This window comes from Capsicum annuum, chromosome 6, assembly GCF_002878395.1.
Source record: "Capsicum annuum cultivar UCD-10X-F1 chromosome 6, UCD10Xv1.1, whole genome shotgun sequence".
NCBI lineage: Eukaryota > Viridiplantae > Streptophyta > Magnoliopsida > Solanales > Solanaceae > Capsicum > Capsicum annuum.
In genome coordinates, this window is record NC_061116.1 from 101,218,760 (window position 1) to 101,290,848 (window position 72,089).

At 35.8% G+C, this 72,089-nt stretch overlaps 1 protein-coding gene across 4 annotated transcripts; it reads right to left on the reverse strand.

Annotated features, from left to right (window-relative positions):
* Positions 1-19,194: 19,194 nt before the first annotated feature.
* Positions 19,195-51,120, reverse strand: LOC107873237 (protein INVOLVED IN DE NOVO 2). 4 transcript variants are annotated; one of them, XM_047414829.1, is made up of 8 exons: positions 50,788-51,017; positions 48,486-49,447; positions 48,228-48,409; positions 35,587-35,676; positions 35,192-35,479; positions 34,575-34,784; positions 24,506-24,557; positions 19,195-19,553 (listed from the first exon to the last, which is right to left on the reverse strand). In XM_047414829.1, exons 2-8 carry the CDS (start codon positions 49,402-49,404, stop codon positions 19,537-19,539), a joined length of 1,758 nt encoding a protein of 585 aa, XP_047270785.1. In that variant the 5' UTR covers positions 49,405-49,447; positions 50,788-51,017; the 3' UTR covers positions 19,195-19,536. The 4 variants fall into 4 exon arrangements, with proteins under 4 accessions (XP_047270785.1, XP_047270784.1, XP_016575480.1 ...); XM_047414828.1 differs by having other exon boundaries at positions 50,724-50,939; XM_016719994.2 differs by lacking the exon at positions 24,506-24,557 and having other exon boundaries at positions 50,724-51,120.
* Between the last annotated feature and the right edge of the window lie 20,969 nt (positions 51,121-72,089).

A 72,089-nucleotide genomic window follows, 5' to 3' on the forward strand; every position in this document is an offset into this window, starting at 1 on the left:
GTATTCAAGAGTAGATATCGTTGTCTTTTTTGGTATCTAATTCATATTACTCCTCCCTCATTTTTAGTTCAAACTAAAAGCATGTTTTAATGAATGGTTTTCATGGTTTAATTATGGGTTTGTTCGATTTCGAACTATATGTTGGGGGTTTTGATTGTTAATGGATGAATATTGTTTTTCCATATTTTTCTTATGGTTTTCATGTTAAAATTATGGAATTGAACATATGGATTCATGGGAATGGTCAATTGTTCTTGGTTTTGGTTTTGGAAACTATATTCCCTCAACATGTTTGTTAAAATACCTATAAGAATGGTTTTATCATATAGTTTGACTTTTATTGAAACTATTGCATTGCATAATATGGTAATATAACTTAAATTGATTTGGTTGGTTTTAAATGATTTGGAAAGGCCTTGGTGTCCATGGTTTTGGTTTAATTGGTAATCATGTGGGGTATATAGGAATCCCCTAAGGGTCAGCTAATGACATTGCTTGCAATCTATAGTCGGTATGATGATACCACTTCATAATGACTTGGTAATTAACTCTGGAATTAGTGGTTTTGTTATGTGCTAAAGGTTTTAATTGGGCAATATTAGCGGGTTGTGATAGCTAACCGTAAAGGTGTGAGTTCAATTAACGAATACTGGAAACTCATGTTTGCCGACATGAGGGTTAGTCATGGTGACCATATACTTGTAGGGTACACGGGAATCCCCTAGGTTATACTTGTATTTATGTATCATGGAGGGAGAAGGGTACATAAAAATCCCTGCCCCTATGATATCTCTGATTCATGCGGCTACACGCACTAAGCCCATTCAAGGGGTAACACTAGACCCATATAACCCGTGGGTGGTTTTAGGACGGTCAAGCTACATAAGCCAGGTTAAAGTTTTAAATGCATGCTAAACTTGATTCCCTTTCTTGGCATAGTATATATGTATATATGTATGTGATTGAATATGGTTATTTACTTTGGTTTTGAATGATGGCATTATTTTATCCTTATTCCTGAGTACATGCTAGCGTTCACCTGCTAACCTATATTCGGGTGTTGTATCCCTACGCGATGTAGAAACCGGCCATACTACTACTCCTGCTCAGTGATCTTGGATTCGAGAACAGCTTGTGTTGGACTAAAATAGTGAGCTTACATATTCCAAAAGACTCCATTTTATATTATTGATATCATTTCATACTTTCGTTTAGTTCTTAGACTTTGGTTTTGTCTATGGTCAGTGGCATGTCCCAATCAGATATTATTTATTTTTGGTTAGAGGTTTTGTGTGACTATTTTGGGCATAGGAGGTGTCAGTATTAGTGTCAGCCTTGACATTGGTATTGGTATTGGTATTGGGGCTGACATCGGTTGGATAATTAATTATTTTATTGGTTGGTTATGGTTATGGATTATTTTATTATCTTTGAATATTAATTATCTTATCCTGTTATATGTTTAGAATCTATCCAACATAGGGTACAGGGCGGTTATGGTTGGGTATTGGGGGTGGTATCTGGTCCTAGTTGGACTTGAGGAACTCGACATGACTAGACCCTGGTTTGGATCATGTCACATTTAAAGTTTATCCCTCTTTTGAACCCTACCCTCCTTGAACTTAAAAAATAAAACTTGAGGCTAAATGCCTAAGTTGGGGGTGGTAACTTTTGGAATAAGTGACCTTGGGCCATGATATTATAAATGGATGCCTAAAAAGCTAAGAAAAGAGAGAAAGAGAAAAAGTGAAAAAGAAAGGATTCATCAAAATAAGGAATAAGATGGATTAAAAAAGAAATAGTTGAAAAAAATATGCTTTCAAGTAGATGGGTAAATCAAAGTAGCAAAGTAGGCATGTGTGAATTTTGAAAACAAATGAAGTGGTCCATGTTCAAAAGTTTGGTTAATTAGTGTGATGTAGATGTTAAAGGAAGGTGTAGTCACTTTGTACCCAAATGATATCATACCCTTTCCCAAACCTACTTTACAAGCATGAAAAAACCCTTCGACATCTCCAACCAAATGTATTCATTTTAGTGGCGAATAAAAAAAAGGCTAGCATACGGTGTGGTAATTGTTAACGTTGAGAGAGTCTTTGTGAGAGTGAATGTTTTCACTTAAATCCCTTTTTACATAATAGATAATTTAGTGTGTGGGATTTTCTTCTCGTGAGAAGGCATGTAGACTAATTAAGGTGGGTGAAATTATTATCTTTAAAAAAATAAGGAAAAGGAGTATAGTTGAGTTGCTATCGATAGGGATCCACTTCTAGAGAGTTTGTGATTCTTGCATTGATTGTTCTTTAAAGTATTTTTCATCCTTGAAAAATTGAGTTTTAGGTTGAGAGGAGTCATGAGAATAGCTTTGCCCATTCTTCAGAGCTAGTCCGAAGTCATTGTGATCATTTGATCATTTAAATGGTCTTACAATTGCATAGTCTCATTGAGTAAGGAGTTGTGTTGCTTGAGGACAAGCAAAGGTCTAAGTTGGGGTGTTGATGAGTGGTAAATTTACCACTTATTGATGCCCAAATTCATGCACACTACTATGATTTAAAGGTATTAATAAGACGAATTTATCATTTAAATGTACTAGTTATCATGTTTTACAGGTATATAGGTGATGGGAAACAAAGAATGAGCTAAAAAGAGAACAAAAAGGGAAGAGTTAGGGAAAAAAATGGAAAAATCAGGAGCAGGAAGTGACCCTCAGTTACCGAGATTGCGGTCTGAGGATCACGACTGTGACAAGTCAAGATTAGTCAAGATGGAGATCGTGATGGGCTCACCACAATCGCAAGATTCGCGATCGCGATCAAGCTCCGGTAATCGCGATTGAGCAAAAAATAGCCCAAGGGCAGATTTGTCATTTCCCACAGTTGGTTCCAATTCTTTACTGGAAGAAAACTCTTTCATTTTTTGGACATCTCCAACTACATTTTGAAGTTTTTGCTTTGTAAAACCCTACTAATTTGGACCGAAATATTGTGTTTAATTTTTCAATTGAGTTTAGTTGTAATTGGAGTTAAATTGAAGAATACTCTTGCTTGTATTTTCAATGGAAGCTTTAAATGATCATTTTGATATATTTATTTCCTAAACTTCATGAGTAGCTAAACATCTATCTTGAGATTATGTCAAAATGGGGTGCAATTATGTGTGAGTTTTGATTATTAGTGTAGAATCTTGGTTAATGATGTTGGATTTTACTAATACTTATTTGTTGAGTGGAATTTGTGGGTGAAAATCCTAGATTCTTAAAATGTCACATCATCCTTGAAAGAGGAATGTGGGTATGCTTATGGATCCTATATCATCCTTGAAAGAGGGATATGGGTGACAAGGTATTAGTAAACAATAATTAGACATTTAACTTATTTCTTTACATTATCTTAGAAATAGGGATGGATTGTGAATTTACTATGTCTTTGGCATCTTTCTAGAAATGGGGACGCCCAATTAAGGTTTTGGGTGGATTTGTTTGCCACACCCATGAGGTATCCGAAAGGGTTTATGGGTGATATTTTTGGTGGTTGGCTAAAGAACTAGCATCAAAACCTCTAACCTAGCCTACCCACATAGTCATTAACTAGAATTTGCATTTCATTATCATGAACCCATGCATTATTTTCCCCTAGGAAAACTTAATCCCAAGACTTTTCTCATATTGAAATCTCATCCACTTTTGTTGCTCTTATTTGGTAGTTTGAATAGATTTTATCAAAACAACCTTCCAAACCATACCATCTTCCCCTCCCCTCCCCCCCTCCCTCAATTTTAATTCTTATTTTAGTCTATGTCTACATTATGGGTATATCCTTCGTAGCTTTCGACGCTCATAAGGTTTGAATACAAATTTCACTCCTCAAGGATTTGACCCCAACTCGAGTTGGATTATTATATTTGATTGACAATGATCGCATTGCCCATAAATTATGGAGTAAGTTGAGCTTGATCAGGAACTCAGATGGAGATCTAATTGAGACTTATTGACCAACCCGATGAGATTGGCTAGTGGCGCAACCAGCCATTTTGGTAGTCGAAGTAATTTGTTTTAGGGTTACAAGGCGGCAGCGCATATGCTAGGATTGAAGATGCGTTGAATTGAGGAAGTTTTGACAATTTACCATCACTTGATTCAACTGCCTATAACCAATACACATACACATAAAGCCATTCTTCTTCACAAACAAGACGATAATTGGGTTTGAAATATTAGAGAAGTTGAAGAATTCAATAGTGGTGGCTTGGTGATTAAATTTTATTTTGTTGTTGAATACAAGAAAGGAAGAGTCTATTGGTCCTCACTGCGAACATATCTATGTGATCATCTTCTTTAGCTATTCAATCTAATAAGGTATGTGACGATATTATATGCATATTATATAAATTTATCTGTAACATGCCCCTCAGTATATGTAAAAGAAGATTCGGGTGAATGATAATCCCGCTAAGCAAAATAAATTTAATTAAACGAATGATATAATAATTATGGTTATTTCTCTAACGATGTTATAGTCAATGTGAGAGATTGGGTATTAGACTTTGATACTGGTGTGCACATTTATGCTAACTAAAATTATTTTGTGTTCTATACTCAAGTTAAGGAGAAGAATTTAATTTATTTTAGTGATTCAAGAACTACTCTAAGTTCATTGAAAGGGAAAATTCTTCTCTCTCACATGTGAAAATATTGGAATTTAATTGAGGTGGTATAGATGTACTAATATTTGAACCAACTTGATGTTTATGAAAACATTTGAAAAAATTGGTGAAAATTTGATTTGACTTTAATAAGACGTTATCCAAAGTCACTGATTTGTGGACAATGAATCATTAAGATTCCCAACACTACCTAACTCTAGTTGCAAAAAAGTGTCTGTATGAACAGGGCATGCTATTTTTCCATATCTGTATCAAATTCTATCCGAAAAAGTGATTTAGAAAAATAGAGGAGACATTTCCAATGGCTAAAATGATTCAAGTCCTTCATGGACTAAAGTTAAGTGTTGCCAATAAAAAGTTAGTTTTTTGAATGTTACTTTTATGCTTATCTATATTAGAGGTTCCACAACTTATTTTTTTGAATGTTACTTTTATGCTTATCTATATTAGAGGTTCCATAACTTTTATTAAAATATTATATGTTCATAATTCTTCTTAGGCTAAAAATTTAGTGTTTTGAATGTTACTTCTATGCTTATCTATATTAGAGATTCCACAACTTTTATTAACATATTATATGTTCATAATTCTTCTAGGCTAAAAAATTCATTATTCTTTAATTCCCAAGTGATTTTGGACACGTTGTTCTTAAGCCACCAAGGCTTGATTTTCACAATTCAATATATCAGTCGATTACTTTATTGCTAGAATATTTATTTGTTTTTCCTTTGTTGCGATCTATTTTAATATTATTATCTCATTTCAAGATCAATCTAATAATCTTTTTCAAATCACTTCGATAAATTTAACTATATGATTTTATGGGTAAACATAAACGTTGGTAAACACCACTAGCAATATCATGAAAGATGTCACTGAAAATAAATATTATGGACAGAAAAGATCCAAAATATGCCATTGAAGTATTCAAAATTTAGTAAATATGACTTTGTTTAATATATGAGCTTATGCTTTTCCCATTTAATAATTGATCCAAATATTCTCTTAATTTAATAGAAGCCTCAAATTAACCTTATTAGGCTAATTAATAAGCAAAAAAGAGTCAAATTTTCCCTAAAATATGCACTATATAGATATGTCCTTCGTTAATAAGTAATATTCATTAATGATACTTCATAAAATATAATTATCTCTCATTTAATCAGGTTGAAAAAAAATAGTCTTTTGACTTCCGAACCATTGCAAATCAACTCTTGAGAATTGTTATTATTCCAAAAATTTATTGATTTAGACACTGCAATTAAACTTTTTAAATGCAAGTTTCATGGATTTAATTTTTGTGAGGGTTAGATTCACCTTCTATATTTTAAAATTGAAAACCTGCACCACATGTATTATGAAAATCTTACAAGTACATCCCCTATGAGGTTTAGCTGTAGCTTAGAATGTTAATAATAACTACTAAACGACAAAGTAAAACTATTAATAAAATAATTTTACAAAATTATTTTTTATGAAATTAAAAAAAAATAGTCTATTACCCCCTCAACCTTTAGTCAAAATCCCAACTACACACTCAATCTTTAAAGGTGACCTATTACCTCCCTGAACTATTTTAAAGTGGAATTATTACCCCCCCTGAACGCTGACATGGCAAGAGAGTGTGTTTCACTCTCTTTAAAGAGAGTGAGGACGGTTTTTTTATTAAAAAATTATTTTTAAAATTTTTTACTTTCTTTATTCATTTTTAATTATTCTTTTTCTTTATTCATTTTCTTTCTTTCTTTCTTCTTCATCTTCTTCTTACAAACAATGACATCCAACAACTCATTAATGGCATCAAAAATTAATTTATCATTTTTCTTATCTCCAAGCACAAAATCGATTGGTTTCAATTTTAAATTCGTCGAAATTTTTAAAATGGGTATTGTTCATTGTTTCCAACTTCAAGATTGTCGAGAATTTTAAAATCGCTATTGTCCATTATTTACGATTTCAAAGTCATCGTAAATTTTAAAATGGGTATTGTCCATTTTTTCCGACTTGAAGGTCGTTGAAAATTTCAAAATTCTCTATTGTTTCCAACTTTAAGATTATTGAAAATTTTAAATTTGGTATTATTCATTATTTTCGGCTTCAAGGTCGTCGAAAATTTTAAAATTGGTATTCTTCATTATTTTCGGATTTTAGATCATCGAAAATTTAAAAATTGATGTTGTTCATTGTTTTCCACTTCAAGGTTATTAAAAATTTTAAATTCGATCTTGTTTATTATTTCCGACTTCAAGATCATCGAAAATTTCAAAATCGATATTGTCCATTATTTCCGACTTCAAGGTCATCAAAAATTTTAAAATTCTGTATTGTTTCCAACTTTATGGTCATCAAAAAATTTTAATTCAATATTGTTCATTATTTTTGGCTTCAAGGTCATTGAAAATTTTGAAATTGGTATTGTTCGTTATTTCAGATTTAAGATCGTCAAAAATTTAATAATTGATATGGTCATTGTTTCCCACTTTGAGATTGTCGGAAATTTTCAAATTCGATATTGTTTATTATTTTCGACTTCATCACACAGTTCATAACCAAAGAATCGACAACAAATCAACATGAGCAATTATTCACCGACAACAAAGATCAAACAACACACAAATATTCAATCTCAACATCACACGTCACTCTTTATTTTTCCGAATAATTTTTCGTAAAGGGATATCTTCAAATCGTCGATGTTGATGATTTGTTTACCATAGCACCGCTAAAATTAATTAAAATAACTTTTTCGATATGTGAGAACAAACCCACCAACCATCAAGTTAATGAACTTTACTGTCATTAATGGAGAAAAAATCATAACAAAGTGCAAACATCCATCAAATTTTTTGATGTCAACATTATTAAATCAAAATTAACATTTGTTTCCCCCCGCACCTTCATCCTAGATAGCTTCTTCAATTTTTTTTAAAAACTGAAATGAAACTTAGATCTATTTCTTTGTTGTCTTCTTCACTTTTGTGTTCGTTGTTGGGAAAAGTTAAAGAGGTCAAAGCGATTCAAGAATAAGTTATGAAAAGCAAGGATTAAAGAGAATTTGGTAAAAGAAAGAGAATGAAATGGAAAAGAAAAGAAAAATAAAGAGAAAGCATAATAAATAAAAAATGGTCTATTACAGTTGTTGGACCAAAATGGCTTTTAAAATTGAAGAAAGAGAAAAAGATGAAGAGAAAGGAGAAAGATGAATAGAAAGAGAAATGAAGAAGGAAATGTAGAAGGAAAGATGAATAAAATAATGAAATAATAATTATAGAAGGGAATGAACAAAAAATTGATTAAAAAAATTAAATATATTTTACACGTGTTAAAAACGTGTGTATTTCACCTCTTAACATAAAAATGATTGTGGATTTTTAGGGGTGTTATAATTTCTATTTTAAATAGTTCAGGGGGTCATAAATTCGGTAAAAAAAGGTTCAGGGGGTAATAGGTCACATTTAAAGGTTGAGTGTATAGTTAAAATTTCGACTAAAGGTTGGGGGTAATAGACTATTTTCTCAAAAAAAAAAAAAGACAACTTTTAAAACCAACCCCCCTCCAAACAAAAAAAACACTCATGCCTTTGACCAAAAAAAAAGTCAATAAATCTTTTTGAAATATTTACCTTTTGAAAACTCACAAATAGAAAATGAACCCAGATTATTTTAATCTAATATATAGAAGAGTGAAGGAAGTCGTCATGCCTGCTTCCTTTGTGATTTTATTCTACCGTTCTTAATTAATTAGTATAAGTTATTTATATATTAAAAATTAATTATATTTAATAAAATAATAAAATAGACATTTATGACATGTCTGTTTCAGTTGCTTCAACCATAATTTTACTATTTTACGCTTAATTAATTACTTAAGTCATTTAAGTATTAAAAGAATTAATAATATTTAATAAAAAAAAGATAAAATAGATTAAAATGATAAATTAACTATTGATATTTTAAATTAACTTGACATTTTATATGAGGTCCACTTAAATTTTTAGTGAAGGAAGCATGTGAAGGTCGTCATACTTGCTTCCTCCGTGATTTTACTATATCATTCCTAATTAATTATTATATGTCATTTATGTATTAAAAATTAAAGATATTTAATAAAATAATAAAATAGACATGTATGACATATCTGCTCCAGCTGCTTCAACCATAATTTTAGTATTTCACCCCTAATTAATTACTTAAGTCATTTAAGTATTAAAAATTAATAATATTTAATAAAAAATATAAAATAAATTTTAAAAAATGATAAATTAACTATTGATGTTTTAACTTGGCATCTTATATGAGACCCACTTAAATTTTTTTCACAACTAATTTTTATAGTAATTTTGCTATATCACTTTTAATAATTCATTATGAGTTATTTAAGACATGTTTGTTTCGCTACTTCAATCGTGATATTTGATTGACTGTCAAAATTATATGTGTCACTTAAATTGGAATAAAATAAAAAGTATTATAAATCACAATAATTAAAACTTAAATTATTTTAAAATATAATTGACTATGAATGCAACAAAAGCTTGGACAAGGAGAATATTATAAGTTACAATAGCTAACAGCTTAAAATCGTAAATGCCAAAAAATATTATAAATTACAATAGCTTACATCTTAAAAAATCTAAATTCATACTAAAAATATAATTGATTATCTAAATTTTATTTGTGTAACATAAATTGACACCAAAAAATAACATATATTGTTAGTACTATATAGAAGTGCGATAAAGCAGGCACCTCTCCATCCTCGTGTTTGTTTGCTCCGTGATTTTATTATATCACACCTAATTAATTATTAAATGTCATTTACGTATTAGAAAATTAATATTAATTATTTAAGTTATTTAAGTATTAAAAATATTAATAATATTTAATAAAAAAAAGATAAAATAGGTTAAAAAATGATAAATTAAATATTGATGTTTTAAATTAACTTGACATCTTATATGAGACCCACTTAAACTTTTTTCACAACTATTTTTTATAGTAATTTTTCTATATCACTTCTAACAAGTTATTACGATTAATTTAAGACATGTTTATTTCGCTACTTCAATTGTGATATTTGATTGACTATCAAAATTATATGTGTCACTTAAATTGAAATAGAAGAAAAAGTATTCTAAATCACAATAATTAAAAACTTAAATTATTTTTAAAATATAATTGACTATGAATGCCACAAAAGTTTAGCCAATGAGGGTATTATAAATTATAATAGCTAACAGCTTAAAATAGTAAATTACAATGTCAAAAAAGTATTATAAATTACGATAGCTAAGATCTTAAAATATCTAAAAATATATTTAGTTATCTAAATTTTATTTGCATCACATAAATTGAGATAGAAAATAACATATAGTACGTGCCCTTTGATATCTAGTATAATAAAATATACCTACTATTAGCAATAACTTTTTTGCATACTAGTAACTTATTTTTACTTTTGTTTAAGCTATAATATTTTATTATGTAGAAATTTCTCTTTTCTCTTTTAGTTTACAAAAGTAGAGGGTTTATTTGCAATTGAGTCATAGTAAAGGGTATTTAGTGTAATTAACCTTTTTTATAGTAGCATGATAACATGTTAGGAAAAATTACATATTTAACTACTTTTATAAATTATTTACTATTTTTAAATATTTTTTAATTTAGTACCTAGATATCCTATATTTAAAAAATATTTATCATCTATAACAATTGTACTATGTATTAAAATTGAATTATATATGCAATATAAATGTATTAAAAGTGTATTAAAATAAATTATACTTGTTTTGATTAAAAAATACATTATATGTTAAAAATAAATTATGCACGCAATATAGATGTCTTACAGTATGTACTAAAAATAAATTATGCATGAAATATAGATTTATTATAAATGTTTAAATATATTATGCTTGTTTTGATAAAAAAAAATCTACACTATACATTCAAAATGACCTATGCATATTTTAAAATTCTATAGCTATAAATGATAATTTTTTCCTAAATATCATATATCTAGGTAAGTTTCTCTAAATATTATCTCATCCTTAGTATAGGACGCAATTATGGTGCAAAGAATATGTGAATAAATTGTAGAAGAAAAATCAGGAATCTGAAAAATAATATCACATTTATAAGGAAAAATTTCATAAGTAGCATACTTATACTCATAATTAGAAGTTTCATAGCAACTGTTTCATAATTACAAAAAATAGCAAGTTGTATTTTGAATTTTAGATAATGTTTGCTATTTAAATACATATACAAATGGAATAACAGTTTCTTTTTTTTTAACTCAAATCACTAGAGTTAAATAAGGAATAAACAGTCCCATAATTTATGTCATGTATTTAATTGTGAAGATTTTTTTTTCTTAAATGGCTCTTTTTAATTACAATCACTTAATTCAAAATTCAAAAGGCGATTTTCCTGATCAAAAATTTAAATCAATTTCAAAAACAGATTGAATAATCTGGAGTTGATGAGCGTCTACATTTAAAAAAAAAATCTGCGACTGCAGGTACTAAAAAAAATGAGTTTGCATTTGAATTTCAACAATTTTTTTGCGAATTAGTTGATGAACTTGTAATTTTTAAGAAAAAAAACCAATACTGTGCTTACAGGTATTGAATCAAAAATTTGCATTCGTATATGAAATTTAAACAAATTTAGAATAGTCGATTGTTTTGCGCGAAATAATTTTTTTCAACATAGAAGTTTTTCTTCTTGATGTTTATTTTAAAAAAATGATCTAAATCTATTATCCATTCAATTTGAACACTATTCGATCTTAATTCATATTTGATCAAAATTGTGGTTTTGATCGGTATGTGTTTACTAGTAATGTAATTTTCTTAGATTGTATTTATATATTCAAAACTGTGTAATTATTTTTGTCATGAACATAGTATTAACTTATGAGTTTATTTGAACAAGAATATATAAATACAATCCAAAAAATGAATATAAATGAGTTTATCTGAATTGTAGTTGCATTTGTATTTTATTTTGACATTTTTATTTTATGAGTATAATTGTATGTTGTATGTTGTAGTTGCATTTGTAATTGTATGTTGTGTTGTAGTTGCATTTGTATATTTAATAAATGTAATTGTATTTTGTTTTGGCATTTGTATTTTATGAGTTTAATTGTATGTTGCAGTTTCATTTGTATATTTAATAAATGTAATTATACTTTATTTTGGCATTTGTATATTATGACTTATTTTACTCCTTTAACAGAATGAATATTAAGTATTTGTTAATTTATTTATTAATTTACTCTTTTGACAGAATGTATATATGTATTTGATTTCAGTGAAAAATGTGTTTTCATTTGTGTTATGAAAGATATATGTATAGTTCTACATAAAATGCATATACAAATCTAAAAGAGCTAAAAAATACATGTAAAGACCTGTAAATACATATGCAGACCTGTATATATATATATGTGGATCTGACAAATACATGTGCAGAATTGAAAAATACAAATGTCCAACTGAATCTGAGTTTTTTTAACTAATTTTCTGTAAAAAATTGCAGATTGTACCAGTTACTGAATGTCTATACAGTATATTGTACTGCACAAGCATATATAATGTATGGTATCTCGTTCAATTGAAATGCATGAAAAGAATATTTTTTTAATTTATCCTTTACCATACAAAGATGACTGGGTAATTCCACATAGTATATTGGATGAGGTAGTTCTGCCCCCAAAATACAAACGGTTTCTTGACAAACCTCCAAAGAAAGATTGTGACAAATCAGAAAGAGATATGTTCGAAAAGAAAAACATCAATTCTTGTAGTGCATGTGGATATATGGGTCACAATATGCGTTCATGTATTTTATATAGTAAATGATATGCTTGTTGATATATTCAATAAAAAAAGATTGTCAAATTTTTTTATTGACAATTATGTGAGTCATATAGTTGAACTCATTTGCATAATATGTGACTACTTTTTTTCATTGACAATTATTTTTCGTGTATTTGAATTTCTTAAGTCATAAAGTTGTTGCAATTATGATACTGAACTTGCAAGTTTTCTTAGTTCATTATGAATAAATGAATATAATTGATTCTATATGTATTGTGTAGATGTGAAAAAAATACTGAAAATAAGATCATTTTTGAAGTATTGTATGTAAATAACAATACATATCTGGGTAAATGTATAATCAGAAAAAAAGATACAATTACATTACAAATATACATGTGCATTTACGTATATGTACTTGCTAATAATTCTATGTAAATATATATGTATTTGATTTCAATAAAAAATCTATTTTCAAATGTATTATGAAGGATATATGTATAGATCTGCATAAAATACATATATAAAGCTTAAAAATATGAATAATACATATAACGACTTATGAATACATATGCAGACCTGTAAAATATATATGCCGAATAGAAAACTACATATGCATAAACTGAAAAATATAGTTAAAATACATATGTAGACCTGTAATGTCCAACTGAATTTGAGTTTTTTAAATAATATTTTTTAAAATTCAGCTATTATAAATGGGATATTAAACAAACTAAAATTGAAACATTCAATTAATTTGATTCAACATCAATAATCAAAATATAACTGACAAGTTCTAAAAAACTTTCGATATGCTACCTAAAAGTAATATGTAAAACTTAAAAATTATTCAACGACGTCTCTGTCAACCTACAGTTAACGTTGTCAAATACAAAATATTAAAAAAACATCAAACTTCTAGCACTCCAATGTCTTCTATTATCCCGATTTTTCTAGCAGGCCTTATTGGTTCTTCGCCATCACGTTGTGCCTTATCTTCTTCTTCTCTCAAACTATAATTCCACAAAAGTGAAGCATATCGTGTGCGAAGAAGGTCTGGGTTGAAGTCAACATAAGGAACACCTTCACCATAAGTAAGGCACTCAGTATATGTCTTAATATACAATCCAAAATCCCTGCAAAATACGTTTTTCAATATCGTTGATCGTGTGACATCGTATATGTGGTGCAAACTTTGAAAGTACTCTTGCCATGAATATTTAATCACGTCACGCTTATAGACCAAAAAATTATTGAAATCTATATTATATGTTCTTCTCACAAAAAAAATAATACAAAATACATAGTATGCATGTATTTTCTACAACATCATATATATTACATTGCAACAAATACATATATCACTGCATATGTATTTTCAGAATGCATGTTTGTTCTAGAATACATAAATAAACTCATATGTATTTAAAAAATACATATCATAGTAATATTGAACAAACAAATACAAATGCATATCAAATACATATCTTAACATTGACAAATACAACTCCTGTCCTGATGTCTTAACAGTAACAAATACATATCTTAATAGTAATAAAAATAATTACATATCTTAATTGTAGCAAATACATATCTTAATAGTAACATATACAATTTCATATCTTAATAGTAACAAATACAACTTCATTCATATACATATGACTGAACAATACAAAATACATACTACATATTTTCAATAAAAAAAAAAACTACAAATACATATGTTACCAACTGCAAAATAAATATAAGCATAATCAAATGTATATTAAAAAATACATATACCCGCATATGACTCATAATCTATAAAAGTACAAGTTTAGATATCTCTTTTACTTTTTCTTCTTCGAATTCATATTCATATGAAGTTTGATCCACGGGACTTGGTATTTTACTTGAATCTCCAATTTCGTCTGACTTTTTTTTTTACAGATATTTTCATTTTTTAGGATTTTGATGTGAAGATTTTCTCAATCCTTTCTGCTTCATAATTTTCGCAATCTTCTCCGGATCGTTACGATGTTTTGATCTCACCTCTTTTATGTTCACTTGTGTTAAAAAATACAAAAATTCACAAAGCGCAACATACAATCCGAAAGAGATACAAAAAAAACTCCCAAAAAAATTCTGAAGAGATTGTTCGCAATAAATTTTTGTTAACTCTAAAAATTAACTGCAAGCAAAAATAAAATAAACAAAAAGAATAATTTTATATAAATGAATTTTGCGGGTAGAATTTCGTTATTCTCTCGATTCTTCTCTCCTAAATTTTTTTGTAATTCGAGGGCCTTTGCAGCGTGATTCTCAAATGTAGGATGATTTGAGCCTCCTAGAAATGTGTTTGGATCTCCAGGAATCGTCTAACAGCACTTCGTCTTGTCAAGTTGATCTCCAGGCAGAACTCCGTTAGTCAATTCGTTGAAAAGTTGTGTAGTCAATGCAGAAGCTTCCTCCAATGCTTGCAGAATGTCCTTTTTCTTTTTTCCTCTTTAGAATGTTACGTTACTCTCCTATTTATAGTTGTAGGAGGTAGGTCTAGTTGCTTGTGATTGGTCGAAACATGTCACTTTGCCACTTGGCGCCTTTTGACTAGTTGTTGAATTTGAATGAGATTTCCACATCATTTGTACATGCGGCGGTGTCTCATTGGTCTTGGATTTGACTGGGATGCCACGTCACTTGATGAGTTTGGGCTTCAAGGTGAGATAGACCTTGATGAGGAATACAATAGGCTTATTATTTTTTTAAGCCCAAAATAAGTTTAATCCCAATAAAATGTGGATCAAATTTAAATTTTATATGAATTTGATCCAATAAATTTTATGTGTCCACAGAGATACAAACGCAACATACAAAAAAAATCTCTGGATCATTACAAAACGTAAAATTTACAATCTCCTCCCCCCCCCCCCCCCCCTCCCCCCCCAAAAAAATGAAAGAACAAGGTTGAAGAAAAAAATACAAAAAATATAAAACATATAAATTTTATGGAAGAGATAGCATACAATAACTGTAAATATCCATTTACCTTATTTGATAGAGCACAATATTTATCAACAATTAAAAATAATAGATAAAATTGAGAAAAAAGAGGAGAGAAGATACGGTTAGATTGGAGGGGAGTGAAATAATGAACTGAAATAGGAAAAGATAAAGTTTGGGAGTAAAACACGCACTTGTCTAGTTAATGGGCAAAATAATGTTACTTTTGCTATAAACTGTAATTTTGAGAAAGTATTGCTATTTATTGTAATTATAATTTTAAGTTTGTCACTTTCTGTTATTTTTCCTATTTATAAATTACAATTTCTGTCATCGAAGGTATGAACGTCCATTACATCGATATATTACATCGTTAATATGTAAAAAAGATATAACAATATAAAATTTGGATAAACCATTTATATTCAGACTTAGAAATTGGTGTTTGGCTTTGATTGTTACGTAAAGCACGAGTAGAAAAAAATAAAAAAATTTACTAAAAAATTTGTTACATATTAAAGAAATATTGAACTATTTAACTAATGATATATCTGTTAAATTTCACATATTTTAAGGATATATTTAGTCATTTTTCGTTTATTATTCAACTAATTAGATTTTATTGGAGGTTCCAATTAAATTAAGGGCATAATAGTTCCAACTATTGAAGTTAAGAATATTGGAATAATTTCAAATATCTACAATAAAGTAATTAAATTATAATATATATAATTATATTTTATTTTTTTAAGAAAAATCGCGTTTTAACCACTTGTGGATCGTAGTTAAATGGAAGAAAACGGTAGATAAATGGTCATTTTTTTTGGTAAATAATAATTTTATTAATCACCAACGAAAATTCATATATAATTTCTTGAAAGTTATATATGTAATGTATCAATAATTTATAAATATTTATACGAAAAATGGTCAAAATTATTCCTAACTGTTTGAAATAAAGCAAAACTATCCTCCATTTGTATTTTGACTCAAAAATATCCCTTCATTTAGAAAAATACCTCTTATATTAACAGAGTGCCACCAAGCACACCACATGAAAAAATTGCTACATGATCACTCCATGTCAATATCTCATTCAAGGAAATGGGTCAAAATTCCTCTTGAACTATTCGAAATGAAGCAAAAATACCCTCAATTTATTTTTTGGCTCAAAAATACCCTTCAGTTTGCTTTTGGGCTCACAAATACTCCTCAGTTTAATGGAGTGCCAGCAAGCACACCACACGAAAAAAATTGTCACATGGTCAGTTCAATAACATCCCATTTAATACCCAGTCGAACCACTTAATCATCCAACTTAACATCTCATTTAATATGGTACTCGACCCATTTTTAAAACATTCAACCCATCTTCATAAATAAAGGGTAAAGATAGATCCACCCTTAATTTTCACTGAGCTCTCCCAAAAAAAAATTGATGTAAACTAGGGATTTTGAGAGAAAAGAAAGCCCTTAGTATATGGGTTGAAACTCAGCCCATCTTTATCATGTCAAACAATATGGGAGAGTTCAACCCATGTATTAAGGGCTTTCTTTTAGGGGAAAGGATAGAAATAACACTTCATATCAAATTATTTCCACAAAAATGGTCATGAAATTTAAATTTCACTTTCTAGCCATTTCAATTTGTTGGCTTGTTCTATACGGTTTCTACACACCTTCTGTATAGTTTCTATACATATCATATACATATAAATATTCTATACGAAAATTATACAATTTCAATACACAATTTATACAATAATTGTACTTTTTTTTCGCACATTTTATACAGCAACTATATAATTTTTATACACTTTCTATATATTTTTTATATATATTTTATACATATACATATTTGATAGAACTATACAATATCTAATATAGATACATATTCTATATAACAATTATACCATTTTTATATAATTTTATTTAATTATTATTTCTAAGTAATAAAAAAAGAATATTTTTCAGTTAAAAAATTTATAGCACGAAAAAAAAATGAAATATTTTTAAAAGGATCGAATGCCCAAGTTGAAACTATATCAGTATTGTATATGGATTGTATCAGTATTATATATAGACTGTATCTGAACTACATGGGTCAAAGTGAACCAAATTAGGAAATGACTATAAAGTGAAAATACTTTATCCGACTGGCCATTTTTTGGCAAAATTTCAAACTTGGGCTATTTTTTTAAAAAAAGTGTTATACAGTGTCCTCTTCCCTTTCTTTTTTCTCGAAATCCCTAGTCTGCATTGATTTTTTTGCGAGAGTTTAAGTGAAGATGTGTCAGAGTATTTGAGGACGGATTGGGTACATGTATTAAATGAGATGTTAAGTTGGATGATTAAGTAGATCGATTGGGTATTAAATGGATGTTGATGCGGTTTACCATGTGGTAATTTTTTTCCGCATTTTGTGCTAGGTGACACATCATTAAAGTAGGGGTATTTGTGAGCCAAAAAACAAACATGACTGATATTTTTTAACCGAAAAATAGAGGAATATTTTTGCTCCATTTCGGATAGCTAGGGGTAATTTTGGCCCTTTTTCGTAAATGGGATGTTGACGTGGACTGGACATGGGAATTTTTTTCACGTGATATGCTTGGTGGTACTTGGTTTAAGTGGGGAGTATTTTTGAGCCAATAAACAAACGGAGGATATTTTTGTTCCATTTCAGATAGTCTAGGAGTAGTTTTGACCCTTTTACGATAGTCACATAGGGTATATATAATATATTGATATTGTATAAATGGTGTATAAACATGTATCAATATTATATAAATAATTATGTAATACATTGATATTGTATAAACAGTTATGTAATATGTATAAATAATATATATAAATGATGTATACTTTTGTATCAGAAATGTATATTCATCTGTATACACTGTTTGGAGGTGTTCTGAAGAGAGATGAACACCGATCTTCATCGACTGCACATTAACACAAAATCACGCTTAATCGAGCAAACTGTTTGGAGGTGTTCTGAAGAGAGATGAACACCGATCTTCATCGACTGCACATTAACACAAATTCACGCTTAATCGAGCAAAGGAAGGAAGGGGCACAAATATCTAGGTCAATGAACCACATTTCGACGACTACTTAAAGCATACATAGCAAGCTGAATGTAATTATTAAGATTTTTGACAGACAGAGGTAAGTGACTTGGATACAAAATAGATCATAGACTTGAAACAGTTGAGAGTTCGTATGGTTATTCTAAAGGCACTTCAGTTATTTGCATGCCAACTTACAAAGAAAATGCTTCAGTTATTAACACATCCAAATCACGTTGCAAAAGAATCCTGATTTGCAAGTTCTTTTAATCCCGACTAACTTAAAATCTCCTCCAAACAGTCCTAAATTTTAAATATAAGCTCTCTCAACATACAGGTCTTTTGATATGCTATTCACTGAAAGTGATTCACGTTAGCGGCACATCGAATGTTAAAGAAGGGAAACCAACGGAGGAAGAGAATACTCAAATTACATTATAAGAGTTGGACGGCATTTTAAGCTAGAAATCGAAGCCTTGTTTCAATTCTTTGTAACTGTCAAATTAGCCTTTCAGGTTGTGACTAGATCGTATTACGCTCAACCATATTTATGAATCCTCGCTACAAGGAGAAATTTTGCAAAGGATGATTAAGTCAGGAAGACGAATATTGGAGCTGAACCCCCAAATAAAGTAATAAATGACACGGCAATTGAACACAACGCTTCTTCACACAAGAATCCCTGCAACATGTTTCTAATTGTTATTAGGAGTTTGGAGTTGTTATCACACGCCACCCCATTCTTGGGGCCGCCTAAAGAGCTAAGGTAAAGCACATGGAAGCATCAATCCGGACCTCTTCTTTTTCCACAGGTTTAGCAACACTGTAACTCCCTCCTCCAGAGTAGCTTTCTTATTGACTGCATAATTCCAGAGCTCTGAGATGATGTATCTTCCACTAGGGTTGTGGTCGTTAATCTCTGTCAAAGCTGCTGTGACAGCTTTGTAAACTTCCTCCCCATAATTTTTCTTCAAGTCTTTCAGCTTTTCATCTTCAACATCTATCACGTTCTGAAATGAGTAACACCAGCATTTAAATAAATATACATAGTTGATGCTACCTCTATGCAAATACAAGTAAAGCAAAGAAAAACCTACATATAGTTTATGTCAATAAGCAGTATTATCAACACATCCAACTAAGACCCAAAAAACAGACCCCAGCAATCACAGTAAAATAATAAAAAAATAAATGCCAGTCAACCAGGAAAAACATAAACAACTGACAACTCTCTCTGAGGCACTGATTCCCATGTGATTTTTTAAACCACTTCCCACCTCAAAACACCACTGGTGGTCCTTCTGATCACCGGAATACCTCTTTTATCTACTTCTTTCTTCAATTTTTTTCCACCATAACCTTCACCAAACACCTGTGACCCAACCCCAGAAAACCTACCCCCAGAAAATCCCCCACCGACCACACGCATCACGCGCTGCTGACGCCACCCCCAGCCAGATTCAGTTTCTTTCTTCGACACTTGCACTACAGGGGCCTTCCGAAATTACTCTTCTGCTTACTTTATTCTTTCTGCAGATATGGGGCATTGCATTTATTTGCACTAGGATTCAAGTCTTTTGACGTAGAAAAAATATCAGGGACTGCTGTAGAATGGTATGAATGGACCGAGAGAAGCAGAAACACTATCACAAGAACATCTTTCACCAGAAAAACAATGGAGTGGATAGTTCTGACATTGAGAGAAGCTTCCAAAACGATGGGAAACACATGAAAAGGTGGACAAGAAGAGGAGGGGTTATCTGAGATTTTCTTTGCCAGAAACTTTAGCAAGTTTGGGCGTTACATAATTGTGATTAATATCAGGGGTAGAAGGAGATCAATTCTGATACTTCCAGAAATCATTTAATGCAGGGTGGAGTTATATTGCAGAAAAAGTTGGAAGATTCCTTAATAACACAAAAGATGCGACAGACATTGAAGACACAGGCTTACTGATAGCAATTTTCCATATGCGGAGGCGGTTAAGAATATTAAATAGGCTAACAGGGGAGGGAATGAGTCAGACGCATAACATCCATTGATGAAGGGGGAGAAAATACGTTTCAATGACATCTGCAGTTCTCAGAAGGAGGTTTTAAAAAAAAACCTGGTGGGTTTTCCACAGCCAAAGGTGACGAGACACCGACCCTGTCAGAGATAAGAAGATGGGCTACTAACATCTGGAAGCAGGGACACAGCCTTAACATTTACGATTTGGGTAGCTGCAGTTTTTTATTTGAATTTGCTTCAAGAACCACTGCAGAGAAAAAGATGGGTGGGGAGTGCGTCTGGAGGAAAACCAAGGCCATTGAAGCACCACTGCGGAACTAGTGGCAAGTGATGGATGGGGAGTGGGTCTGGGGGAAAACCACGGTCAAATTCTTATGGTGGAGTCCTAGGATTGGCACGATGAAGGAGACAGGACGGCCAACTTCAATCTGAACCAGAAATAGGTCTTCCACTTCACCTATGGTCTCATAATGTTTTTCAAACCATTGGTGATCATCGTGGCGGCTGGATCGAAACAGAAGAGGAAACACAATTGAGAAATCATCTCAAATGGACGAGGATCAGAGTTCGTGGCGATCGTAGTAATATTCCTAAAGAGGTGACAGTCGAAAATGGAGGACTCAGGTATACTATGCAGCTCTGGACAGGTTACCGGCGAGAATGGTGGCAGGAGAAGATAACACGAGCAGCTCCTTTACCCAGAAGATTTTGAGGCAAAATTTGAAGGGTAAAGGGGTGACGTCTGAACCAGGGCCTTCAATGACAAAGCCAAGTGCAACTGCAAAAGTACGTGGAGAGCAGCTAATGGATTTTGTTAACCCTATGGATCGGACCAGCCCAATACGGGACGATTGTCCATTAATTTCTAAGTTGGACCACAACCCTCCCCAGAGCCCACTTTGTGGGAATACACTGGGTATAATGTTGTTGTTGTTGTTGCACCACGACTCATCCAACACGACCCAATTTTAAGTGAAAACAGATTCAGCGCTCTTTCTAAAGAAGCATGTGAGGAGCAGGGGGGTCCTCCTCTTGGAGAATTAACAGAGTTAAAACCTAAGTTGCGCAGACTCTTCATTTTTGATGCCGCACCCGTGTCGGATTCTTCAAAAATACACTAATTTTGGCGAATCCGACACGCATCCATTGACATTTTTGACAAGTCCGAGCAACATAGGTTAAAACAATTAGCCTCGAAGTTCCTCGAAGCGTATAAGAAATGGAAATACTCTTCTGCAACTACGAAGGGCCGAGCTTCATCTGAAAAAACTCCAGCAAGGTTAGATCCAAACATACAAGTAGAGGAGAGAGCACAAAGTATTGTTATAGCACAAAGTACTGTTATCTCTGAGGCACGCAGACAACAGGAAGGAATTGAATCGCAGGACAGCAGACCCGAAAATAACTCAAATGAACCAAATTTGCAGATTCAACAAATTCATGATGTTAACCCAGTTAATACACAAAGTTCACGCGAACAGGAAGAGAATGAAGCGACAACTTCAGACTCGGTCAATTCACATATACTGAAGTTAAGCAGTACTTACGGAGTAGCATTTGTGGGCTTCGAAAAGGAAACACTAGCTCTTCTCATGAAACTGGATGAGAGAATGCCTATGTTAGACAAGAAAGAGTAGGAGAAACTGGTCACAACTCCAAAAAGTAGGGTATTGGGAAGAACGAATTGAAAAATCTGCATTCCAGTTTAAATGAAGAAGTTGAAAGAGTTAGAGAAAGGGGGAGAACACTTAGTCTCACGTTTAAATGAATGTAATAATTATGACGCGGAATGTAAGGGGGCTAAACAACACAGCAAGTAGAAGACTTGTGAAATACTCTTTACAGAAGTGGAGGGCAGATGTATATTGTCTGCAAGAAACAAAGCTTAACAATGATGCAGAGAATATAGCTAAACAGTTATGGCCTGGGAGGTGGATGACGTATGGATTATTGGAAGCTTGTGGTAGTTTATTTTTATTTTTTTTTTTGGTGTGTGTGTGTGTGGGGGGGGGGGGGTGGGGGGGGGGGGGGGGGCGGCATTGTTGATGTGGGATAGCAGAGTTTGGACAGGGGAGTTGGTAGAAACAGTGCAGTATTCTATCACATATAGATTGGTGTCCACACAAAATTCTTTCAGTTGGAAAATCGCTCAAGTTTATGCACCACATAGTAGAGAAGAAAAACTAGAGTGTTGGGAAGAAATCGCAGGGGAATGGATCTGACTTGTAAAGAATGGATTTTGGGTCTAACTCAACCTCAAAAGTTAGCTCATGAGGGGAGGATTGCCCAAGTTAATATAAGAAGACCAATTACCCATCCTTTTTCCGAAGTGGGATACTTAACACTCCCCCGCATGCCCAGGTCTCGTTAACTAGAGCGTGGACAATAAAATATGGAGGCGGTGAACAAAGATTTGAGATGGGTCTGGCTCTGATACCATGTGAGAAATAATGGAGAAAAATATTATTGAATTGTGTGTCTACATAATTACATTGACACCTTATTTATAGACACTACATTACAATCCTTTTCCAAGTAGGATTTTGTATATTATTCCTTTTTCTACTCATATTCCAACACTTTCCCTCAAGCTAGTGCATACAAGTCATATGTACCAAGCTTGTTACAAATGTAATTAATACAAGGACTGGTGAGGGACTTGGTGAAGATATCTACAAGTTGATCACTTGATTTTACAAATTTTGTAACAATATCTCCCGAGAGTATCTTTTCTCTGACAAAGTGATAATCAATATCTATGTGTTTGGTCCTCTCATGGAACACTAGATTAGACGCAACATGAAGGGCTGCTTGATTATCACATACAAGGTCCATCTTCCCAGATTCTCAAAATTTTAGTTATCTCAGCAATTGCTTGATCCAAACCAGCTCGCTAGGTGCTGCAGTCATTGCTCAATATTCTGCTTCGGCACTAGATCGAGCAACCACACACTGCGTCTTACTCTTCCAGGACACCAAACTACCTCCTACTAAAACATAATATCTAGATGTAGAATGTCTATCAAAGGGTGATCCTGCCCAACCAGCATCTGTATATCCAATGATATGCTCATGGCCTCGATCCTGGAAGAGTAGTCCTTTACCTGGAGATGACTTTATATATCGCAAAATACGGACAACGGTATCCCAATGACTATCACAGGGAGAAGTCATAAACTGACATACAACACTCACCCAAAAAGAGATGCCAGGTCTAGTCACTATGAGATAATTCAACTTTCCAACCAACCATCTATACCTTCCAGGATCACTACGTGGCTCCCCCTGTCTTGACAGAAGTTTAGCATTTGGATCCATAGGAGTGTCAATGGGTTGACATCCATTCCTGTTTCCTCAAGAATGTCTAAAGCATACTTGCGTTGAGAAATAACAATACCTGATCTGGACTGAGCAACCTCAATACCAAGAAAGCATTTCAATCTGCCAAGGTCTTTAGTCTGGAAATGTTGAAAGAGATGTTGCTTTTAGTGATACTATCTTGATCATTGCTGGTGATAAAAATATCCTCAACATAAACCACCAAATAAATTCACAAATTTGGTTCAGAATGGCGATAAAACACTGAATGATCAGCTCCACTACGAATCATGCCAAACTCCTGAATAACTGTGTTAAACTTTTTGAACCAGGCTTGAGGGGACTGTTTCAGGCCATAGAGTGACTTGCGCAATCGACATACAAGGCTACTAAACTCCCCCTGAGCAACAAAACCAAGTGGTTGCTCCATATGGACTTCTTCCTCAAGATCACCGTGCAGAAAAATATTCTTAATGTCCAACTGATTAAGAGGCCAATGATGAACGGCAGCCATAGAGAGAAAAAGATGGATTAATGCTATTTTAGCCACGGGAGAGAGTGTCAGTATAATCAAACCCAAATATCTATGTATATCCTTTAGCAACAAGGCGAGCCTTCGACCGATCAACCTTACCATCTGGACCAACTTTAACTGTATAAACCCAACGACAACCAACAGTAGGTACCTGCAGGAAGGGAAACAAACTCTCAAGTACCACTCGTATGTAAAGTAAACATCTCATCAATCACAGCATGTTTCCATCCTGAATGGGAAAGTGCTTCACCTGTAGTCTTAGGGATGGAAATAAAGGACAAAGATTATACAAAAGCATAATGGGGTGATGACAAACGATGATAACTCAAGAAAGTATAATGCAGGTTAGCATTACGAATGGATCTTATGCCTTTTTAAAGTGCAACTGATTGGCTGGGAAGAGGCAGGTCCGCAGTAAGGGAAGCGGGGGAAGCGTCAGGCGCATAACATGAATTATCTAGGACTGATGCTGAACGTAGGCGGCGGTGATAAGTCAAAAGTGGTGGCACTGTACCTGGAGATGGAGAAGTAACGGTAGGTTCTCAAAGATTGGTATAGGTAAGACTAGAGGTATAGGTAAAGCCTCAGAGATATTAAGATTATCAGATGTATAGTAAAGTTGAAATTCAAAGAATTTGACATCAACGAACATAAGGTAGCGACCTAGATCAGGTGAATAGCATCGATATCCTTTTTGAACTCGAGAGTAACCAAGGAAGACACATTTGAGCACACGATGGGCTAATTTATCTTTCCCTGGGGCTAAGTTATGAACAAAATATGTGTTTCCAAAAACATGAGGGGAATAGAGTAAAGATGTGGCTGAGGAAATAGTATGGAATTAGTATGGAATGGGGAACCTTATTCTGGATCGAAGATGATGGCATTCTGTTAATGAGATAGCAATATGTGAGGACTGCATCGCCCCAAAAACGCAGCGAAACATGGGATTCAATGAGAAGAGTGCGAGCAGTCTCAATGAGATGCCTATTTTTCCTTTCTTCTATACCGTTCTGCTGAGGGGTGTATGGGCATAATGTCGAGGATAAGTATTCCAAGGCATTATTCACTACAAAAAGCACAAATAGGAACACCAAATTGATTTTGTATTTCAGCACAAAAACTCTTGAATATAAAGAATAACTCAAAAGATCTTTCACCAAGTAAACCAAAGTACATCTTGAAAAATCATCGATGAAAGTAACAAAATCCTAAGGGTGAACTGACTCTACTAGGACCCCAAATATCAGAATGGACTAATGAGAAAATAGACTCAGAGTGACTCTTAATACTGCATGAAAATGTAGTACAAGTGTGTTTCCCAAGTTGACACAACTCACAATCTAATGTGGATAGACTAGACAAACTAGGCACCATCTTTTGTAGCTTGGATGGACTCGGATGTCCTAAACATTTATGAGTAAGGTCGGGAGGGTCTGTAGCAGAGCATGCTGTAAAGAGCCTGTTATGAAGGAATTTGAGAAGGTATGATGGTAAAGGCCTTGTGATTCATGTCCTATGCCAATTGCCTGTCCCGTTTTGCAGTCCTTCATTATAAAAGAATCATAAAAAAAAGTTATACTACATTGAAGGGTATGTGTCAAACGACTAACAGATGCAAGATTAAAAGGACAACCAGGGACATAAAGAACAGAATCTAAAGTGATAGAAGATAGGGGTTTGGCTTGTCCAACTTTTGGCTCTGTTTGGATTCCATTGGCTAAAGTAATAGCAAGAAAAGATTGTGTATAAACAATGTATAAACAATATTAGATAGAAGTGATTTGTCACCAGAAATATGATCAGAAAAGGACCCGAGTCCACAACCCATGATCCAAAGGTAGAAGATTGTGTAGCTGAGGCTATTGGTAGAGATATATGTTTACTTGCTCGATACTGAAGATACTCATTATATTTCTTGTCAGATAAATACACCCATTGATCACCTGTGGTGTTAGAAGGAGCAATATAAGCATTTTTAGTTGGTCGACCATGCAAAGAATAGCATATTCCACGAGTATGTCCAAGCCTATTACAATAACTACACTTAGGTCGAGAAGAACATACGCCATGAGTATGTCCAAGCTTTTTACAATAACTACACCTAGGTCAAAATCTTCCATATCGACCATCCCCTCGACGATTCTTTATAAACTCTGACATCTGAGTTTTTGATCTCCAGATTAAGATTCAGATTTAATCAGGAAAAAGAAATATTGTCGGAATTTGGCCGAAAAAAAAAGGGTCGCCGGATATAAGATCTGATATCCAGAAGTTGCTCGAAATCAACAATTAATCATATGAGCAACCTCATAACGAAGAGGTGAGGCTACTGGAAAAAAAGAAATTGTTGGAAAACACTGAACGTGTCGGTGCATGGATTGACACGCTCGCCGGAGAATATCTTCTGGCGGCGCATGAGGGCGCGTGTGACGCCTATTCTCGGTGAGTCTGACTGGGGTTTGCTCGACGGGAAGTTTCGAACATGATGGTGGTGTTGGTTTGTTTTGAAATACACCGATGAAAAATATATTTATTGGACAGCAGCTTCTGTCATCGAAAAATGAGGCAGTGACGACGGAATGATACTTAACACTCCCCCGCACACCCAGGTCTCGTTAACTAAAGCGTGGATAACATAATATGGAGGCCCAACATCATTGAACAAAGATTTGGGATGGGTCTGGCTCTGATACCATGTAAAAAATGGATCTTGGGCCTAACTCAACTTCAAAAGCTAGCTCATGAGGGAAGGATTGCCCAAGTCCATATAGGAAGACCAATTAGCCATCCCTTATCCGATGTGGGATACTTAACATGACTCGAGCCAACAAAGACCTTACAGAAGAGAAGATGATGATAAGAGCAACAATAATTGTGGAGTTAGAAGATTCGGCTAAGGAGGAAAAGGATAACTAAAGGCAAGAATCTAGAGACCTATAGCTACAAGAAGGAGACGAGAACATAAAGTTCTTTCAGAGAATGGCAACTGCTCACAAGAGATACAACACTACTGATAGACTAGTAGTAAGGGGAGAAGAGATTCAAGAACCTAAAGAAATAAAAACAGCTATGATGGAGTTTTATAAAAATTGGTACTAGAGTCTGAAGTCTGGAGATCAACTGTTGACTATGTTGATTGTCCTAAGATCACTGAGGAAGAGCAAGAATGGCTACAAAGACCATTCACAGAAGAAGAGGTGCTCCAGACCATCAAGTTATGTGATGTGACAAAGCACCTAGCCCAAATGGATTTACGATGAGTTTTTTCAAAGCATGCTGGGAAACTCTTAAGGAGGACCTGATGATGACTGTCCACTGTCCAAAAGTTTCAACAACAACAACAAACCCAGTGTATTCCCACATAGTGAGGTCTGGGAAGGGTAAGATGTACGCAGTCCATACCTCTACCTCTAAAGAAGTAGAAAGGATGTTTCCGATAAACCCCCAGCTCGAGACAATGTCCAGAATTTTCATCAAAAGGAAATCTTTGAGAAATCCTTTAATGCTACCTTCATTGCGTTAATTCCTAAGAAACCAAGGGAATTGAAGGACTTCAAACCCATCAGTTTGATAGGGGTATATAAGATCATTTCTAAAATCATGACTGAAAGGCTGAAGACGATAATGGGTAAACTGGGGATGACCATCAACTAACCTTCTTGAAAGAGATAGATTATGGATGCAGCTCTTGTGGCTAATGAACCGGTGGACTCAAGAGAAAGACAGAAGACACTTGGCATCATGTGCAAGCTTGACATTGAAAAGGCCTATAATCATGTCAATCGGGCCTTTTTACTGAAGATACTAAAGGATATGGGTTTTGGCAACAAGGGGATAAATTGGAAAAAGTTCTGTACATCCAATGTGAAATTTCCTGTCATCGTCAATGGAGGCACCGAGGGTTTCTTCAAGTACCAAAGGGGCCTTAGGCATAACGATCCCATATCACCCTTCTTATTTTTATTAGCCATGTAGGGATGAACCGTATGGTCAGGAAAGCAGGGGAAAATAGGTGGATGAAGGGATTCAGTGCTCAAGCAAATAGAGATAGCGCTATGAAGATCACACATCTTTTCTATGCTGAAGATTTCTTCTGTGCCACAAAAGTGAAGCAAATAAGACATCTAGAGCAATCCTGACTATCTTTGAAGGCATATCAAGTTTGCATGTCAACCTTTTTTTTCCAACAAGTTTACACGTCAACTGGCACAAGAGTTTTCTATTCCTAGTAAATCAGGTAGACAACCTGCAGTTATTAGCTGAGAACTTAGGTTGCCAAGTAGCTTCACTACCTACCAAATATCTTGGAATTCCTAAAGGAGCCAAAAACAAAGAACTTGAAATATGGAATGAAGTGTTGGAAAGGTGCAGAAAAAAGCTATCTAGATGGAAAAGTCAATACCACTCTTTGGGAGGCAGAGTGACCTGATAAAATCAATGATGGATGAGCTTGTTCCATATTCCTAGAAGCATTGAGAAGAAGATTAATCAACTGAGAAGGACAACTTTCTTATGGCAAGGAGATACGAAGAAAAAAGGGTATAATTTGGTAAAATGGAATGTTGTAACCCTCGACAGGATACAAGGAGGCTTGGGTATAAAGAATCTCCGCATACAGAACACTTGCCTTCTTCAAAAATAGTTATGGAGACACTGCAATGAAGATATGGCTTTGTGGAGGAGACTCGTCACAGAAAAAAGCGCTTTGTGTAGCTGGACAACTGAGGAAGTTGTGGGCACATTTGGATGCAATGTGGGGAAAACTATCAGAAGGATGTGGATTCGGTTTAATAGTAACATCCACATTAAGGGGGAGACGGAATGAGAACAGAGTTTCGGAATTAACACTGGGTGGGTGGATTATAATGACCCTCCAGGTCATTTTCTGCATTTCCACTCATTTTCGTTGTTCAGAGCTCACATATAGCTTCCCCAAATCATTTGTATTGCTGGAGTTGACAGTTCAGTTACGGGCAGTTCGTTTGGTTTTAGAGTCAATTCCCTGTTTTGAAATCTTCGCTGGTAAGAATTGGCTATCCGGAGAAAGTTTCAGTTTAACAACCTCGTATGCCAATTCTGACCATTCTATAAGCTCTGAAATGTCGATCTTACACTAGGAGAACCTTTGGTTCGTGTCCCAAGGCTTTCGAACTCATTTTGGGCCATTGGTCGAAAATTGATAAAAATAACCCTTGGATGTGGGCCCACTTTTCGTCGAAACAACCTCGAATGAAAATTTCGACTGCATCATTGAGTCCGAAATGACGAAATTGGTAGAATAGCATAGTTCATTTGCGTTCACGGGATGCCCAAGGAATTGGTGGAAACTTGAAAAATTCCAAGTTTTCAGCTGGTGCATCACTAAAGCGGCCCTGGCTTGCCCAACGCTGCTTTAGCGATAGTCTGACCGCTAAGGCGGCATATGCCAGGCCAAGCGGGATTTAGTAGTGACTGCTTAAGCGGTCAAGTGTCCACTTAAGCAGCACCTGGGAGGCATTGCCCCCACTTACCCAATTTTTCTCCTATTTTCTCATAAGTCTCAAGAATGAAAACCCTCGAAAGTGTGGGAAATTGGGAGAAGCATTGCTAGGAGATTTTGGGGTTTTTGTGAGCTTGAAGTACTTATTTCTTCATCAAAATTTTGGTAAGTTTCCATTAAATTCATGGATAATTCTTCAATTTATTCCCAGAATCCCTAGATTCTTGTTAAGTAGATTGAGGCATCATTTGAGCTCGGAATTTACTCATTCTTGAGGGTAAAATATTCCTTGAACCTAACGTATTGATGATTTTGAAAGTGCGATTCCGCAAGCTGGCCTCACATGATATTTTACGTAATTTTGAACTCGATGCATAAAAATGCATTATGAGTACCATTGTTCTCGTATTGATGAGTAAATTATCATTTTGATTAGTGTAGCAGCATATGGAAGCTTCTCAAAAGGGGAAATCGATGATTTACCAAATTTCGCCAGGCTTTCTTCGACGTCCAATTAGGCTAGGTTTACCTTTCTCATAATAGGGCTAAATTGTAGTATATTTATGATAATGTGCTAGATATGGGTTGAAATTTAGGATTTGGAGTTATATTTAGCATGAATTAAATTACTTAGCCAATTAGAGACCGTAATTAGGCATAATTGACTTAGCTACTCGTTTCTTAGGTAGAATTGTTATCTTAACGATGTGGATTATTTAATATTTAGTAGTGAAATTAGATACCTTAGCCTAGTTCGGGGTAGAATGTGCCTTAGAATGAATTTCAAGGATTAGAAGTGGACCCCTCCGGCGTACTTTAGGCCAAGACTACTATCAGCTCCTTGTAGACTTTATAGATTTATATTTTAGAGCTTAAGGAGGTTTAGACATATGATGCTTTATTCTGGATTGATGCTTGCGAGGTGGCATCAGTTCCGATTCAAGTTCGGTGATTTATATTATCAAGACCGGTTCGATCCCGACATTATCCATGATATGAGTTCTGACAAACGATGATATGAGTTTTGATTTTAGTCCGATGGTTTATGACGGTTATGGAACCGGTTCGAGTCCGATGTGGAAGGATCCACAGCTATGATTTCGAGATATGGCTAATTAGTATAATCCTGGTTATTACTTCTCTTTGATTCTACCCTCCGAGCTTATAAGGTCACGCTGGGTTATTTACTTTTTCACACTTCCAGGCTTATGGGGACCAATTATGTAGTGATAGCTATGTTTCCTATAATGTTATTATTCCGGTTATTTATTTACAATAAATAGAGCATCATTCCAGGTCTACCCTCTTACCTTGACTTAGCTTATTTATCTCGCATTTTATTATATTTATCTTATGATTTAGCTTAATTGGCTGATGATGCCTACTGAGTACCCGTGGCTTTGGTACTCATACTACACTTTATACCTTTTTGGTGCAGATCCAAGTACTAGTTGTCGCCGTTGACGCTGCGATCGTGCGATCTAGAGTTTAGAGACGGGGTGAGCTCTCGGAGGCGGAGTTGACCTTTTCTCCATCTTCTGTATTTTGCTTAGTCTTTCCATTTTCGAGACCGATGTATATTTGACTATGATAATACTCCTATTCTTTTTTGGATTAGAGGCTCTTGTACCGACACTACTAGGTTGTGGGATGTTATTATTTCTCTTATTTTATCTTCCGCCTTATTGTTATTCCGTAATTTATTGCTTGTAAGTTTTTTACTTGCATATTTCCGGCATTTATGTCGTTTTCCACCAACTAAGCCCATTGCTTATAGCTACGGACTATGGTTTGGCTTACCTACTGGTGGGATAAAGTAGGTGCCATCATGACTCAAAAATCGGATCGTGACAGTGAGGACACTCTTAGAACATTATTCCCACAGTTATACACTATAATCCTTTAGAAAAATGATGAAGTATCTCAAGTATGGAGCCCTCAAGGATGAAACTTAATATTTAGAAGAGCATTGAATGATTGGGAGATAGACAGAGTAGCTGAATTTCTTCCGGTACTAAGCAATGCCTCAACCAACGTTATAGGACACGACAGATCAATTTGGAAGCTACACAGCAAAGGAATATTTATAGTCAAGTCTTGCTACTGGGAGATGAACAATAGGCAATCTATGAAACGAATTGGCCTTGGAAACTAATCTGGAAAATCAAAGCGTCCCCAGAGGTATTCTTTTAGTTTGGTTGGTTATTAGAAGAGCTTGCCCGACTTATGAAGCTTTACAAAGAAGAGGTTTACAGATTTGCTTAAGGTGTTTCATGTGTGGTTTAGCAATTGAGGTCAATGCTCACCTCTTCTTACACTGTAAGACAACTGCGAATTTGCGGAAAAAGTTCTTTTGTATACTAGGGGTGAACTGGGTAATGCCAAGGACTACTTTGGAGCTGCTAAAAAGCTGGAATGGTGTTGGGAGAAGAGGATCCACTGAAAATTGGTGGAAGAGTAGACCAACACGCATATGGTGGACCCAATGGAAGGACCGAAACAAGGGGTGCTTTGAGGGTAGTGATAACAATATTCAGAAGATTAGGGTTAAAGAATCACTTTTTTCCAGAAAATTTTTTCACTTCATGAAAATTGGGGTGTTTGGCCATGAGAATTCCAAATCCAATTCCAAATTATTTTTGGAAAAGTGACTTGTTTTCACTTCTTTCCAACTTCAATTTCAGCTTTATTTATTGTTACAAATGACCCCAGTTTTTTTACTTTTACAAAAACACCCTATTAATTTCAGCCAACAACCGGAGTTAAATGCCTAGCTACCACATTACCCACTTCTTCCTACTTCTATAGATAAAAGACCTCAAAATTGAAGGCAACTTCAATTTTTTTCTTCCTCTTCAAAATCTCCCCTCATGATACAACGGGACCTTAATCCGTCTATTCTTGCGACTCTATATGCAACGCCGACAACATTATTGTCTCTCCCACATTTGGTTGTATCTTATAGGTAAATTAGTTAAGATGGGTGATTTTGATATTTTTTAAAAATTGGGGTATAAAGTTATATTTAAAAAAGTCTTTCCAAAAGTCTAAAAAAAAATTCAAAAAAGACAAGCGCAAACATAACTCCAACTCCAACTCCAACTTCAATTCCAATTTCAACTCCAAAAAATTTTAGTTTTCATGGCCACACGCTTACTTAGTTTTCTTTTTTTTGGGTGTAAACAGGATAGGGTGGGGGATACTGAACAATGAGTTGATTTCATATGAAATTTGTAATTCTATAGTTTTTTGTGGACTGTAATCCCTACCAAGCATGGGTTGTAATCCCCGCTTCATCAATTTTGGGGGATGAAAGATTTCGTGGGAATATAAAGATACCTTTCTCATAGAAAAAAAATAAAAGAAATCTAGTATTTCCTACCATCATTGCACACAGGAAAAGAAAAAAGAGGACAAACACATTCATCAAAGCTAAATGTTAATTGAATTTACACGAGAAATCTCCTACTCAACTTTAATTTTTCATTTCTCAAATAAAGCTAAGGTGAAGACGTGAAGTTATTTCATTTTGTTACAGTTTTTTTTGTCTTTGTAAAATATCTTTGTTAACAATTTAATTTTAGTTATACAAGTACAAAATACTTTTCACGAATGCTCTAATAGTAAAATTGTCTATATATAAATCAGAAACTTACTGCAAATTAATGAAAAAACTGATTACTCTATTTTTTGATTGTTGGAAAACAATGCACCCATGATGTTTTGTATATCTTCAAATGTTTACCTCATATAAAAAGTACATACGTTGGTGTGTGATTTATATCAAAGTAGAAGCAGTAAGCTCCAGCATAATAGTATCTACCAACATAAGCATATCCAGCTATTCCAGGATGCACCCAATGACTTTTTTAAAATAAGTACTTAAACCCACGATTTTGCTATGTTTTTTGTATCCTACCAACTTTGCCCTCACTTGTTTCCTCGGGATTTTGTGGTAGATAGCAATATTTCCTAAAGAAACTTTTCTTGTTTGTATCCTATCAACTTTGCCCTCACTTTTTTCGTCAGGATTTTGATTTCCTAAAGAACCTTTTGTCTCTAGTTCTATGTTTCTGTCTTGGTAAAAAGATAATGTCAATAAGACTACTTCTACATCAAACTAGTAGGCCATTTCTTCCATTTCCTTTTCTTCTACGTATAACCTTTTCCTAAAAACACTTCTAATTTTCTCTCTATTTATCCTGAAAAAAATTGTTAGCAATTAGTCCTGTAAATAGTTGTCAACTTGCAATGAAATTTCACTGATTCTCCGGAACTTCCGATTGTAGACCAAGTATTAAATGTATTTTGGAGAATGAGATGTACTAGAACCTCTTTTCCCTTTTTGTAGTCCAAAAAAATAAGAAGCATAATGGAACATAAAATGATAGAAATTTATGTGTTGTCTGAGAAAGAGACTTAGTAATAGTATTAAATACGCTTTGTCCCTGTCAGTAATATTTTGAAAATATGTCCCACAAAAACAGTAAATCCAACTAATACAAACTTAATAACACCCTACCAACCTACATAACATCTTTGTAGTAGAAATTTTTTTAAAAAGAATGAAAGTCAAAGTAATGCTTTTTCCATCCTGTTTTTATTTCGAGCTTGAAAACTATAGAATCCACTATCCTTATTAAAGGAGAGAAAAAAACTATAGATTACGGTGAGTGAAGAGCATACCTCAGGTTTCCCGTTAACAATAATGACTTTGATGGGATGCCATCCAGGGTCTCTAAGGTATTCCTCCCACAATGAGCATAACTCCGTAGCTCTTTCATCTGCTTCTGACTCATTGTAGTTCCTCTTCATTGCTTCATGGAATGGTCTGTTGTCGAGCTCTCCCATCCTCTTAACACCAATTGGACCAACTCTTGGTAGCTCCTTTAAGCCCTATAGAACAATTCAGTTACTCCATTATCCAAAAACGCACAAAACACCCCACAAAAGAGGGGTGAAAAAACAAGAAAAGATAAACAAAGTAGTATATCTTCTTGTAGAAACCTAAATATGACATCCTTAATAAACCATTTCAATGCTAAAAACGAATGAGAAACCATGGTCAATCAGAAAGACATGAACGTAAATCAGTAAATCTACCCAACCATTGTTATTAATAAAAAATATGAAATGTACCAACCATCAAGCCACAGTATAAAACCAGATGTTTAGTAGAAACTAAGCTCTAAGAACAATATTTTAAGTAGCCACCTCCCCTTGCCTCAAGCAGGAAGTTATTGTATGATTATTACAAATAGGGTATGACAAAACTTAGTATAGAACTAAATTACATCACTTACATTAACCAACTCTTTTCGAGCTTCTTGCAGCTCATCATTACTGTTTCTTTCCTTCACTATCAGAGTTTGATTTAATGCTTCCAACCCATCGTATTCTTCTTCCTTCTCTCTTAAACTTTTGAGGAGTGTGTCCACCTTTTTCAAAACTTCTTGATCACCTTCATCTTCAATATGTTTCATCACGTTCAATGATCCCCTCAACTGCTCAATTTCCAGCTCTACAGCTTGTTTCGCATCGAGTTGTTTTTCCAGCTGAATTATTCTCTTATGGAGATCTTCCTTTTGCCTCTGCAATCAACAAGATGACACCTAAGTTATTAGTTCTGTGTTATATGAACTAGACATAGAGACGAAGAGAGTTACAACACTAAGAGCAATACAAGATATACACAAACCTTCTGCTCTTCAGCCAATTTCAGTACTTTTTCATCGACCTTTCTTTGCTCTTCAGCAGCGGCACTAAGTGAGGTATTTAGAGTAGCATTCTGGAATAACAATGATGGGCGTTCAAGTTAACCCTCTTCAAAATAGATAAAAGCAGCAAATGCTAACGAAACCACTATCAGGAGAACTCCAATGCACATAACTAAAGTATAAAATGAAAGTAAACCTGAAAGTGGAGTCATCAAATCATATATAATGGATCAACCACTGCCTATGAGTGCATATTAAGTGAACTCACTCTTGTGTTTTATGATGTGCATTGAAAGTTGTGAGCTTAACATTAAAAGAAAATGATAAAAAGCCCAAAAACATACAAAAGATATAAAAAGAGAGTTTTGTCCTATTGAAGAGGATGTTTTTTTGAAGCCAATGATATATAATGAATAGTAAAGCAGAGATGATGGCAATTATAGATTGGAGCAACAAGTTCAATCAAGATATACATGACTCAACTTCACCAGAGAGTAACATGTTCATGTTAACCATCTTCGAAATTGATAAAGTAGCAGATGCTATTACTTATTTCTTGAAAGGATTCCAACATCCACCCAAGGAAACCACTTTCAGGAAACTACTTTGATGCACCTGACACAAGTATAAAACTAAAGTAAACCAGAAAATGGATCAACCACTGTCGGATGAGTGCACATCGAGTGATCTCGGTTAGTGTCTTTCACTTAATGAATCACGCCTTTTTCAAAGCATTCTATTTCTGAGTGCAGGTTCGGTGATTCATGGCATGTCGGATGAGCAGAGGTTTAATTAGGTTATATATTGTTAAGTATCCCACATTGGAAAAGGGATGGGTAATTGGTCGACTTGGACAATCCTCCCCTCATGAGCTAGCTTTTGAGATTGAGTTAGGCCCAAGATCCATTCTTTACATGGTATCAGAGCCAAGCCCATCCCAAATCTTTGTTCACCGATGTTGGGCCCCATATTATATTGTCCACGTTCCAGTTAATGAGGCCTGGGCGTGCGGGGGAGTGTTAAGTATCCCACATCAGAAAAGAGATGGATAATTGGTCTCCTTGTATTGACTTGGACAATCCTCCCCTCATGAGCTAGCTTTTGAGGTTGAGTTAGGCCCAAGATCCATTCTTTACATATATTTATATAAGTATTAAAACATTTATGAGTAAGTTTACTGTTATTAGCATTAGAAAGCTCACTCTTGTGTTTTATGATGTGCATTGCAAGTTTTGAGCTCAACGCTATAAGAAAATTACGAAAAGGCCCAAAAAGTAGATATGAAAGAAGAGTTCTTTGATTATTAAAGGTGAGTTTTTGACCAAAAGGCGATATATAATGAAGATGATGGCGATTAGATCACAACAACAATTTCAATTAGGAAACACAAGGAGAATAACGTGTTCACGTTATCAATCCTCGAAATGGATAAAAGTAGCAGAAGCTATTCCTTATTTCATGAAAGGATTCCTATATCCACCCAATGAAACTACTTTTAGAAAACTAATTCGATGCACATGACACGTACAAAACGAAAGTAAACCTGAATGTGGAGTCATAAAATGGTATATAATAGATCAACCACTGTCTGATGAGTGCACATCAAGTGCAAGGGGCTTAATTCGGTTATATTAAAAATAATTATTAAAACATTTATGAGTAAGATTATTGTTATTATTATGGCATAATACATAAACATATCCTTTAACTTGTCCTCAACTCACATCTATGACCTCCAACTTTGGATGTGCACAAGTAAACACTTAAACTTATATAAAACTAGACAAGTAGACCCAAATATCCTATGTGGCATAATTCACAAATTGACCACATAGGGCACCACGAACCACGCAGGACGCATGTGCTTATTTGTTCATTTTTTTATACAAGTTTAAGCGCGCCTATTTGTGCATATCCAAAGTTGAAGGGCATTTATTGAAGCTAAGTTAAAGAGACATTTATGTATTATGTCTATTATTATTAGAACAAATACGCTTGTGTTTTATGATGTTGATTGAAGGTTGTGAACTTAACGTTAGAAGAAAATGATGAAAAAAACATAGCGAAGGAGAGTGTTTGAAGATCAAAGATAATGTTTTTCGAAGTCACAAGGCGATATGGAATGAAATTCACGCAAGTGATGATTGCAATTACAAATCAGAGCAACTCTCAATATATAAGAATATGATTATACCTTTGGAAGGGAAATAGTAGAGCTATGAGTCTAATTTCCAATGGTTTAAGGCGTTCACCATTTGGAGTCTCCGGCAAAAGCTTAAAGCTTATGACCTTAACGCTGATAGTGCAGAGGATTCTAGCACTTTAGACTGCTTTGAGAGCAATACCTTGGAGAATTTATGGAGCTCCTTCTTCTCTTTTTTCTATTTCTTCTTATGTTTTTGAAAGTTCGTTGTGAGTCATCTGTAATGTAATGACCACTGTTTTCTTTCTTTGCCAGAGTTATGGTGAAACTTCTCGTGATTGTTATAATAAATTTATTCTTTGAATTAATTTGTGTTCTTGAGTTATTTATTTAATTTTGTGCTTAATCATACTGTTAGTTTTGGTACCACAAATGTACATTTTATTCATCTGTAGAGGTACAAATATATAGTAGAGATAAGCAAACAAACTAACAACCATATCCCGAGATGGTTTTATTTGATCTAATTTCCTAAACTATTTAGTAGTATATCAGATATGAGATTAAAATCAGATCAATTTAGATCCTACAAATTCAGATCCTATCCTGGTTAGATATTCACAAATCAACACTCCCCCTCAAGTTGGCAAGTAAATATCTATCATGCCTTAACTTGCTTACAAGAATTTCAAATTTTGGTTTAAACAAGCCATTTGTAAAAATATCCGCAATTTGCTGATTTGTTGGGACGGAAGGCTGATTTGATGATTTCCTTCTTCAATCTTCTCTTTTATGAAGAGTTGATCCACTTCAACATGCTTTGTCCTATCCGTTGAAAGGGATTGTGGGCAATACTTACGACGGCCTTGTTGTCACAGTACAACTTCATTGGTAGAGTAAACAGCTTCCATCATCCTCTTGAGCCAAATAATTTTTTCACATATCCCATGAACCATAAATCAGTATTCAGCTTCAGCACTAATACGGGCTACAACATTCTGCTTTTTACTCCTCCAAGCCACAAAATTTTCCCATATAAATGTACAATATCCCGACGTAAAAGACGTAGACCTTCTGTCAGTAGTAGAACTACCCAATCTGCATCTATAAGGCTTTCAATGCCTTTATGTTGACTCTTTTTAAAAAATAATCCTTAAACTGGTGAATTTTTTAGATATCTTAGAATCCTGTAGACACCGCTTCTTGGTGCTCTTCCATCAGACAGTGCATAAATTGACTGACCAAGCTTACAACAAAAGCTATATCATATCAGGCTGAGTGTGTGACAATTAGATCAAATTCACTACTAATCTCTAATATTGACTTTGGTCAACTGAATTTCCTTCTTTGTTTATACTCGGATCAATAGGTGTTTTAGTTGGACGACAACTACTCATCCCTATCTATTTTAGAAGAACCAGTACATACTTCCTTTGTGACACCATAATCCATTCTTTGATCTCGCTACTTTCATGCCAAAAAAATATTTCTACTAACCCAAATCTTTGCTCTCAAACTCCAAAGCCAACTATTCTCTTAAATTCTTTATTTCGAACAAGTTATCACATGTAAGTATGATATCATCGACATACACTATCAAGATAATCGTCTTTCCCTCAAGAGAATGTCGAAAGAACATGGTATAAGTTGCTTGCCCTTGAGTGTACCCTTGTCTTTTTACAAAGTGCGTAAACTTTTCAAACCAAGCTCTTGGAGATTGTTTGAGCCCGTAGAGAGATTTCTTCATCTTGCACACTCTAGTTCCATACCTTTCTTCAAAACTCGAAGGAGGATCCATGTAGACTTCCTCTTCAAGCTTTCCATTCAAGAATGCATTCTTCACATCAAGTTGTTGAAGGGCCAATCAAGGTTGGCAGCAATGGTCAGAAGAACCTTGATTGAATTCAACTTGGCAACTGGAGTGCATGTCTCAAAATAGTCAATCCCGTAGGTCTGAGTGAACTCTTTTGCTACCAAACGTGCCTCATACCTCTCTACGGACCCATCTGATTTAAATTTAATGGTGAATACCCACTTGCAGACCACTGTTTTCTTTCCACGTGGTAGTTCCACCATTTTCCAGGTTTCATTTCTCTCAAGAGCATTCATATCCTCTAGAACTACCCCCTTTCCACTCAGGAACACTTAAAACATCCTACACATTTCTCGGTATCTCCATTCCATATAAGTGAGGGAAAAAAGCTATACAAAAGGGAAATAAATTTCTATATGACACAAAATTTGACATGGGATAGTTAATGACTTTCCGTGCCCCTTTTCGTTGGCAATTGGTAGGTCAAGGTCTAAAGAAACAAGGGGTAAATCATAATTAGTTTCTAGAGAATTACCTTGTATATCAGTGAGATCTTGCGAGGCGGACACTTGGTTTTAATGAGTCCTTAGTCTCTTTTACTAGATTCTGGTTTCTTCTCGTGTAAACCTGTAATTCCTTTGTTTGTTCTCTGTCTTCGTCACTAATTGTATCACGAAAAGGCTCTGTCGTCTCAGTTTCCTTATTTTAACTATTTGAGTTGGGATCTCTTACCTTATCTAAGTTGTTAACATCAAAAGGACTATATCACGTATCCTAATTTGCTCGAACTCGGGTGCAGGTATCCGAGAGTTAGATTCGTCAAAATTTAAATTTTTAGATTCAGGGGGCGCAAATCCATGGATACAAATGCGAGGATTCGGCTAAAAAAATTAAAATAATATAAAAATAAAGCTCTAAAGATATTCCAAGTTTAATTGTTATGTTAATTTACTCTTTTAGTTACTTTTGCAATTATTTTACTTTTTCAATTAGGAGTACTATTAAGAGTTACGTTATTTTGGAAAAAGCAAGGCGTAAGAAATCGAATCTCAATTTTTCCCCTCAAATGTGTTCTTGATTTTGGTTAAAGTATACGGATTCATATGATCGAACCTCGGATGCAAAAAGCACTCGCACCCGCATCAGCGTCGCGTCAAGACGGGTTCGACGGCAAAATTGAAGAGTCCACACAACATAGCCCATATCTATCATAAAACTTGGGTCCTTTTGTTTCTCATGTGTGAGATCACGAGGATCCTTATTATCCCACGAATATTCACTATGTTTCTCCCCCTGAAGATGAGCTCTAAAAAACAATTGAGATCCATGGTGAAAATAACCTTCCTCGTATTTGGGTCATAACACATGTATTCTTTCTGACTAGGGGTATAGCCAACAAAAACACATCTTTTAGCACATGGATCAAAGTTTACTCCTATTATGATCATGAACATGAACAAATACACTACACTCAAAGACTTTCAAAGATAGATCAGTGGTCAATCCAAATGTAGGAAAGATGTCTTGAACTTACTGAAAGGGGTTTTAAAACATAGAACACAGGAAGGCATCCTACTAATAAGATAAGTGGATGTCAAAAGAGCTTCTCCGCAAAGAAATTTAGGGACTCCACTTGTGAATATTAAGGTTCTAGTTACCTCCATAAGATGCCTACTTTTTCTCTCAGCTTGTTGGGGTTGTATCAGGACATGATCTTTGGTGCAGTATTCCCTTGGAAGTGAAAAAATTGCCTAGATGGTCATTAAAAAACACTCCCCCATTATCACTCCGAAATATTTGAATCTTCCCATGAAATTATATCTCAACCATAACATAAAAAGCCTTCAATAGATGTTTTACTTTCCCTTTGTCTTTCAGTAGGTACGCCCAAGTTCGTCTAGTGTGATCATCTATGAAACTCACAAACTACTTTTTACCATTTATAGTTGCAACCCCAGAAGGTCCCCAAACATCGCTATGGATTAACTTAAAAGGTTTTGTGGCATGGTATTTTTGGGAAGAAAAAGATGAACGCCTGTGTTTAGCCATTTCACAAAATTCACACCGGAAAGAGAATGAACTTTTATCCATAAACAACTGAGGTAACAAGAGTTTCAAATAATGAAAACTAGGATGACCAAGTCTATAGTGTCATAACATGATTTTATTATCAACTAGAACAAAGTTCAAACAAGTTGAACTAAAATTTACTGAATTGTGACCATCTTCTAGAAAATAGAGACCTTTAGACTCTCTACCATTGCCAATCATCCTCCCCGAGACCTTGCCCTAAAATACACATGAAATAGAGTCAAAGATAGCACCGAAAATTGAGGTTTTAAGTCAATTTGCTGATGGACAAAAGATTATGAGACAATTTTGGAACATGAAAGACATCAAAAAAAGTCAAAAGGGGGGTTAGTTTCACTGTCCCTTTTCCAACAATTGCTGAGAAGGAACCACAGTAACTTTGACTTTTGTATTTCCTGCTGAAAGAGTGTAGATCGCGAAAAGACGAGAATTCCATGCCATGTGATAACTGGCCCCTGAAACTATGATCCAAGAACTTATACCACTTGAATCTATACTAAAATAGAGATGGTACATTACTTGTTTAGGAAAAAGAACAAGTGGGAGTAGAAAGATCATGTTTACTGGTTTGGAGATAAGATTGGAGAAGTTTGTGCAGTAGCTCTAATTGCTCCTTGGTGAATGATGATGTTTTCAGAGAAAATTGCAGCCCTGGTTCTTCGTTTCACCGGTACACTAAAAGGTCTGGCTACCATGGTTGTTTGCACTTTTTTTATTTCAGCTAGGCGATTTCCCATGGATATTCCCGCAAGTCTAATGAGTGTGCCAGTGTTTTTTGCAAAAATCACACCACGGCTTCATTGTTGTTTCAGTCGGAACTTTGTTAACAGAATTCTCAGCTTCTATTGATTTTGTTGGGTAACGTAGCCCAGAAAATGTTGTTTTATTCGTAAGTAACACAAAATTAAAACAGATATGATACCATGTTAGTTTTGGTACCAAAAATCTACATTTTATTCATCTGTAAAGGTACAAATATATAATAGAGAAAAGTAAACAAACTAGCAATCATATCCCTTGATTCTAGGTGATTTGAGAATCAAGGGACGATTTTATTTGATCTAATTTCCTAAACTATTTAGTAGTATATCAAATCTAATTTTACAGATCTACAAAAATATCAGACTCTATCCTAGTTAGATATTCAAAAATCAACACATTCAATAGCCTAATCAACTCTCAGATACTATCTATGAACCCTTAGTATGACCATGACCCTGGTGCACAAGCCTTGAGACCCTACACAAGATCACAAGCTAATGACCTAAGATACTTGCAAGCTTATGCAATGAAGATGGAATCCATGAAAGCGCTTTGGGGGAGCCTTGGTATAAGCCTATGATGATGTATGTCTTAGGAGATGAGGGAGATTAAGTACCCCAAGGATGGTGTGAGAAATATAAGATAATAATATTATTGAATTGTATATCTACATTATTACATTAAGACCCTGTTTATAGACACTAAATTCGCACCATTTTCCAAGTAAGACACTACATTCCAATCCTTTTTCCAAGTAGGTTTTTGTATATTATTCTTATTCCTACTCATATTCTAACACTTCCCTCAAACACCAGCATACAAGCCATATATACCGAACTAGTTACGAATGTAATTACTACGAGGACCAGTAAGGGACTTGGTAAAAATATTTGCAAGCTAACTACTCGAAGAGTAGTCCTTTAACTGAAGCTGACTTAGTATATTGCAGACTGCAAATTGCATTCCAATGACTATCACAGGGAAAATCCATATACTGATTTACAATACTCCTGGGATAGGAAATGTCAGATATGGTCATTGTGGGATAATTCAACTTACCAACTAAACGCCTATATCTTCAAGAATCACTAAGTGGCTCCCCTTGTCCTAGTAGGAGTTTAGCATTTGGATCCATGGGAATGTCAACGGGTTTACATCTCATCAATCCTGTCTTATCGAGAACGTCTAACTCATGCTTGTTTTGCAAAATAACAATACCTAATCTGGACTGAACAAGCATAAAGTGACCCACGCAATCGACACACCGGACTAGACTCTACTTGAGCAACAAAACCAGGTGGTTGCTCCACATAAACTTCCTCCTATTCGTAATATCTAATTAATAAATAGGTCATTGTCAAAAACTATGGATAGAAAAAGACGAACATATGTTATTTTAGCCATGGGCAAAGAAGTATCACTATAATAAACCCCAAATATTTGTGTGTACCTCTTGGCAACAAGGCGAGTCTTAAGCTGGACAATGTGGACGTCCAGACCAACTTTCACTACACAAACCCAATGCCAACTAGCAGTCGATTTACCTAAAGGGAGAGGAACAAGCTTTCAAGTACCACTTGCATGTAATGCAGACATCTCGTCAATCATAGCAAGCCGCCATCAAATGGACCAAATACCTTTTCGAAATGCAATCGATTGTTTAAGAGGAGACAAAGTCTGTAGTAGATGCAGGGTCAGGTGTGGGACGGGAATCATTTAAGCCTGATGTTGTACGTGGACGATGATGATAAGTCAGGAGTGGTGGCATTGTGGATGGAGTTGTAGAAGGTATTGTAGATTTCTCAAAAGTTGGTGCAGGTAAGATTGGTGGCACTATAGATGACGAAGTAGAAGTAACGATAAGATCCTCAAAAGTCGATATAGGTAAGACGTCAAATATGAAGATCAGGTTAGTAGCAATGATATCTCTTTTGTACTCAAGTATAACAAAGAAAGACATATTTGAGAGCATAAGGGGTTAATTTATCCCCTGGATGAAGTTATGAACAATACATGTACTCCGAATAACATAAATTGATTTTACTCTGATGAATAATTCCTTGATAAGTCATAAATTGTTGAAAACAGGAGGACACATACTCTAAGGCGTTATCACTATGAAAGGTCTAAACAGAGACATCAAATTGATTTTGAGATTCGGCATAATGACTTTTGAAGAAACTCATTATATTCCTTTGCCGATAAATACACCCATTTATTACCTGTGGTGTTAGACCGGAGCGCATGAACACTTTTAGGTGGTTAACCACGCAAAGAACATCGTATGTTCAAGCCTATTACAATAGTTACACTTAGGTGGAGAATAACATACGTCAAAAGTGTGTCAAAGCCTATTACAATAACTACACCTAGATCGAGATCTTTCAAAATGGCCTCCTCCTTTCGATTCTTCATGGACTGTAATGTTTGATTTTTTGATCTCCTCATTAAGGCTTCAGACTTGTTATGACTAAACCAAAATCAATGATGAACGTTTGCAGAAATTATTCTGAACCGCAGGAGGAACTCAAAAATGGGCCTAACGGTTCACAGCAAAAAACTGACAAAGGAGACAATAATGGTGTTTTGTTTTTGCACAACATCCACCGAAAATTGACGCATGGTAACCTATCTAACTAAGCTTCTCACCAATGCTCTGATACCATGTAAGAAACATAAGAGAAAGAATATTATTGAATTATGTATCTACATTATTACACTAAGACCCTATTTATCGACATTAATTCTAATCATTTTCCAAGTAGAACACAACACTACAATCCTTTTTCAAGTAGAATTCTATATACTATTCTTATCTACTAATATTCTAATAGATGGAACCACCAAAAAGGACTAAAACCTGAGTTTGAGGGCTGCAGCAACTATGCAGAATACAGCTATCACCGACACCAACCGCAATCGCAAAGGAGGTACGCAAATTCCACGATAGGAGTGTTTTCAGAGGTGTGCTGATTAAGTCCTGACGCGAGACTCAACATGTTGAGTGCTTCACCTGACTTAATGTGCTTTTTAGTGTCATCATCAAGGCTCTAAGACATACTTTTCCTTGCCAATGAGTGTTTTCTAATGAGGCTACTCTAACCAATTGATATTCGCTTCTTATCATAAGGAAAGTTTCAATTTCGTTCTCCATATATTTATTCGTGCTTATAATTATTAGTTTTGGACTAAACATATATATTAGTTTTTTCTCCATTTGCGCCTTTTTTCATTAAAGCTCACTCTTCATTTGCACTTTGAGCTTAAAGCCCCAATAGACCTTAGAGCATTTTTGCACTTTTTGCTTTTGATAACACTGCATGGTAGTGAAGCCAAGGGACGCAACTGTGGAGATAGTCTACCCTAAACAGAAGCAAAGGTTGCTATGGCTCCAAGACGGTGATACATACAGCCCAATTCGTTTAGTGGCCTAATTAAGGGTTATTACGTCTTTTCTATGCAATATTTGGATGGTAGGGATAGCTTATTTTGAATTTGGATGGTATTTTTTAGGATGAATCATGTTTTGGAGAGCAAGAGGCAACAAAAAGCGACGAAGGGTCGCTTAACATTAGTGAAGTGCTTGGCTTCTCAAAGTGATGTGCCAAATGATACAAAAAAAAATTAAAACATTAAATTTGCATTTATAAATAACCAAAAACTCTATCGCAATAACAGATTATGTCACTGTTTTTGCTACCAACCGATGATGTCATTGAATATACTGCTTATAGGCAAAATAATCAAGTCATTATGCAACTAATTGTACCACTAAAAACTGGAAATTATATGCAGGTAATGGATGAAGCAAAAATTGAGCAAAACAACTCCAGAAACAAAGGAGAAAACATAGACATAAAAAAACTTCGCAAAATAGAGGACGTTGGAGTTGCTGCCGAAAGAAAAATACAAAACATAAAAACACCAGAAACAGCTGGAAAAGTAGTTGCTGCCAGAAAAAGAGAGAAAAGAAAGAAGGGAAGGCAAGTACCAGAAAACTATGTAGCTCGGACTCCTCAAAAATATCATTACGTGTGCGTTGATCCTTCAGAAATAGTGCATATTTGGAGAATCTGACACAGGTGCGGCAACATTTTTGGAGAGTTCGAGCAACTTAGCTCGAAAACCCTAACTATGGACTGAGAATCATTGAGGAACCAAAGAATAAGCTGCCCATGTGTCCGATGGAGAACTATAATGCACTGAGACATATGTTCATTTTTGCTTTTCTTAAAAAAGAATGCACCGCTTCTCACGCCTCGCCACTTCTCGCCGCTGCCCATCGTTTTTTTAGGGAATGCCTGCCGTAGAGCAAAAAGGAGCCACATCTCTGCGCAGTGAGCGCCTTTCCGAGTACTGCGATGAATCGTATTCATAGCTGCTTTGAAATTTGTAAAGGGTGTTTTCAAGTTGAATCATATAACTTGAGGGTTTCCTATGAATTAGTACTTTTGTTTGCATAATTAGAGTATTCTTAATCAAGTATGTTCTAGTTATGCTACTGGGTTGTGTTTTTTTAAAATTTTACTTGCTTGCGGCACTTTTCCTATTTTTCCGATATGATTTCTATCAAGGTTGAACTCGAAGAGATAATTTAGGGTTGTTTTGGATTGGATAGTGTATGCTCATGAACCTAGCATTAGGGAATTGCATTGTGGGTTGTGTGAGACAGGCATATAGTTGTTCATCCTACATAGACAGATTCTTATTAATTTGATTCCCATACACATAATGAAGGTTAATTTGAATACACGAGTAGGATTTGAAAGATTCATATGAGTAAACAAGAACACTAGATCAAGAACTCTTGTGAATTAAGTTATTTGAACAAATATTTGGTCCTAACAAGTTTGTCAAGGGAATAACCTTGGGATTCTTTACATTCTCAACCAAAAACAAATCTAGGCTTCTTAGCACCCAAGGTGTGACCTAGTGTTCAATGAAGTGGGCTGCGACCCAGGTCGCAGGTTAAAATCCCACAGAAGGAAAAAAGTCTAGGCGATTTCTTCTCTTCTATCCAAGCTTTATTGCTTTGGGGAACAGACTTACTAGTACCCATGTTGGTGAGAGGTAGGAGGTACCCCGTGGAATTAGTTGAGGTGCGCACAAGCAGACCCAAACACCATGGTATCAAAAAAAATAAACCCTAGGTTTCTTAATTTTGTGAATTCTTTAAAAGTGTGCAAGTTTGCTTTTCTTGCTATTTATTCAGTTAGTTCTTGATTTTAGTTATCAATTTAGATTTAAATCACCTAAAATTAATGAGCTTTAATCTTCACTTAATAACTAGAAAATATTTAGTCTCTATAGTTTAGTTAATTAGTTTCAAGTCCTTATCGGAGTGATACTCTACTCGCACTTTATTACTGAGAGACCACGTATACTTGTGTGAGCATTTGTGGACAACACTACCCGTCTAGTGTTTCAAACCATCAAGAGCTGTAAAGAGCTAGGTGAAGAAAAAGATAAAGAAGATAAGAGAGGAAATAAACTGATCGAGTTTGTATCAGACTAAACATAGAAGCTCCGTCATAGAATAATTGGCAAAAGAAGAGGCTGGAAACACAAAACTGGAATGTCCAACCGCCATAACTACATGCAGTGGTTCTCATTTCTCACACCATGCTTTGATCACAGACTACACTAATTCATCAGAACGCCATCAAAAGTCGTGAACCACTACAGAAAATTTAGCCCTTGTGGAAGGAGAAGTGTTCATTGTTAGCAGACCCTCAATCTTGCAGGTAATAAATAAAAAGGAAGTGGTACAATTCCAGATTCAGACAAGTAACAACCAAGGAAAAAAAGTATACCTGTTCAAGCTCCTCAGACAGTTTCTTCCTATCACTTTCATTTTTCGCCTCACGTTTCTCCAGTTCTCTACCTCGGAGCTCAAGCTCTTTCTTCTGAGATTCCAATTGCAATTTCAACTTTTCATGATCATTAAATATCTTCTGGAAATGATCACGTGCACTTGACTGGATTTTTCTTATCTCTGCTCAGAAAACAAATACAAGGACATGAAGCATTATAGATAACAATAGTTCCTAATAGCATATCAGACCTCTAACCTTCATTGTACGCTTGATGCAGTTTATCTTTCTCTTCAACCAATTGTTTCAAAGACTGTGCAGTCTCCTTAAATTTGTCCGCCATCTCCTTCAAGTGTAACTTCTTGACTTCAATAACATTTGTCAAATTAGAAACGAGCTTATTCGTCTTCCGAGCTTCTTCTTCCATGATATCAGATATGGTTCTAAGGTCTCCAACCTTGCGGAGATTTTCACCCACGATGTTGATAGCTTTATAGTCATCAGCACGAGCAATCCAAGCATACAGATCAGAGTTTTTACCAAGGTTGGCTTTCCAGTCCTTCTTGCCATGATGGTCAGCCTCGTAAGCCTTCTCATATGACATTGCATTACCAAATCCAGACCAGTCTTTGTTGAATTCAACAAGAGCAGTACCAGAATGGCCTTGGTAATTCCACAATGGACGTACCCGTGTAGGGTTGAAACCTCTCTTCGTCAACTGATCCCTCAACTTAGAACCACTTTCTCCCACATAGCGTCCATCCTTAAATTCAGTGGGAATGTTCACAACAACCCCAATCCAAGGCCAGACAAACATCTCATCACGATCATGATCCGCAAGAGGGTCAGCTTGAGGATCCGGCTCGGCATCAGGTTTAGATGAATCATCAGCAAATGCAACATCAGTTTCCAAGTACTTTGCCAATGCAAGATGATTCGCCTTGTCTCTCGCAGTTCTCTTATTAGAGCTACAGCTTCCCACCCCACTTGCATGCTGCACAAGTTCCTTGTACAAAAAGTCACGCTTTCTTTTCTTTGGACAATACGGGCAAGTGTATGCCACATCTGATATCTTAAGAGAGTGATTTCCGCTCTTCAAATCTTCATAAGATTTTTCTTCATATTCTTCAATCTCTGATTCACTTATTTCAGTGTCTTCCCCGGAACTATGATCCATAGAACTCTCCTACTTGCAAGATTTAAACGTACAAGAATGACACCTGTATAACCAAAAAAAAAAAAAAAGATAACCTCGTCAACTGTAGGTGAAAGCGAGCATCATTTAAAGTACAACCAGCTCAAGGGCATTTGAATCACAAATTAGTTCAGCTTACTTAACCCTTCAAACTCAGACGGAGAGAGACATGAATAATAGTTGACAAATGAAGTATGCAGAAGAAAAATTCTATGGGGAAATTTCCCACATGATGTGTTTGCTATCAAAAGGCTTTGATACTCCGAAGAACAACAACATACCCAGTGTAATCCAACAAGTAGGGCCTGGGGAGAGTAGGATGTACGCAGACCGTACACTACCTTTGTGGGGTAGACAGACGCTGAACCAGGTTTTGATATTCCCATTAAAAGAAAATGAATGTTTCTTAAATTTTGATACACTTTGTTACATTTACAGCAATTTATGGAAGAATGAACCAATCAAAAAGTTATACGAAGAACCCATGACATCCAATAAGCACCAATTGATTGGTGAAAAAAAAAATGTAAAACTCATCCTGGTAAGAATAACCTTACATGAAAATGTTCATTCCTTACCCTCTTCTCCAGAAACATAATTACAGTCATATGTGCTAAATGCAAGTAAGAAATACGGTTGTTTTACCTTACAAATACAAAGATCTGGAACTCAACAGTAATATCTGCAGTTTTTGATAGCAGAGAAATATTTTGCAAGAGATTACAGATGTTATACATGCACAATAAAAAGAACTAGGTTTTCTTTGAAGGTTCTCCTCAATATACCCATACAGAGACCTAGAAATCAATAGCAATTAGCAGTTTTTGACAGCATTGCAATACTAGGCAACAGTAATTAGATAGGGTACTTTGTGCTTCCTGGTTTACTTTTTTCGCCACATCATTCTTTGTTCAAGAGCAGAAGCTTGCAAGTTGAAGGAGAATAATCAGCACGATAATGCACGGAGGTCAACGCAATAATTACACCCCTGACCGGACTCAAAAAAGAAATGCTTATCCGGAAATAGCTTGAATACATGTCAAATTTACCTTAGAATTCATAAAGGAAGAAATTTTGATAACAACCTTGCAAGTACCAACCATATGGAAGCTACATTTTACTAAAAAAAATTTAAAAAAATACAGAGCTGCGTGAATTGTCTATTTCCTAGGGTTTCTTCATATTTTTGAGCAGCCGAAAGACTAATTAACTAAAAGAAACAGCCTTAAACAGTAGCCAAATGTATACAGAGACATGCATCCAAGGAAGACATAGCAGAGTCAAAAATTACAAATTAAAACCTTGTTAAACAACAGAAATCGAGCAAAGAGGAAAAGAATTGTTATCTGTCTCAGATCTACTTGCCCGGATTTTCCAAACCAAGCGTCAAGCAGCAAAAGAGAAGGTATTAGGCAGCAGTTTCTCTTGAAGGAGTGAATAGGGTCTTTTCGTAGGTAGTGAGTGAGGAGGCAAGTAAAATTGGGTTTTGATGAGGAGAGACAAAGGATGTGTTTGGTACTATGGCAAATGATTTCTCCAAAATGTTTTTCTATTTTTTCTTGTTTGGCTGTAATAAAATGTTTTTCAAACATTTTTCATAATAACTTATTTCCCTCATGAGTTAAGGAAATTTATTTTCTAGAAAATGATAAATGTAACTTATGATCCCACCTTATCCCTCTTTCCACCCCAATAACACTCATATTCATATGACTCAAAAATTTACATTTCTCAAAAATTTATATTATTCGAAAATATTTTTCACTGTGCTTTACTTCAATTTTTCAGTGCTTGAAATAAAAAATAGTAAAACCTGAATTTTTTCTATTTCCAATATTCATTGAATATATTGTTATTTTCATATACATAAAGGAAGACTTACCTATATTACTTTTGCTAATTGCATATTTCATTTTGTCATCGATGTAACTTGTTTCACGAGGTTGAATAAGCTTATCGTTCCGTTATATTTCTATTGATTGTAGTATCTTGAGATTGTCCTGACAAAATATTGAAAAGTGTCTCATATATTTGCTAATTAATAGTTGCTTAAATTTAGTGATTGTAATATTTTAGTATTCGATATTGATATTATTTGTTATGCTTAAATTAGTTCTTACAAATTGTTGAGTTGCTAGAGGTACTGATATACTAATTAACAGTTAGTAGTATTTTCTAAAAAAATATTTTTTCACTCATCAATCAAACATTAGAAAATATTTTTCTAAAAAATAGTCTCTACTCACCAACCAAACACCATAAAATATTTTTTGAAAAATATTTTCCAGTCACCAACCAAACATGAGAAAGTAAGTAGAAAACCAACTTATTTTTCAGGAAAACATTTTCCAAGATAACATTTTCCATGGAAAATATTTTCTATCATACCAAACACACCCAAAGAGGAAAACAACCTAAAGGTTAATATAGTACTATAAAAATTATCCAATTCGATGCGAATCAATTATTAAAGCGCGTGGTCAGCCACTCTGGGTTGTGGGAGCGCAGCTGCTTGTCTCACTATTTATTCGAAGTAAAAAATTAATTTCTTCCAAGGTTTTCGAGCACATCGTAAATGCGCTTTCCTGTTTTGACAGCTGGACGTCACCTACGTGTGTACTTGTGTGTGAGACTTTCTAAGCCCTTATTTTTCCCCCCAAAATAGCTATACATTATGACTAAATGAAAACCACACATGTAACACTATTGGATATGACCAGAGCTAGCACTAACTATGAGGATCTTTTTAAGCTTCACAGTAGGACATGAAGGGAGCTTAAATGGATCTTATTGAACACAAAAGAAAGGGCTTCCACATACAGATGTAGCTTAAGGCATGGGGAAGCAACGGATTGAAGAAGAGGGCAACCTACTGCCCACTTTAGGGAGCAAGACTCCCAATTTGGTGAGCCAAGTTACACTTTGGCGATCACCAAGACGACCTCAAGCCACTTGGAGGATCAAGAGCCAAGTTTGGTGATCACGTGGACCTTTACAATCAAGGAGTCATTTGGGCAATCAAGAATGGCCCTTTGGGCTATCTTTTAAATAACCATTTTTAGGCTATGTTTGTTAAAACAATAATTATAATACTTGTCATAGTGTTTTCATTCCTTAGATTATGTTGAATTGAGAATTGTCTTGAAAGATTTGATAGTTAATAATTTAGTTTGTAGTTTTCGTTGGACTCCAGTTATCTTAGAGTAGTGGTTGATTCCCAATTAACTAACTAAATCTATTAAAGATGGATTCCTAATAGTTTAGGTGTGTAATTAGGGTTGGAGTCTCTTAATTGTTTGTTAACTTCTTTGCTTGATTAATCCTAAAGTCATTTATTTATGGATTCATTGATTAAGTTCAAATGGGAGGTGATGGTATAGAGTCCCTTGTAGCCAATAAACTTGATCGATTAGTGATAATGCTAATATCTTTTCTTATTTAATTTAGTGTTCGATTTTGATTACCTTTATCACCAATTAAGATCTTATCATTTGGTACCAGAGCTTTGATGTTCCGGTATATTACGGAACAGTTAGCATCATTTTCTTAGGGAAATTGTATGCTTTCAGGCAACCAAAGTGTTACTTAATAAAGTTTTAGTGTTTTCAGTGAAAGGAGATAACCACAGAAGAAAGCTGGAAAAAGTAGTCGACAAATGAGTTTGACGATCAAAATGGTGGACCGCCAGTCTTTCGACGGACCACCAGGTCGACCGTCAAGGCGATCCAGAACCTACCATACAAATGCCTTGAGTGACGAAAAACATGGTGGACCGTCAGGCATGTGACGGACCACCAGATGGACCGTCAACCCTTATCCAGAAATCACCTTTCAAAGAAAATCAGTGACGATCAACATGGTGGACCGTCAGTTATGCGACGGACCACCAGATGGACCGTCAATGCTTATCCAGAAACTACCCTCTAGAGAAACTCAGTGATGGTTAATGTGGTGGACCGTCAGTCATTCGACGGACCGTCAGGTCTTATCCAGAAACTGCTATTTGGAAGAAACAAGTGACGGACAAGGTGGTGGACCGTCAACTCTTTGACGGACCGTCAACTAGGATGCGACTTTTCTGTTTTTAAATTTTAAATTCCTTTTTTAGCTAGGAACATATAAATACAAAATTTTAGGGTTAAGAAGATATTTTTTTTCTTTTTACAAGTTTTATCATCTATTGAAACTCTTTGTAACCTAGTACTTTGGGGATTCTTGAGATCTGGGAGTACTTTAGCATTGAACAATTGATTATTGAAGATTGAAGAACTGATTCTTGGGATTCTTTGTAAGTAAATTCTTAATCTATTTATGAATAATACAAGAATGACTTCTTCTTCTTCTATGGAGTATTGTGGCTAAGATCCCATAACTAGGGTTATGGGATCCTTAATGTGAAACACATCTATGGGTTGGGAATCAATTGGAGTTCCATAATTCAATGACATTGCATAAACCTTTCTTCAATTTCATGACTTTTTTTGGTTGCAAACTTGAAGAGTGCGCCCTAGAACAACACTTGTCTGAAAGGAAAGTGTTTGTTGGGAAAAGAAAGTGTTTACATGAATTCTAAGGGCTTTAACCTTTAAAGTAATAACAAATGCCCTAACAGGATTAGCTTACATGAGAAATGGGTTGAAAGAATAATACATCCTTCGAGTTTGAGAGAATTAGAGGATAATCTATCCACTTAGGTTGAGAAACTAAGGGATAAAGAATAGGACTCAACCTTTCTTGCAATTGAATTTGCTAAGCGGAACTCATAAACGATTCACAACCCAAATGGTGCTAGTATTTTGGTGACCATAACCCTGGTTTGTTTAGTCTCATAAAGTTAGGAAATACAAAGAGAATCATTAGTTGGAATACTCTTGTTACAATTAATTATTTTACAAATTAAAATCCAACAACCCCCCTTCTTGGTTAGGAACCTCTGATCAACAGTCTAATAACGATTACAACACTTAGTGAGCACAGTATTTCTTATGGTATTCGACACCCAACCTAGTTGGGTTCTATATTTGACAGCGACCACTTACACTTTCTACCAAGAGTTATAATTTGGGCGTATTAAATTTTGGCATCGTTACTGGGGAATATGGTTGTTAACTAAGTTTGTGATAGTTAATAGACCCTTTGGTCAAAGATTCTCAAACTTTACTTTTGGTTTGTTGTTTTTGTTTTGAATAGGTTGACTATTGTGCATCCCAAGTACACGGAGATTGGGTCAGCCATTATTACCTATAAATCCTGAACCACATCTCATTGGCAGAATGGATGCGCAACGAGACCCTGAAAAGATAGCTGCTCAATAGGAGCAGGCTAGATTAGCTGCATTGGCAGCCACACAAGTAAATCAGCAGAATGCTGCTAACCCAGGTCGGGTACCAAATCCTGATGATGAGGACCTGGGTGATGATGAGCTATTAAATCCAAGGCGTGCAAATGATATGGTTGCACCAGTGAATAGGAATATCAATAGAGATCGTCAGGCTAGAATAAGACCCGAACACAGAGCTGTGCAGTTTGCTTTTGATAATGATGATGACGAATTGGATGGCGCTGGTGCCATAGGGATATTATTCCTCTGCCTTTAGCACCCAGAGCCAAGTTCAATATTACTAGCACTATGATCCAGCTATTGCAAGTCAAAGGGTTATTTGGTGGACTTGCAGGCGACGATCCAAATATGCATCTGATTAATTTTATCTCAACATACAAGTCGTTTGACAATTCATGGGTTGGACAAAATGCGATCCGACTGCGCTTATTCCCATTGTCTCTATCTGGAGAGGCAATTCTATGGTTAAATGGGCTAAATCCCGACTTTATTACCAATTGGAGGCAACTGAAAGACGTTTTCCTAGAAAGATTTTTTTCGCCATCCAAGAGAGCACAATTAACAAACGAGATAAGAAATTTCAGATAGCTTCCAACCGAAGCTCTTCACGAGACTTAGGAGAGGTTCAAGAAGAAGCTTATGCGGTGCCAAAATCATCAGATGACCAATGTCCACTTGATGGAGATATTATATAGGGCCTTGAGTTCAGTGACTAAGCCAGTGGTAGATAATGCTACGGGTGGGTCATTCATAGACCTCACTTTTCTTGAGGCATCTGAAATGCTTGATCGTATGACAAAGCAGAGTAGAGCTTGGCATACCAAGGATTCTGAGGTAGCGCGCTTTACTGTATCTATTGGCATGACCGCAGAACAGAGACGAAGGGAAGAGGAACGTGACCAAGATATGGCTCACATAAAAATGCAACTGGACTTTTTTACTAAGCATTTATTATCAGGAAAGACAGAGAAGGTTAAAGTTGTTGCATCACAGGGAAGAACTGACTCTGATTCTGAGGAGGAAGCAAATTACTTGAATAATCAGGGGGGTTTTTGAGGCAGTGGCCAAGGAAACCAAGGTCGGAACTACTATGAAAAATCCGGGTACGAGGACCGAGACTAAGGGATTTGGAAGAATAAGAATGACAGGAGTGGTTTATATGTCCCTCGTGGAAATCGTGAAGCTGCTGCATCTAACTCTGGGAAGATGTCCATGGAGGACATGATGGCTAAGCTGTTGAAAGGAGTTGAGAAAACCAACACAGGAGTAGCTGAGGTAAAAAATGATTTGTCTTCAATGAATCAATTGGTTCTCACATTCCACTTTAATAAAACAGTTGGAGCAAAAAATGAGTCAACTGTCGGCGACATTTAATCAAAGAAAAGCTGGCACTCTACCAAGTGACACAGTGTAAAATCTAAGAAAAGATGGATCATTTTTGGTAATTACTACCAGGAGTGGTAAGGTGTTGGAAAACCTATCTGTGGGTAAGCCTGTGGTTGATAGTATGGATGAAAGTATTGTTGAAGCAGACTGTGATCATCCAGTAGAAGCTGAAAACCAAGATGAGATCATTCATAATACTACACTTAGTTGTCAGCAGTCTGAAAAGATTGAAGATGAGAAGAACAAAGAAAAGAAAGTGGTGGAGAAAACTCTCCCAAAACCACCACCCCCTTTTCCTCATAGACTGAAGAAGAAGGCTGATGACAACAAGTTCAGTAAATTCATGACCATGCTGAAGCAGCTGACTATTAATGTACCTTTGATGGAGGCACTGGAGCAGATGCCAGGGTATGCCAAATTCATGAAGGACCTTTTGACAAAGAAAAGGGCAGTAAGCTATAAACCGGCAGATAATTTCCATCATTGCAGTGCGATTGTCACAAGGTCCTTAGTATAGAAGAAGGCAGATCTGGGAGCTTTCACTATTCCTTGCACGGTCGGATCTTTAGATTTTGCTAATGCTTTATGTGATTTGGGGGCTAGCATTAATTTGATGTCGCTTGCCATTTATAAAAAGTTAGGATTGGGAGATCCTACTCCAACCAATAAGCGGCTCGTGATGATAGATAGGTTGGTAAAATGGCCTGTCGGTATTCTGTATGATGTATTAGTGAAGGTGGCTACTTTCATTTTTCCTGCAGGTTTTGTTCTTTTGGATTGCGAGGTGGACTTTGAGGTGCCCATAATCTTGGTTCAACCTTTCCTCGTAACCGAAAGTGTGGTAATTGATCTGCGAGCGAATGAGCTTTTATTTTGGATGAATGACGAAGTGGTACGTTTCGATGCATGCAAATCAATAAAGCAGCACAAAGAAATGAATGTGTTATTTATAGTTGATGTTTATTGTGAGGACGAGCAGGAATTATCTTTGGAGGAGCAGCTTTCTGTTGGGCCATTGGATGTTGTGCTTATGAACTTTGATCGTGAGAATATTGAGGAGTACGGAGAAACTGTCTGTGCTTTGACAGAAATAAGGTCGTATTCTTATGCTCCCAAGAAGCTTAATCTTGACATTAAGAATCGACCTTCACCACCGGCAAAGCCATCCATTGAAGAGCCACCGGTGTTAGACTTGAAAAAGCTACCCAGTCATCTGAGGTATGTATTCTTGGGTAGTGAAAATACACTGTCGGTTATTATTGTTGCTGATCTAGGTGAACAACAGGTGGAAGCTCTCATCTTTGTTCTTAAGAGATACAAGAGAGCTATTGGTTGGACTATTGCGGATGTCATTGGTATCCCTCCTAGCATATGTACGCATAAGATTCAGCTAGAGGAAGATTGTGTACCCACTATTGAGCATCAACGTTGACTGAATCCACTTCTGCAAGAGGTGCTAAAGAAAAAAATCATCAAGTGGCTAGATGCAGGGGTGGTGTACCCAATCTCAGATAGTAAATGGGTGAGTCCTGTACAGTGTGTGCCCAAGAAAGAGGGCATGACGGTAGTAGCTAATAAGAAGAACAAGTTAATTCTACTCAGGATTGTCACAAGGTGGAGGGTGTGTATGGACTACCGAAAGCTCAACTCGTGGACACTAAACGATCACTTTCCAATGCCATTCATGGATCAGATGCTCGATCGATTGATAGGTAGAGGTTGGTACTATTTCTTGGATGGTTATTCTGGGTATAACCAAATCTCCATTGCTCCTGAAGATCAGGAGAAGACGATGTTCACGTGCCCATATGGCACATTTGCTTTTAAAAGGATGCCATTTGGTTTATGTAATGCACCGACCATATTTCAGAGGTGCATGATATCGATCTTCTCTGATATGGTTGAAGACACCTTGGAGGTGTTTATGAATGATTTTTCAGTTGTTGGAGATTCCTTTGACTTGTGTTTGCTGAACTTAAGTCAAGCATTACAGCGGTGTGAAAAGTTTAACCTGGTACTTAATTGGGAAAAATGCCACTTCATGGTGAAGGAAGGCATTATTCTCGGTCATAAAATTTCTACAAAAGGTATTTAGGTAGATAGGGCCAAGGTTGAGGTCATCGAGAAACTACTTCCCCCCATCTCTGTAAAATGGATGCGTAGCTTTCTTGGTCATGCAGGATTTTATTGTAGATTTATAAAAGATTTCTCGAAAGTTGCAAACCCATTATGCAAACTTCTTGAAAAGAAGGCCAAGTTCTCTTTTGATAATGACTCCAGGTAGGCGTTCAAATGCATTAAGCTAAAATTAGTGGAGGCTCCAGTTATTATTACTCCGGACTGGACAAAGCCGTTTGAACTAATATGTGATGCTAGCGGGGTGGCGCTTGGAGCTGTGTTGGGCCAGTAAAATGATAAGTTGTTTTATCCAATCTATTATGCCAGCAAAGCCCTGAATGAGGCTCAAAAGAACTACACTGTCACTAAACAAGAGCTCCTGGCTGCAGTTTACGCCTTTGAGAAATTCAAAATGTATTTGGTAGGGACCAACGTGGTGGTCCACATGGATCATGCAGCTCTAAGGTACCTAATGGCTAAGAAAGATGCAAAGCCGAGATTGATCCAGTGGGTATTATTGCTTCAAGAATTCGACTTTGAGGTAAAGGATCATAAGGAATGTGAAAATCAGGTGGCTGATCACTTATCTAGACTTGAATGTGAACAAGCAATCAAGGACAAATTAGATATTAATGATTCTTTTTCGGATGAGAAAATACTAGTTGCGAAGCTCGAGCAGATTCCGTGGTATGCTGATTTCACAAACTACGTGGTAAGTGAGGTGATGCCAGATAATCTTTCCTTTCACCAAAGGAAAAAGTTCCTTCATGATGTGACCCAGTATTTCTGGGATAAGCCCTATCTTTTTCGGCGATGTGCAGATGGTGTTATTAGGCGCTGTGTCCCAGATGTAGAGATGCTGAGTATTATGGAAGCATTCTACTTTTCACCTGTTGATGGTCACCATACAGGTGACTGTACTGCTCAGAAAGTATTGCAGAGTGGCTACTATTGGCCCACGCTATTCAGAGATGTATATGAGCTTGTTCATAGATGTAATCAATGTCAAAGGCCAGGATCAATCTCCAAACGCCATGAGATGCCAAATCCAAAATGATGGAAGTAGAGTTGTTTGATGTATGAGGTATTAACTTCATGGTCCTATTTGTAAGCTCATACGGGTTAAAATACATCCTAGTAGCTGTAGACTATATATCAAAATGGGTAGAAACTATGGCGTTGGCTGACAATGAAGGAAAAAGAGTTGTAGCATTTTTGAAAAAGAACATATTCTCCCGTTTTGGAGTACCAAGAACAATCATAAGTTATGGGGGATCCCATTTCTGCAATAAAGTTTTCAGGGCTGTTTTGGCAAAGTATGAAGTAAAAAAACACCGAGTAGCAACTCCATATCACCCACAAACTAGTAGGAAAGTGGAGGTGTCGAATCGTGAGATTAAGGCTATTCTCGCTAAAACTGTGAACGCTAATAAGAAGATTGGTCTCGGAAGCTAGATGATGCCTTGTGGGCATATCGAACTACTTTTTAGACAACAATTGGCATGTCTCCGTATCAGCTGATCTATGGGAAGGCATGTCATTTGCCAATCGAGCTTGAGCATAAGGCCTTATGGGCTCTCAAAAGGCTGAATATGCACTGAAAGGAAGTAGCTAATCTAAGATTAGAGTAGATAAATGAGATGGATGAATTTCATCTCAAGGCTTATGAAAGAGCTGACTTGTATAAAAAGAAGATGAAGAAATACCATGATCAAAGGATTGTACAGAGAGAATTTAGGAAAGGTGATTTGGTACTTCTTTTCAACTCCAGATTGAAGCTATTTCTAGGTAAGTTGAAGTCTAAATGGTCAGGTCCATTCAAAATTAGCCAAGTCTACTCATCTGGAGTAGTTGAGCTTGAAAACGAAGATGGTAGTGTCTTCAAAGTGAACGGGCAAAGAACCAAACTTTATATTGGTCTGAAAGACTTAATAAAAAGTGTTGATGTGTTTTATCTCGATGAAGTCTGAGTACTCGAGATACCTGAGTCGTGCTGTGATGTTAAATCAGGCGCTAGTGGGATGCAACCTACAACATGTTATTGTAACCATAGTTAGAGTCTATTTTATGTGTTTGTGCAATTTTGATACGTTAATGAAGTGTGCAGGGCCAGAAATGCGGTAAAAAGGGAAATAGGCATACATCTGAGTGACTGGACCGTTATGACGGACGACTTGACAGACCACCAGTCCTCTAACGGACCAACACTTTCAACCGTCAAGAATTGGCAAGAAAATGCATACACTGGATAGGATCTGACGGACTAAGTGGCGGACCGTTACATACCTGGTGGGCTGTCAAAACAACCGTCAAAAGTAAGACTGGTGACCCACATTCTGGTAAGCAGTGACGGCCAATATGGTGGACCGTCACAGATTTGGTGGACCGTCCCACTTACCATCACACCAAAATAGAAACACATCGACTTAGGTAAAGGATGACGTTCAAAGTGGTGGTACGTCATATTCGTGACTTACCATCAATTTGATCATCACTTTAACCCTAACTCTGAATCGGGTTGGGTTAAATCGGTACTCTTTATAAGTACTCTGTATTTGACCCGAAGTGAGATTTTGAGAATAAAATTGAGTGGGTACACTCATTGTAACCGTTCCATGACCTTTGACTTTTCCACTTCTTTAAGATTCAAGGAACCTGAAGAGAGTTATCCTATCTGAGGCCCCTCATCTCCTCAATTTATGCCTTATTTAAATTAACTCAACTCTTCCATCTCTCCATCACAAACCAAAAAGTAACACAGGTGCTAGGATTTGTAAGTTAGCTTTGTCTCTGAAGCTTCAAGCATGTAGTGTAATCGAGAATTGAGGTAAGTGAAAACCCTTCTCTTCTGGTTGTCCATATTAAGTGTAAAAGAATGATTTATTAGTTTGTTCTTAGTGTACTGAGTATAAATGTCTTGAGTTGAAATTCAAAGTACAAACTGGTGTGAAATCTGGGTGATATAAAGTGTAAAATGAGACCAATGTGCTTAAAATATGAGTTTAGAGCTGTGATGGTAGTTGAAATATGAATGGATGTGCTATTGCTCGACAAAATGGTCGAACCCAGACTTTTTGGCTGAAGATGATGGTGCGACAGTCAAAAAGGTGGATTGTCAACTTCTTGACGAACCACTAAGATGACCGTCAGAATACTCAATAAAATGCATCTTCTGTATAAGCCATGACGGTTGAAGTGGTGGACTGTCAACTTTGTGAAGGATCACCACATTGACCGTCAGAAGGCTCAAGATTTTATGGGTCACTATTAAGGGCTGACGGTCGAGTTGGTGGACCGTCAACTTTGTGACGGACCACCTAGTTGACCGTCAGAAATCCAAAGATGTTGTGGGTCACTGCTTAAAGATTGACGACAGAATTGGTGGATCGTCCAACCTCTGGTGGACCGTCAGATCTACCGTCAGACCACAGTTGCAACAATCATTATGTTTGAATTTTGAATTAATTTCTTAAACTGGTTTTCAAGTGATATGGCCCCTAAAATTCCACAAGCCAGAGGAGAAAGATCTTAACAAGGTAGAAATGCGTCTGCACCGGCCTATAATACTAGGTGATCTGAAAGGAAAGCCATTACAATCCCCAGTCTGAAGAGGGGAGTAAGAATAGCATCAGTTTCACTGATTCAAGTTCGGATGAAGCAACAGTTGCTTCAACCCAACCATTACCCGTAGAAGGTGAAGCTGAAACGGCTAATGTAGGGGATCAAACGGAAGCTACTGATGCAGAAAATGAGCAGGAGGGTGAGAATGTTATCAGAAGGAAAGATCCCCATATTCGAGACGCTATCAGGTGACAAATAGAGGGATCACACAAAGAGTTCTATGACGGGTTGATACCCACAGCTCGAGGGATCCGAAGGTAATTTCTAGAAGAACATCAGATTATAACAATAGAGCTTTACGAATATCCCAAGTTAGAGCGCCGGTTCAAAGAATATGGACTAGCATAGATGAGCAGACCACTAGGAAACTACCAACCGAATTAGGTAAGAGAATTCTTTGCAAATTACCTTTGTTTGGTGAAAGCAAAATGTCCAAAGGGAACTCCAATCTCACATAGACCAAATAGGGAGTCTGTCCCGGTCCGAGGGGTCACCATTGATATCTCAGCCCGATTAATTAATAGGATTCTATTCGGGCCAGGATATGAGGCTTCACCTGCGGTCCCAGATTTTGAGTATAGAATGAGAAATGCTTCCAGTCAGAGACGTTGGGCGGCCTCGTTATTGACTGATAATGGAAATCCTTCTTGGTTGACTAATTCCAAAGAGCGCATCGCAAAGTTCACTCTTAGCTTTAAAGCTAAGTTCTAGTGGGCTATTGTCAGGTTGAGGTTAATGCCAACAAAAGGAGATGGAAACCTGGATCATCACAGAGCAGTAGTAGTGTCCAGTTTGATTTCAGGGCTACCAATTAATTTTGGTCAGCTAATTGCAGACGAGATATTTGTGCGAGCACATAAAGTGACCACCTCTGTACCCTTCATATGTTTGATCACTGAATTATGCAAACAAGCTGGGGTGCCACTGATTAGTAGGATTGACAATAAGGTATATGATACACATAAGCAGGACATTGAGAAGTCAAAAGATGAATCAAAGTTTAAAATTCGTGTGACCAAACCTCCTGCATATCAATCTCAGTCTGTACCAATTCTCAGAGCCACAGAAATGCCCGAAGGTATGCCTTTACCCATTATCATATATGTGCCACCTAATTATGTGCCCTAGGGTACGTCTGCAGGGTCAGATTCTATATAGTTTGCTGGTGAAGCAGATTTTGTGGAATACAGATTCAACCTGGTGAATTTTGTCAAGGTAGTGAAGAATCAAAAGTGGTTTCAGAAGCAATTAGAAAAGTGGGCTGGAGATTTCAAACCTTTTGTGGATAAAATTGTGGCTGAAGCAGTCAGGCCATTTCAAACTATTCAAGTTAGGATGGATAACATAGAAGCTCGTATTAACAAAAAGCTAGATTCACTATCTCTCCTTGATCTTGCTAAGCTTATGGCTGAATTTGAGTAGGTAAAGGCTAACATAGTGGAGTTAAAAGAAGAAACAATCACAACCGCCTGCATTTAACCTGACTTTGGCGGTAAGTGATGATGATGAGGTCATTCTGGATCTGATGGGTAGACCCGTGAAGGATAAAGACAAGCAACAAATAGATGAAAAAGCAGCAAGGAAAGAAGAAAAAAGAAGAAAGAGAGAAGCAATGTCACTTGAGGATTTAGACCAGCATAACTTGAAGAGAATTGTAAAGAAGTCAAAGAAAGATGCTGAAAGAAAGCAATGAGAAGAAGAAAATAAAGCGGCAGGAGTCTCTACTAGTGCTGCCCCAGCAAAGGGGCGAAGTACAGGTTCAATTCGTGAGACTATCCCTCAAAATGTGGAGGGTGAGGTTGTGAGCGCTCCTACCATCATAGGGGCCAACATTGCATAGGGTGAGGACGCAGGGACCTCAACCCACTTGAAAGATGCCTTAGAGGAATAGGAGGCAAAGTAGATAACCCAATCCTCAGTTACGATAATTTATTGCTTTGAGGACAATGCATATCTTTTTGTATGGGGGTGGGGTATATTTACACCATGGTGGGATGTATTGCCAATATTCTGAATCTAATCATGTACTATCTAGTAAAAGCGGCATGTTTAGGGTATTGTTATTATCGTATTTCAAATTCTGCAGCCTGTGATGTAAATATATGTGTTTAATAAGTATATATAAACTGTTTCTGTTTAAGTACTTTTTTGTAAATATGGGCTATGAATGATGCGACATAAGACTATGAGCATGTGTATGTAATTATTTACCTTATTCATGTAAACATATATATATAACTCTCAGTAATTCTGCATTTAACATTAGTCTAGAAGAGGTGCATGCAACATGCAATACACATTCCAAGAAATGCAAAGAAAGTTTAATTTCGTTACCTGTGTGTGTGAGGTTTTACTTGTAGTTCTTTCATAGGTTAAGACCTAGAACTTACCCGAGTCATAGATACGGTCTTCTAGGAGAGTCATTAGGATAAGATAACAAGCCTTCTTGTACTTTGAGCCCTTCTAACCTAAATAAACAACACCCACCAGAAAGATTATCTCTTTTGAACCCATCTTTTGTCTTTAAAACCCATTCTGAAATCCTGTCGCTAATAATTACTCTCCGTAGGGTTTTAACATTCAGCTCCAGCCTTAGCAAATTACTTAGCATTGTATATTTTAACTTATATAAAGTATCTAAGTTAAGGGTGGCTAATGTCAAAAGATTGGCCACTGACTGCATTAGCTTGAGTCGAAAGGTAGCTGTTGTAAATATATGTATATATATATAGCAACTTGAAGTCGAAAAAGATGCTAGGGAAAGGAGTTACAACCATAGTCAAAGTTTCAATGAGTCATTTTACCTAAAAACATACCCCTTCTGACCCAAAACCTCATTGCAAGCCTCGAAAAGACCTGTTTGATCCTAGTGAGTCATGGCTAGTGCAAGCCTATGGGTACTTGGACTATGGTTGTAACTTCTTTGTGAGTGTGAGAGTTAGACTTTGTCCATATCAAATATTGAGTGGTGGATTTTATTGTTGTGAGGGCAACCAAAGTTTCACTGAACTTTGTTGTTCTCTGTAGAATGTAACATTCATGATTGTGAACTGAACTATAATAAATGCTGGGTGTGGAGCCTGATATGTTAAATGCATATGATTGAACTGATGAGTGAATAGTTGCATCAAAATGTTTCAAGGGTTGGTTGCTTGTCATTTTACTGTTTATGTGTGCAATTAGGTGCTGAGTTGCTTGAGGACAAACAATTACCTTAAGTTGAGGGTGTTGATCTTCCGGTATATTACGGAACAGTTAGCATCATTTTCTTAGGGAAATTGTATGTTTTCAGTCAACCAAAGTATTATTTAATAAAGTTTTATTATTTTCAGTGAAAGGAGATAACCACAGAAGAAAGCTGGAAAAAGTAGCAGAAAAGTGAGTTTGAAGGTCAAAATGGTGGACCGTTAGTCTTTTGACGGACCACCAGGTCGACCCTCAAGGCGATCCAAAACCTACCATACAAATGCCTTGAGTGACGAAAAATATGACGGACCGTCAGACATGTGACGGACAACCAGATGGACCGTCAACCCTTATCCAGAAATCACCTTTCAGAAAAACTCAGTAACGATCAACATGGTGGACTGCCAGTCATGCAACGGATCACCAGATGGACCATCAATTCTTATCCAAAAACCACCCTCCAGAAGAACTCAGTGACGATTAATATGGTGGACCGTCAGTCATTCGACGGACCACCAAGTGGACCATCAGGTCTTATCTAGAAACTGCTATTTGGAAGAAACGAGTAACGGACAATGGTGGGCCATCAAATCTTTGACGATCCGCCATATGGACCATCAACTGGGACGCGACTTTTCTATTTTTAAATTGTAAATTCCTTTTTTAGCTGGGAACATATAAATACAAAATTTTAGGGTTAAGAAGATATCTTTTTTCTTTTTACAAGTTTTATCATCTATTGAAACTCTTTGTAACCTAGTACTTTGGGGATTCTTGAGATCTGGGAGTACTTTAGCATTGAACAATTGATTATTGAAGATTGAAGAACTAATTCTTGGGATTCTTTGTAAGTAAATTCTTAATCTATTTATGAATAATACAAGAATGACTCCTTCTTCTTCTATGGAGTATTGTGGCTAAGTTCCCATAACTAGGGTTATGGGATCCTTAATGTGAAACACGTCTATGGGTTGGGAATCAATTTGAGTTCCATAATTCAATGACATTGCATAAACTTTTCTTCAATTTCATGACTTTTTTTGGTTGCAAACTTGAAGAGTGCGCCCTAGAACAACACTTGTCTGAAAAGAAAGTGTTTGTTGGGAAAAGAAAGTGTTTACACGAATTCTAAGGGTTTTAACCTTTAGTGTAATAGAAAATTCCCTAACAGGATTAGCTTACATGAGAAATGGGTTGAAAAAATAATGCATCCTTCGAGTTTGAGAGAATTAGAGGATAATCTATCCACTTAGGTTGAGAAAGTAAGGGATAAAGAATAGGACTCAACCTTTCTTGCAATTGAATTTGCTAAGTGGAACTCATAAACGATTCACAACCCAAATGGTGCTAGCATTTTGGTGACCATAACCCTGGTTTGTTTAATCTCATAAAGTTAGGAAATACAAAGAGAATCATTAGTTAGAATACTCTTGTTACAATTAATTATTTTACAAATTAAAACCCAACAACCCCCCTTCTTGGTTAGGAACCTTTGATCAACAGTCTAATAACGATTACAACACTTAGTAAGCACAGTATTCCCTGTGGGATTCGACACCCAACCTAGTTGGGTTCTATATTTGACAGCGATCGCTTATACTTTCTATCGAAAGTTGTAATTTGGGCATATCAAGCTTAGGTTAACAGTTGTTCTAACAATTCTTAGTCCTAGGATCATAAATTTAAAAATAGTAACAAAAAATTTGGGTAAAAAAATATTTAAAATATAAAATAAATTATTCGATTCGTGTTTATTTGAGTTTTCAAAACTAGATTCATGTTTCTTTAGTTTATTAGGTATGAATCTGAGATTCATCTTGTTTAGGTTTGAATTAAAGTTTTCACTATTGTTGGGTGGAAAAAGCTTGAAGAAGAGCAAGTGGGTTCTTAGAATCGGGTTAAATTAGAAATTCAATTGTATTGGTGTAACGACCCGAAATCGTCTCTCGGGATGTCACACGGTGCTTAAGGCTACAAGTAGCCCCAAGCTAACCCATAGAGTCGGTTTCCACCAATAACACTCAATGTAAGATGAAATAGACTCAACACTCGCATAGTCATATCACATGAAAGGAAATACGGGAAAGATATTCGGTCCATATGACCTCAATATAGAGAAACCTCAGCAAAACCACAATACTGAACCCTCGACACGTCACAAGTATGATACTAGTCTAACAAAACCTCTACGAATCGAAAACTAGAGTGCCGTTGAGACAAGTCCCCAACTGACTTGAAATGAACTGAAGATAAAACATAGTCTCTCAAATATAGAAAATATCTAAAGATCGGTCCTCGAACCATGAGAACTCATCACTGTAGAAAACATAGGCAAGGTACTCAAGGAATCACGGATGATGCTGGGACTGAGCACCTGAACCTACATTATAAGACAATGTAGCACACAGACATATATGTGAATCAGTAATTTGGATTGTACTGAGTATGCGGGGGTGAATGCATATGTATAAAAATAGTATCGATCTTATTCAATCAAATCATGTATGCAAAATGAGACTACTCACATGGCTTGAACAAGTATAAAATATAAAGCTCATAAATCATGTAGAATGAGGCATGGAACACAAATCTTGTGAGTTATCACTCTTTAACCTTAAAAATTAGAAATCTTCTCTTATTCTCAATACCCAAAGGCTAAGGGACTTTGAACAATACTTTCAACTCATGCATATGTCTCATGGAGAGTAAAACCTCTTCAATGCTCAACATTTCATAATTATTTAGAACTCATATACTTAGAATTCGGAATCATATGACTTGGAAACATATTTGAAGGCATTTCATTCACCTTAGGAAAATATCTCATTTCAAGCTTTAGGAAAATCATTTTATCTCAAATGGAAAAGTATTCTAGCTTAAGGAAATAAGTTATCTCAAAGCTTTATGATAAGTACTATATCAAGGGAATATACTTTTATTTAGGGAAATAACCCACCTCAAGGAAGCACTTTAATTAGGGAAATTCATAATGTAAAAACCTCATAGATTTAAGGAAATTCATGATGTAAATAAGCCTTTTGGGCACAAGGGTGAAAGGGCTACCCTTGTTCAAAACCCCACATACCTTGACTTAGAAGCTTTGGATGAACTCTTATTTTTGGAAATCTATTCGTACTTTTGAATGAGGGTTCTTGAGGTCCTTGTCTTGGGAACCTTGAATCTTGACTCAATTTAGAAAATCCATGGTGGATTCTTGAGATTCTTGGAAGAGGTTTTTGATACTTAGGGTTTTTATTGAGAGAAAACTTGAGAAAAACTTCATAGAATGCTTGTAAATGACTTTGATTTAGTGTTTGCACGGTTTAAGAGGCTTGTAAAAAGTCCAAAATGCCTCTTTTAACACCTGTACAAAGTTGAAAAAATTAAACTGGGAACCCGATTGAAGGGGTCACCGCGATGCGCCACTTATCGCGGTGGCTCACTGGAAATTGACAATTGGCAATATGGGAGTCATCGCAATGCGGAGCCATCATATTTTCCCACTAGTTGGGACCTGGAGCCTCAGCGTGACATGCCAATATCGCAGAGTTCCACTGGAATTTGACAATTGTCAAATCAACCTTCTCCGCGACGCGCCAAGCACTAAAATGACATGGTTTTATGACTAGGTCTTAAATTAGCCATAACTTCTTACCCGGGTATCGGATTTGGGTGAATTTTATATCGATGAAAAGCTTATCAAATTTCCTACGTGGTAAAATATTAAAATTAGGGAAATTCTATATGGTTAACATGATACTTACTTAGGAGTCACTCCTACATCTTTTAGGGCTAGAATTATGCTTCATTCAATATGCTCTAAGGCTCAAACTACGAGGAAACTTTGCGGGGTCTTACAATATCTCCTCCTTGGAAATATTCGTCCTCGAATGTCGCTAGTTAGATGAAGGACAGAAAAAATAGAGCACACATAGCTGAAATAATATTTAAACGTCTCAAGACCTTTCTAAACTCATGAATACTCCGGACAAAGCAAGAACTCATACAAGGATAGATGCATAGCTGAACTTTAGACTAGAAAGGCTAAATTACGGAAGAATAGTAGCTTCAGCTTGGTCTGAACCCGTAAAAAAGAGGTGCGGGTACTTAGCTCGCATGTCTGCTTCTGCTTCCTAAGTAGCACCCTCAACAGATTGATTCCACCACAATACCTTGACTGTAATACCCCAATTTTCTGAATTGGAATGCTACACGATGCTTATGACCCCGAAGGACCACAAGCTAACCCATGACTGATATCTGTACCTATACACTGTATAATATACATGTAAAATGCGGAAAACATAAACAATAAGCCATAAGTTTCAACTAAATAAAGTGTTTGACAAAACATAAGGTCCATATGGGTGACAAATTCCCTAAACAACTGAAGTCTGAATCAAATTTGAACTAAATCTAAGAGCCTCTAAATACTGTCTGAAATAAGAAGTTGAAGGAATATGTCTCCAACTAACTCCGTCTAACAAAACTGAATTGAAATAATGAATGAAATAAAATAATATCGTCCTCGGATGGATGAGGACTCACTGCCACTCTACGTACTGGAATGCTACTGCTACTGCTGATCTGGAACTCACGACTCTGAGCCTATGGTGTAACATATAAGAAAGCACCATAGCGCAAATGCGTCAGTACAACTGAAAGTACTGAGTATACGAGTGAGGTAGGCTAACGGCAAAAGGGTTTACATGCATGAGCAATGCTATCGGACTGACTAATATGAACGTGAGAGTGCAAGCATGCATACATAGTAACTGAGACCGTGAATACATGATATCTGGATCTGTACGTTAATACATGGTTTACTGTTATCTAACATGACTGATACTAGAATTTTGATGACATGGATGACTGTGTCTGACAGTCCTGAATTTGATGGAACTACTTGAGTTTCGTACTGTAACTGAATTGACTCTAACTGACAGTTTTGGTATACTGAAATCTAAAGAACTATCTGAGTTCTTTTACTAAGACTAGGACTGAAACTGTGGGAGGTAGTTGTTTAAACGACATGCCCCAATAACGCATATAGCTAAGTTGGGGTCCAATCTCTACCCCGATTGGAAAGGTGTCAATTTCGCGCCACTGGTAAGGACAGTTGTGAGTGACCCTTAGCTGGCAGGTACTCGAATGAGAACGGTGGGAACCCTAAACTGACAGGTTAAGCCACCCCATCAACCCTAATCTGGCAGGTTAATATATCTCAACCTACGTTGACTACGTAGTTCTGGAACACAGGGATGACCACTAAGAATCACACCCTAAACTGGCAGGTGAGTTCCCATCCTTGGGTTCACTCAGTACTAACTTCTACTCCTATCTAAAGATATTGAACATGATTTAACTGGCTGTACATGGACTGAGTAACTTACTTCCATTGACTGATGGAATAGTACTACTATCAGAGAATTTATTTAGATCATGAGGTTTCTGAGATTTCCTGAGTCACATGACTGACTGAGTTCTATAGATCATGGATTGACTGAGATTATCATGATAACGTGACATGGCTCTAGGTACACAACTATATTTTTCGAGTACAAGTACCTCCAGGACTCGATAGAAGGAAACTAACACACATAATTGACTTGATCATAAAAATAGAGTTCACAATTCACCGTATCATAAGTAGGGGATTTCACACTAAGCATAGTTCTCAACATCTTACGTATGGAAGAGTAATTCATACAACATATGTACACTTGCATAGCTTCAATATCATGCTCAATCCATATCACAACAACGACGCATATCAATCACGTGGAATTCATGTGAAATCATAAAGCATAGAGTATGGACTTGTCATTTAAGCATTATTAAATCATGGGACACGAATCTTATCACCTTAAGCATTTTATCAAATACTTTGCATGCATTCTTTTAGCTTAGGTGTGTTTTTATGAATTTCCCCATTTTAAACCAATAAAGTTCATGGATTTCAACTAACGAACACATACTTCATGAAAACACCTTTAGATATTATCTTGAAACTCAAACAACAATCATCAATATGTACATGGTCATATCACAACAAGACAATCACAAAATAATATTTAAAACATGGTTCTTGAACTCTATGAACGAAATGGATCCATAGATGAACACTACACACACCTTAGATGGAAGATCCATGAAAATTTACGGTGAAATCCTTTGAATCTTGAAGCTCCTATGAAAACCCTATGGGGTTCTTGAGAGAATTTTGAGAAAAGAGAGTATAATGTGGTTGGATTGGGGATAAATTCCATGTTTATGGAATATATAGGGGTGAAAGATGACCCAAATACCCCTCTAGATGCGTCATTTAATTTTTGTGAAAATTACCCGATTTGGGCCTTCGGCGCGAGGCAGAGATATTGCGTTGCCACATGTTTGTGACCTGGAAACTCACCGCGATGTGATGGAATCACGGAGAGACACTAGAAATTGACAAACGTTATTTTGGCTTACGGCGTGACGCGCCACTGACTGAAATGACTCAGCTGAAAGTTCAAATTTCCATAACTTCTTCACTGGGTGTTCGTTTTAGGCGAATTTAGTATCGACGGAAAGCTTATTCAATTCTTTACAATTTGGAGGGTATAAATCTGCTAAAATACCACATATAAACCAAGTTATACTCGATCAAAGATGACCTATGTGAAATCACACACGAAAACTTGGTGGATTCAGAAGTTCTTAGCTTGCTTTACTCTAAGTGACTCTTATGAACATGCTTGACATATCATAAGCTCTATTATCACTAGGATACTCATCCTAATTCATGTACTCAAATATGAATCACAGGATAGGAGGTTTCATGTGTAGGAACAACGGTTCATTTTCCAGTTTAGAAATATACGGGGTATTACATTGACCAAGGAAACCTCTTTGTTCCTCAGCCTAAGGACTTGAAAGTCTAGGATCTCAACAGGAATTTCATCGAAGAAAAGACTATCCTGAATCTCAGCACTCTCTGAGGATCAACCACAACAAAATCACCAATATGTTTCTT

What these genes read in the sequence shown, in the direction of transcription:
- LOC107873237 (XM_016719994.2), bottom strand. Translation starts at nt 49,404, where the DNA reads ATGGATCATAGTTCCGGGGAAGACACTGAAATAAGTGAATCAGAGATT. An exon ending in TGTCTGAGGAGCTTGAACAG is followed by an intron (nt 35,677 to 48,227) that starts GTATACTTTTTT and finishes TTGTTATTCCAG; the next exon opens with AATGCTACTCTAAATACCTC. An exon ending in CTCGAAAAGAGTTGGTTAAT is followed by an intron (nt 34,785 to 35,191) that starts GTAAGTGATGTA and finishes ATTGTTCTATAG; the next exon opens with GGCTTAAAGGAGCTACCAAG.